Below are 72,089 nucleotides of genomic sequence, written 5' to 3' on the forward strand. Positions count from 1 at the left end.
CACGATTTCTGCCATTGGCTTAAGTAGGTCTGATAGTCAGACGTATGTCCGGCTGCTCAGGTGCTCAAAATTAGACATAACCTTCGTGAATGGGAACCTGCATGCAGATGGGAATGTCATGGCATATCATATCTGGAGGACACAGAGGATTCTGGATCCAACTTAATTATTCTGATGTCTTTTCAAATAGGTTTATACAGTGCTTAGCTAACAAGCATTTAATCCAGAGGTTAAAGAAGGCAGGAACCCAAGAGACTGGGCTTGTAATGGGCTATAAAGACTTCTGAGGTAGAAAGTCATCTTTAGCCCTAGGGAGTGGACTGTAAAAGGCTGAGGGGGATTTTATTAGCATCTTTAATTAAGCATTTATTTGAGTCCTTTATTTGGCATTGAATCAATTTGTCATTAGTTGTTTTGTTATTTAATTAGTTTGCTTAATTACTGTAAATACTATTAGGGTTAAATCCTTCAAGTTGCTGAGAAATCTCAGAACTCCTAGGGACTTCAATTAAAACACAAAATATTTCCCAGGTGTAGAAGAGCACATAGAGTTGCTAACTGAGGTACAGCTTATGAAAACCATAATGTGGGTATAAGAAGAATTTTTGGTTCTGGAGTGACCCAAGTATCAAGTAACACAGAGACTGTTAGAAGCGCAAAGAGCCATTCTGACTATATGAAGGCAAAGGATATTTTCATTCGACTTCACTGGGGAGATGATTTTTTTCCTTAGAAATCAAACATTCCGAGAAAGAATAAGGCCTTTGACTTCCTTGTTCTGAGAGGAAATTGTATAAACTTTAGTCAAATTCATTATTGAAGCTGAGGCACTGTACAGCAGGTCACAAAGCACTAATCTCAAGCTTGTACATGCTGCAGGTAGTACTGTTTGGAAAATGCTGTAACAATTATTCTAGTCTTGTACTAGATCAAAAAATCAAAGGAATCATCACAAATCCTAGAAGATAAAACAGAAACTGGTGGTAGAGCTATAGCAACCTGGTCCTTCCCCATACACACACAGAAACACACATTGTTCCTTTTTTTTGTTGTTGTTGTTGTTGGTGTTTTTTTTGTTTTGTTTTCCATTTCTAGACTTATAGAAGAAATAGGTGTGCTTTGCGATACAAAGAAAATCCATGACAGGAAATAGAATCATAAGAAAAAAATAATGAATAATTGCTTCTTTATAAAAAGGAAAACACAGTTTGGGGTTAATCACTATAGCCTATGAATTTGGGGGAGAAAAATATTTATGGAAAAGCAAAATATTTCACTATGGCATTTTCAAAACAGAGGCAGTTATTTTTGTTTTGACCTGTGTATTTTTTTTTAATTAAAAATAAAATCCCAAAGTAAAACATTTCAACATAATTCCAACAATATTTTATTTAAATCCATATTAAGGTTTTGTTTTCTTTTTGCTGCAGTGAGGGAAACACTAAAGAAAATGTTTCAGAGTGATCCAAACTGAAAAATTGTCACAAGTTTTCTTTCCAGCTACTGAACCAAGATGTATCTGTTCCACACAGTTTTCCCCATCATTGCTTTGCTGAGACTCTTGGAAAAGTGCATGCAGTGAGAAGAGAGGTGATGCAGAGACAGAAACCAAACCGTTGAGAGGTCAGAGCAGGGATTTGGGTTCAGTCATAGCCAGAGGGAGGAAAGATCACAGAAAGCAGGATTCAAAGCCAAATAAATTCAGTAGGAGATTCTCCATTGACTTCAGCAGGTGTTGAATCCGACCCAAACTGACAGTGAGGTATGAAAAATGAACAATGGGGCATGAGGAAGGAAAGGACAGAGAGTGATGGGGAATGGGAGAAAATACCATCTGTTCTACTTGCTGCCGCTCTAGGAAAGTAAGTATATTCTTCTGGCTGTCAACACAATCTCAGCATCCCCCTATAACTTTGTGGAGTGTAACACCGAGCACATCAGGGAGACATAGGGTTTTTCTTTTCAGCTGATGCTAACTCGCTTGTCCAAGGAGGGGAATTTGTTCATATATATAACATGGTACCATTTTCCCATGCATCCACTATGAAATACGTAATCTAAAAGCTTTCACAGAGTTAAATAGACCAAGCAGATGGACAGGGAAATTAAAAGAAATTGGCAAGGTAGAAAAGATAAATGGTCAACTGAGATTTGAAATGAAGAAGAGAGTCAATGAGGCAGAGAGCCACAGTAAAGCTATTCCAGATGGTAGGGGCTGCAGAGAAGGCAGCTCTCAGAGACCTGGTAAAGTACAGACCAGGAGAAAGCCCAAACCAGGAGAAAGTCAGGGCAGGGAGACTGCATCTACCTAAGATAACGCTTGGGTCAGGAAAGAGATCATGGCCCAAGAGAAGGGCTTAAGTGACACAAGCAGAGGTCAAACTGCTTCTCTGTGGCTATAAAACCTCAGCAGACACTCTACACCAGCTACTCTCTGCCTACATTTAATCCACTTGCTATATCACCTTTTCCTCATGAATCAATGGTCAATGTCTTTCTGCATGAGAGAATCGGAAAAGGTCAGAACAAGCTGTCCACATAGAAACAACTCTGAATAATGTGCGTGTTTAAAACACAGACTTGAGTCCAGATCCAGCTGTGCAAGCTCTTGCTGTCTGGATCTGGATCACCTTGCTTCAGAGTACTTTTCTCCTCTGGCCAAAAAGCAAATTGGCCAGAATTGTGCTATTTTGTGTTCTCTGCTGGCAGAACGGTATACAATTCAGATGTAAACAGTACACATGGGTTAGTAATGTGCTCCTGCCTGTTACCTAGGCTGCTACAAAGAGAAGGGATGCCCAGGGATAACAAACACTAAGTTACAAAGAATTTATTAAATATATATATTGGCTTTAACATCTGCAGGTTAGTCATCACAGAGAGAGTCCACAGGAGTCATCGGTGTGAATGTTTTACTATGTTATCCTCCCCCTTCCTCATCTGAGACACAATCACCGAGCAAAGGTGCCTGCTCACAGCCTTTGAGCACCACAAAGCAGAAATCGTCGCTTAAACCCACTTCAGTGGCCTGCTGTACTCTGCAATAAAATGGAGCACTCTGCACCCAAACCTCTTCTTTTCATCACCTCTGCTGAAGTAATGTTACAGGAATGAGAGATTGGGGTCTACACCTGATTTTTAATACTATTTTTAGAGGCAATCCTAATAAGGTCAAGGGTTATATTGCCAAAGTCCATTGCATCCACTGAGCAATTTTACAGCTCCATTTTGTGGTAAGATCTGCGTAACTGAACCTTCAACATCAATTTCCTTGATTATAAGTCTGTGTCACTGAGCAAATGGCCATCAAAAGCCTCTCCTCCTACTTCTGATTTCCTGAACTTCAAAATGGAATATTAAGTGCCATTTAGTCACCGACAGTGGCAATACCCCATTTATCAGCCTATTAGGTGCAGCAAGTAACACTGATGGGGGTGAATGTAAAATAACAAAAGCCTAGCACTGATGTTTCTTTCCCCCTGCTGAAAGGGATAATACAGTAATTACCGACCATGCCTCATTTAGTAGCCTGGCCAGAGGATAGGAAATGGGTTATTCACAGGATTTCAGGGGGCTAAATTAAGCACCTGCTGTTACATTTTTATCTTCATTATATCTTTTTGCATACTCTAATAGCCAAATTTCACTGCAGGAAGAACTCTTTCAGGACCTTCATATAAGAATCTCAAGATTTCTCATATGCACTAAATTCAGATTAAAGCATCCGAGATACAACCTGTCATTCCCCACCAACTTGAAGTGGCTGTGAAACCTGTTGTTTCCAGTCAGTTTGATGAATTGCTATTTTGGTGAAGTGAGCAGTAACACTAAACCTGTGTAATTCCTATCACAACACATACTGGATAAGAGGTCTTCTTTTTATGATGTTTTCCTCAGCAGGAAACCATACGTGTACCTAGAAGAGAGAGATACTGTGCTATGCACAGCAGAAAATTGTGAAATTACCAACCAGATTGTCAGCTACTATAAATCAACCTGCTTATTTAAAATAAAAGATCCTTGCTAATTTGTATCAGAGTTAAATCTGCCTCTATAGGAAGTGTACTGAGGAAATGGCACTGTGATTATCTTTGCATTTGCTGACCTATGGAATAGAACTATAACTTGAACTTCATTCCCACGAACTGAACCTCTTTTATTGCAGTAGGAAATGGTGGCAGAAGACTTTCCTGTCTCTGGAATTCCTTAAAGCACGCAGAAGTCCATAGTGTTTCCAACCCCATAGATCTCAGCAGGCTCAGTAGAAATTTCAGCTGAATTCAAGATTTTAATGTACCACATGAGAAATGGAAAGAAAATCTCTGTGCACCTGATCAGTGGCAAGTTCTTTCCATTTCAGTCATCTGTGGGCATATCTGCATTACTGTTCAGGGCTTCATCTGATATGTTCCTGTCTCTACCAGCCTCTACTGACTCTCCCTGCTTCAACTCATATCACAGGGTGGTCTCAGCAAAAAGAGGATTCATTTTCAATAAAACTAAACTAGAAGAACTGTTCCAGGGTTTCATCTGATATGCCTCTCTCACTAATGGGCAGCTGTGGGACTGGCACAAGAACTGGCACAAAATAAAGCACTTGAAATACTTACACTATGTATTTGGAGTTCTCAGTTGCAATCTTTTTGCTATATAAATCTGCTCCTATGAGCTACAGTATTTGCTAATGTAGATGAAATTATGTGCACTAAGTCCAAATAATAAATAACAAATTGATGGCAATATGGCAACAGCGATCCAGGACAGCAGAGAGATTTACCATTTCCTGGATAAAAATTGACTGCAACAAGACCAAGGATTTCATGACTACATAAGAATTTGGACTACTTTCCCATCTGGGCTTGTATTAAAGAAAATAAATAAAAACTTTTAATGAATAAAGTAATTTGCTTGTGTAACCAGAATTGTCACAGGATATGAGATGTTAACAGCCACCTTTGATGTTGAGTAGTATGACACCAGAGTCTGGGTAGTTTGAACGACAAAGTAAAGCTCACCTCCAGTTCTCCAGTTCAATCATACAGATTTCTAGAATATGAATTTGCTACAGACACAGTTTACAGACTCCAGAAATCAATAAGATAATGTTTATTAAAAAAAAAAAAAAAAATCATTTTTGGCTGAAAAAGACAGAATTGCAATAAAAGTACCTGATTGAGCTTTATTCAACATTTACTGTAGCCAATATGAAAACTCAGCTCGTCTGTGGATCAGGCCTAACTTGTAAACTTTTGACCTCAGGAGCATTGGATTCTTTGAGCAAAAGCAATTTATGTTGAACTAATTCAATTCCCTTTTGTACAAATACACAGATGATATATCAGTGTTTTTGTGAGATTTAACAAGGTTCTCATAAAAAGTTACACTTATTATTTTATTATTTTGTTTGTTTGTAGTTCCACAGCAACAAATCAAAGTAAAGATATTTTTAATAACATTTGCTTCTCTCCTTCCATCGCTGGTGAGAAAGCAAACCAAAACAAACAAGCAAACAAACAAAAAAACAAAACACAGAAATCTTATAAGAGTAAGTACTCTAAAAGCTTCTTCTATGTCTTATTAAAAAATTAAATTAAATTAAAAAGTGAAGCTATATTTGCACAGCAAAATAGAAGTGTGAGCGTGGCACATAAGAGTATTCTGCTAATAAACTTTTAACGAGTGCGGATATCAATTCCATAGAAGATCTAGCACATACTTGCAACAAGAATAAAAATTCTCAACACAGCAAAAGAAAGTGTCCAGCACTGTGATTGTGACTGTCCATTGTTAAACATACCCTTAAAAGTACTGCAACTATAGAAACAATACTTACAATAAAGCACACCCTCAGTAAATATTTGTTGTGGGAGTACAGAAGGACAGAAGGAAAAACAAACTTCAGCAACACACCAAAGTAGGAAAAAGACAATGAACATTAGACAGACAGACAACACTAACTGATATGTACCAGCTATTCTAAAGGGATTTCTGTAGCTTTGGTTAGTAATCACATAGCCCTCCATGAGAAAAATTATATTATCTTATTTTAATCTTTGCTCTTTTTCATCCTAAGTAACTTCCTAATATTTATTTTTCAACTCCTTTCTGGTTTTGAAGAGCTTATAATTTTGCTGAAGTCAGTCCCACAGGAAATTCCTGACGTGCATTAATGTAATGTGACGTGATACGACATTTGAATGTCTTTACAAGAACTCTAATTTTTCTAATTCCTGGCTTCATTCCCCCTAGCCTTAGCTTGCCTCAATACCAAATGCCAAGAACTCTGCAAATTTTAATTTTCCAAGAAGATGATGACGATCCAATGAGATAACTGAATCAAACACAAACAAGGATACCTTTCATGGGATCCATCATTCCCAGAAAACCTATTCTGCACAAATCTGCCTGATGAGGGCCAGATGACAAGGCTGCTGCACAAGGAGTTATGCATGGATGCCAGCAATGTTCAAGGGTGGTAGGGGAAGGAGGAAGCTCATTGAAATGAAAATCCTTCTTTCATCATCAATTGTGTTTATCACCTGAACATTATGATTCCTCTCTCCCTTTTCACAAGTGCAATGAGGAGAGATAAAATAAGCTGTACAGAAAGAACATAAAACTTTAAAGAGTAAACAAGTAGGTTGTAACCTAACAAACTAAACTACAAAAAAAAAAATAATAAATAAAATGCAATTTGGGGGTTCAGAAAGCAGTTCTACACTTTCCTTCCCAAGTTGGAGGGAAATCCACATTTCCACATTTTCATAAATCTATATTTTGTCTTGTCCTGAGTAACACTGGGTTTCTAAGTATTCAGTTAATTGCAGACTTTGACTATCTGAATTTAAGGATTCAGTCACAGTTCAGTAAGAAAGAAAATTCAGTATGCCTTTTCCCTAGTAGATTCATACTGTTTGCAATTATTAATATTAATGTTCAGAGTGTCTTCCCTTTCTCCTCTGAGTATTTAAGGGTGACTTGTTGTACAGCTCTATATGATATATAAACATATATATATATATACACTAACTACTGTATATTTACAGCACATATTTGCTTTTTATTTTCAAATATCACTTCTCAGAAGTAAGTAGGCAAGAGTAAAGTCTCTCACTTCTAGCAGATTCTAGCAGCTATATATTCTAGCTGCTGGCGCATATTTGGCTACCAGAGATATAATCTAGCCAAGCACAGGACTGCTTCTAGTAAGGAAACTTAAAGGAAAGGGCACAATTATTAGAGATTTGTATACAGTAGGTTCATTTTCAGAAAATAAAGCTTTTAATATTTATTAAATGCTTTGTCGTCAATTAGAAAAAGGATTAATGAATTCCTTTAGATGCAGGCCTGACGAGCTTAAATTTCTGTTTGGTATCTATAGAAATTCAAGGGATCAATCAGTTCTTATTTTGTCAGCAAACACCATTGTAGTTGATGCTACAATTTAGCTTAATGTAAATAATAAATACTGTAATTACACTTTTTTTAAAAAAAATCCTTTTTTGTTCCTTTCTTTTTACAGCAAGTTACCACTGGTAACGTCACAGTTAAACTTTAATATTATTTCTTAAGTGTCTTTGAAACAAAGATTTCAGGTCATATACTAAAAACTAAGTGAACACAGAATTAATTTTTCCCTTTGTCGCCCCCCCCCCCCCCCCCCCAATTTAAATATAGATATTTAAGAAATTTGACAGTTCACACTTAAACAGCAATAAGTTGGGTAGCCCTTGACATTGTAATTAGAATATTTTTAGTAGAAAATGTACCAAGAACAAAATGAAATGTTTAATAAAAAAATGTTTATTAAAAGAAAACAAACAAGCCGTATTTCTAATTTGAGGAGTATTGTTAGTTCTCTTTATTTTGAGAGACTGGGGATTTTTCCCAGTTCTGAAAAAGAAGGCCAATATAGTTCATTAAACTTGATATTAGTACATTATTATATATTATTACAAAATTATCATTATGACATTTTCATAATACTTAATCAAAACAACTACACAAATAATGGTTCATTTGCTTCCCTAATGTATTTCCCAAGTCCAAAACTCAAAGCACTTATTAAATATTAGAACATAAACCTCCCACCACTGCAGCTAGCGCTCTGCATTTCACTAGCTCATGTAACTGCTAGGAAACGTGTCCGAGGCAGTGAGATGCAACAGAGGACAGGGTTCATTCATACTCCTAAAGAGTAAGTAGTATTGCATCTTCATTTGAAAAAGTGTATGAAAAATGTTCAAAAGCAGACAATATTTGGTCTCAGATGTCATAAATAGTATTCATAGTGAACAATCTTCAAGATTTTAATTGTGAGTACAAGAAAAGGAAGCCTTGCCTAATGATGCACTAGTGCACGTCATTCCAGTTCATTCACAACGTGACACTTTATTCTGGAAATTCAAAATCATGTTCTTCTCCAACCTGAAGTTAATGTCACAGAAATGAAAGGGATCTTCCACATCAAAAAAAAAAAAAAAAAAAAAAAGAGCAGAATTTGGCTTACAATAATTGAAGGACTTCTTTTATTTTAGCCTATCACCATATGCTTCAGCAGCAGAGTCAATTTAATAGTACCAGCTCTTCCCATATTCACCCGCAGAAACCCACCTATCTCAGGGGGACTGCAACTTGAAGGACTGACCTCTATTATCTGAAATGTCAAACTGTCATAAATTTGCCTGCTCTATTCCCTCCCTCAATAGCTGTGGCAGTTTCTGACCTAGCCTAGCTCTCAGACACTTCCACATCATTTCTATATAACGCAATTCTCAAAACAGACCAGTGATAGAGATGAACATGTGCACAATTTGTAAGGTGCAGAATAAGTTTTGTTTTCAGATTAAGAAATTGAAAGTAACATTTTGTATTTTGCCTTTCACCTGGTGAGAAATAATTCTCTGACTAAATTTTTCCTGGTCTATATTATTTGGTGATAAGACCACAAGCTTCAGTCAAAATGAAAAGGAAGTACCTCTGTCTTTCTCCCTTTCATACACAGGACATTTATGTCCCTACTACATACAGACTAAGAAGAGGTAGAGACTGACAGCACTGTTCTGTGTTGTCAGCAAAATATGCCAGGCTATTTTTCACAAGTATGACATGCACAATTGCCTCTCAACTTAACCCACTAACGAACTTTTATGATGCTTACAATAGAAGTGGCACAAAAACAAAACAAAAAAAACACACCTTATGTCACTTCAAATTCTTCAACTACAAAAAAAAGAAAAAAAAGAAAAAAAAAAGAAAAATAGCATTTTGGAACAAGGTTATGGGAATGTATATACACATAGGGAAGCTAATATACTGCAAATAAATGTTTACTAACAGAAATCTAGGAATACATACAGATTACCATGTGAGGCACCAACTTCGCTTATTCCATAAAATGACTTATGTCCCTACCTTGTCAGATATTCTATAAAATGACCTATGTCACTACCTTATCAAATATTCTATAAAATGACCTATGTTACTACCTTACCAGTATGAGCAGAGTATAGGCCTCCATTTTCCAGACCCTTCTCTTTCAAGACTCAAAGGTTGTTTTTTTGCCCTGTTCCTGTTCTTTCATGAGAAATGTCAAATGCCCTTCCTCTGCTGTGGACTGAGAGGACTACTACGCATGAAAAGCTATGACATCATTATTATAATTTATATTCCAATAACAGTAACCAGCCCCAGGACACGTGTGCACAACATGCAGTACATATGCAGACAAACATACAGTCACTGCTTGAAAGATAGGGTGGACACTATTCCTACGGTTTTGGAGCTCCCCCAGGGCAGAGGGCTGGCCCAAAGCTAATACATCGCACATACCCTACACAAGCCCAGAGGCTTGAGCTTGCATTTTATAACAGAGCCTGAATGAGTGACTCCTGTAAAACAGTACCTCTGCTACACCACTTGCCTGAGGGTGGTCTTGTTAACTCTGTGAAAGGGGATATGTTTGGTAAGGAAATGTTTTGCTATGGGTATGGCTGCAGTCATCTGAGAGCTGTGCATTGTTACAAAACTTGCAGAAAGGAAACAACGGAGATTTAAATAAGTCAGGCTTGCTCCTATTGATTAGGATATTGCTGAGAGTGAGAGGCAATAGATAAAAGCTGTAGAACTTTGAAACCAAGTTGAAATGATATCTCTAAGGGTAAAATTATGTTGAAACAAGCATTGTGCTTATAAGCTTTCTGCTAAATTCTACATACTGTGCTGTTAGATGCAATTCAAAATCAGATGTGTTTTAAAGGAAAACTTCAGGAAGACTATTTTTCAGGTGGATTCTCTCGAGGTGTAATCCACACGGTGTTAAGAAGAAAGGTATTTTACATAACCCACAGGCTTTGCTCCGTTCCAATTAAAAGAAAAGAGATCTGTTGGTGAAAAAAAACTCCAGCAAGAGTCACAGTGGAACAGTGCTATACAGAACTGCATCCAAAGAGGAAGGCTGGGATGGTATTTCTGATTTCATGTACCACATCTCTCCCAGTCCTAGAATGAAGATCATGCAGATTTCCCAGAAACTGGACAGTGTTAGCTCTTGCAGTATTGCTGTGGACTTGGCAGTGTTCATTTCTGAATCCATTCCTGTATTCATGTCCTACAGCATTCTCATTAATCATATGAGATATCCTAGGCAACTAGTTTGCTTAGTTTTGGAATCATACCAAACCTTCACCTCCAGTCATTATCCATTATTTTCCATACAGATGCATTTCATTCCCTGTTTTAATTTCACCCATAAGTCAGACCTAGAGCAGGTCTTGCCACATGTGCACACTTCAACAAGCTGTGGCTTTCTTTCCTATCTGCATGTTTTTTGTATGCCTTTTGCTCTCATGTCATATCTCTATAGTTTGTCATGAAGACTAGAGCCTCTTTGCAATACATTTATCCAGACTTCAGAAAATATCAATCCTCCTCCAAGTCAAACTAAGTTCAGTTGATTTGATTTATCACCTACATTATTTCTATATAATTTTTACAGTTGAAACTCCCTAAACACATGCATCTCCTTCCTGCTGCAAGTGATTTTGACCCAGATGTGTGGTATTTCTAACAGCCTATTCCTTTATTAGTTTACATCAGGTTTTCTATTTTTTGTCTTTCCTTAGCATTAATGTATTGCTCAGCACCTGTACTATGAGCTCCTGTTTCTGTTATCCTATGATATTCAATTTCACATCTTCAACTAGTAATTTTATTTCTAATATTTTCTTGCCCATTCTTCTTACATCACTATTAATAATAATAATAATAATAAAAATACAGTTCCTTCTGAAAAACAATAAGGAAATATCTGTTTTTTCACCATATTTTACCATTTTCTTTCATATATCTGCCTCATTATGACTCTCAAGAACTATTATTTTTCCCTTGCCACTCTAATCTCCAGCATACTTTCACCCTTTTTTTTTTTTAATATTCTTGTTTTGCCATCTTGTCGTATTTAAGCACTTTTTTTTTTTCTTTTTCTTTTTTTTTTTTTTTTTTTTTTTTAAATCAGACATGCTCATTTCAACCCTAGAAGGCTCCTAGCTACTCCAGTGGAGCCCATCGGTTCAGAGGAACCTTTGTTCCATGAATGCTTCCCAATGGTCAGACATCCTCACTCTTTCCTCACAGTATTTATTCCTGAGTTATCTTTTCATCTTGGTTGTCTTGCCGTGTCTTTGCCCTCCTTCTTTGGGGACTGAAAAACTTCACTGGATGTTATACACATTGAGCTATTGTTGCCACCTGGCAGGAAGAAAATGTCTTCCATGTTGCGGTTGTTGCATAATTTTACAATTAAACTATGCTTACAGGGAAGAATATAGGCTGCCTACAGCCAGATGTTCATTCCTCCAATGGCTACTGGGCCAGCTAAGCGCTCTTTCTGGGCTGCCCTTGTGCAATCCTAGTAGAGACCAAGACGGAGACACAAAAATGAAGAAAGGAATGAGGAATGGGAACATATGGATCAGGATGCCAATTTTCTGCAATTCACAGGTAACATGCATTTGGTGTTGGAAAAACACGCATCTTACAGCTACTGTGACCTTGTTGGGCAACACATTGGTATTCTTTTTAAGCAGATCTTACGAATGGGAATACAGAATAAGTTAATAAATATCCTCAGGTAAAGCCCAGCAACAGTGAAGTCAGTGGAATTCTTTTCCTTTGATTTAAACATGGTTGGGATTCCACATCCATTATTTAAGTGTATTGCCTTTACAACAGTAAAGAAAGAAATCAAGGGAGACAAAGAGAATACTCTCCTATCAGACTTGGCAGTCCTGGTTCAGTGGCCTAAAAATTTTCAGAGTTTAAGAACTCTTTATTTTGCCACATTTAAACTGTTTTCACATAGGGAACTGTCCCAGCATTCTGTTTTTATAATTTACTTGATGGGGAAATTGAAGAAGGACAGCATCAGCCTACCTGTAGGGTACTTCACATGGCTAGGGAGGTAAAGTAGCTCTGCTCACAGCGACCAGTCATGACAACCCAGACCAAATCCAAAAGCTACGTGATGATGTTAGCAAGCCACTAATGCTTGGCAGCAGAGTCAGTCCCAGCTCACCATCCTGGCTGCATGGATTTTGCTCACCTTGCAATCCAGGCAGATTACAGACAAACCTGCTGTTCAGGTACTCCCACCTAGCTTAATCTGCATAATTTAACTTATTTAGTCACAGGAAAAACTGTGTGGATGGTTGGAGATAGTAATCCATCTCCATCTCAAAGTAGTCAGAACTGACCAAAACTTTTCAGCAGGGACCAGGATGACTAACAAGACAGAATTTTGTAGATTTCTGAGTGATAGATGGAGCAGATCCTTCGTTTGTTCAGAAGGTAACATGTAGAGGACAATCAAAAGAATTCAGAGAAAGCTTGTACCACTCATAATTAACCTGTGAGCTCCACTGCCACACAATACTGTGGTGGCCAAAAAGAACCGAGAAAAACTTGCGAGGACAGACAAATTAGTGGTTATTAAACATATATTATTCATTTTTAAACATGGTCTTCTAAACGTAACCTGAACCTCAGGAGCACATTAAATCTCTCTTTGTTTAAAGACCCAACAAAAAAAGCATCTTGGGCCATTGGACCTAATTCTGATACTTCTAGGCACAAGATGCTGGCTGAAACCAACAGATGCTGGCAGCTCTTAAACCACATGTTTTCACATGCTGTTTTTAATTCTTTCATATGTTAACTGTAACAGTTGAGACTTGTTTACACAGTTCTATTCTGCACATAAGTATGACAATAAAGCCTAATAGAATAAAGGCCTGTGCTTGTAAGAAGGTCACACTTACATAGCTTTGCACCCTACCTTTACAGAAAATTTCATTTCAAAGCTTTTATTGGTTAAAGAGCAGATATCTACACAAGAACTGCTGGTGGCAAAATACAGTCATAAACAAACATGAAGCAATGCCAACTTCTCGCCCTGAACTTCATTTGTGGTAAAGTGTAACTCCACTGCTACATGGCTTCTTCTCTCCCACTTACTGAAAAGAGGATATATTTTTTCCCCATAATTTCTGTAACTCTTTGAAAGGGTGAGGCAGGATCTATCTCATCTGTTAGTGCTCATATCATCAGAATTGCTTCCCCCCAAGACAAGGCCAAAAAAAGGCTGTTGGCCAAAAAGCAAAGTTTTGATTCACTTGCTTGTGTTTGGAGCTGCATATGGCTGTGAAGCCACATGATAAGTATCACTGAAAAGCCTACCTCGGGAATATTTCTGATGATTTTGGTACAGTCCAACAGTGGATATACTTGACTCATACAGAACTGAAGCAACCAGAAAGTCATCAGTGAGATCCATAAACTTAAGTAGAGACCTTTTAGATACCTTGAAAAATAATTAGAGCATCTCATCACTAAAATCTATTTTTATTATTATTTTCATTTATTTTATTTTTATTTTTTAATATGTACTAGAACCAGTCAGTTGCCTTGCTCAGTATGGGATTTTGGAGTGATTTGTTTCTGAGTTTTGTGGTAAAAAATTATAAATTACAGTAGATTCCAATACGAAATCAGATATTTCATGAAAAAATAAACAAACAAAAAACAAAACAAAACAAAAAACTAATGAAATAACCAACATTTCAAGTATGCAAAGACAATGCTTCAAGTGACTGATGTGGTACAAATCTTTCCATTGTTTTTACAGGACCATAATTATTAATATTAATATATATATTTTTCTGAACAGATGTTTTTCCACACCTATTGAAAGCTGCAGTCTCATACAGATGATGAGTTTCTATTTAGGTGAGTGAGCCATTGGTTTCTACAAAAGGGGTAAACATAAACATAGCCTGGTAACTCTTATTTGTAATCCCCCTCTACCTTACTATTCAATTAACAGTAACTATTTAGCATTAAGCAGACATGGTGCTTAGCAGCCATCTACTGAGCACTGCATAATTCAGGTACAAGGGCCACATTTGTGATTCAGCCAAAGTGCCGCTCTATCACAGTGCTAAAGAAAGCTGAGTAACTTAACAACAGAGAGACACCATTAAGAAGCTGGACGGGAGTTTAATAGCAGTAGAGCTGTTCTCTGTAATAAATGGACTGCAGGTTTATATGCTACATGCCCGCATTTGTTTCAGTGCTCACAGTTGTGTACAGATCTATGGGACTATGTCAGCTTCACCATGTAAATAAGTGAGACCCTAAAGAGTTGTGCACTTTTATAAGTTCTTGAAGAGTATGTGGCAAGAAAATATGAGCTACCCCAGCCTGAAAAAAAAAAAAAGAGAGAGACTTTGCTCTAGCTAGTATTTCAAAAGGCAAGCATTTTTCTTTGTATTTACTTCTATCCCTGCAGTCATAATGAATTATTTAAGCAATATCTATATCATACGGATTTGTGCTTTTATTTTATTTATTTGTCTATTTTATCACAGGCTACTTACAAGGGCAAGTATGCTGAGTCAACACAGGTGTAAATCATTGCAGTTTTATTTTAATCAGTGGAAGCAGGCAGACTGACACCCATCACAAAGCTGACCCAGTATATTTAGCACAGAAGAGTTTTTTATTGGGTTATTAATAATGGACTTGTTTATTGCTATTTCTCAAGAAACAGCACTAGCAAGGTGCACTTTCCTTTTTTTTTTTTTTTTTTTTTTTTTATCTCTCTCATTTCTTTTTAATAGCGACAGAAAATCAAGACATTTTCTGTGCATCTGACCAATCTCTAGTTTAGCAGACAGTGCACACCTTCAGAAAGGGTTGTCCAGGTAAGCCTAGCACTGTGAAACGTGCTGCAATACAGAAATCTTGCAACTAGTTCTGAACGACCTGATATAGAAGGGCATCTCACAGTACAGAAACGTCAGCTCGGTTTCTAAAAGCAGCAAAGTTGCATCAAGGCTGCCTTCTCCCAGGAATAACTGGGTCAACAAAGCAGCCCACCAAGACAGCCCTATGGTTACTAGTTCTAGAGATCATTGTTTTGGAGCATACTGCTCTCTCTCTCACTTTAAGGTCTAGACCCTCAACCAATGACTCTATGCAGAGCTGAGAGATCCACTTTCGTTCAGTCTTACTTAGAATTTAAATCCATTTATGGACAAAGATCTCTGAAGTCTATACCTGAGTACATTCCTAAACTCATTTTCATTAGACCATAATGGGTTACAACGAGTTTAATGCTGTCAATTCCATGACAGAAATATGTTAACATTTGAGAGAAACTCCACTGGAGGAAACAAAAAACAAAAAAACAAAAACAACAAAAAAAAAGCCATGCTGCATTCTACACTGACAAATCTGTACTACACTGGAAACAAAGCAGAGGAAAGGCTATCAAGATTGTATAAGTGGCTCTTATACACAAGAGTGTATAAGATTGTTTCTAAGATCTAAGGTAAATGGTGAATGACAGTGTTGGCTCATATAAATACTTTCTTGGCACTAGGAGAAAAAATATGGTCAGGAGACAGATCATAAACCCAAGAGTCACTAAGTTCGAGTTAATGCTAGATGGCAAGAAACTCTTGAAACCTTAACTGGCTATTATTTTTTATAGCAGCACAAAGAAAAGGGAAGCCACAAACATACAAATCATAGCAGGTAGTTGGGTTCCTTGCATTGTTTTGTGATGTTTGGAAAAATGTATTAAACATTATTTGTAGAAATGTTTGATTTCTACATATATAGATCACCTCTGTGCCTGGCAAGACTGTAGAACAGATCCTTCTGGAAGCAATGCCAATGCATACACAAGATAAGGAGGTGATCCAAGACAGCCAGCATGGCATCACTAAGGGCAAATCATGCCTGACCAATGTGGTGGCCTTCTGTGATGGAATGACTGTGTCACTTGACAAGGGAAAACCAGCCACTGCCATCTACCTGGACTTATACAAGGCTTTCGATACATTCTCCCATGAAATCCTGAGCTCCAAATTGGAAAGAGATGGATTTGAAGGGTGGACTATTAGGTGGATTAGGAATTGGCTCGAAGGCCACACCCAGAGAGTGGTGGTCAATGTCTCTGTCTGGATGGAGGCTGGTAACTAGTGGTGTCCCTCAGAGGTCTGTCTCGGGACAGGTACTTTTCAATATCTTCATCAATGACACAGATGATGGGATAGATTCCACCCTCAGTGAGTTTGAAGATGACACCAAGCTGAGGGGTGCAGTTGATAACAAAGATGGAAGAGATGACATCCAAAGGGATTTGAATAAGACAGAGAAGTGGGCCCACATGAACCAAATGAGGTTCAACAAGTCTAAGTGCAACGTGTGTGACATTATTTTACTACCTTGTCATAGATACCCTTCCCTTTGTTGCTGTAACACACGCAAGAAGTCAATAGCTTGTCTTTGGTTATTGCATGTTAAATGAATCATAACTATCCTGCTGATATTTCCAGGTCTTCTGAAACATCTTTCCTTATGTTATGAGTTTTGGGGAGTGGAACTGTGATGCCATAATTGTCTAAGGTCAAATAAGGCTATGATTGTTGCCTAGGTATTGCAGCATTTATACCAAAACAAATTATGAACATGAATTACAAGGTCCTTTGAAGTATGAATTTGTGAGTTTTCTGCCTGTTTATCCACAGTTTTCCAATAATAACATGACACCCACAATGATTAATGCAGGTCTGCTAAGAGATTGAGGTTTGTTAGCCAGAAATATCAGCAATTTATTGTAACATTGCGGGATGTCTTAGCTTTGAGATGATGGAGCAGGAATTAGAGGTGGTTGGAAAGGTAACCATGTATTCATCCAGGCTAATCACTCTGATTTCAACTAGTCTACCTTATGGTGTTCACTAACAGTGAAAGTAGAATCAAAACTTAAAGATTTCATTTTAATACAGTGTAGTTAAGGAAAATTCAGGACAGTTGCCAAGTCATCACATTAGTGAATTGTCTTTAACTGTAACAAGCATCAGGAGGTACCAGTGAAAGGGCAGAAAAGCAGGGGTGCCTATTAATTCCATGCTCTACATTTGATGACATTTTGTAAAATGTAGAACAAATCTTGAGTTCTAGTTATTCAGAAGAAGCTTTTAGCACCTGAAGAGCATGGTCAGATCATGGTCACTGTAAGATGAAAACAGAGAAAGGAGAAATTCTGACAGCCGGTGTCTTTTCAGCTGCTGGAAAAGACAACGTAGAAGCAGGGTTTTAGGCTACTGATATTACGATGACTATGACTTTATGTGTAGAAGACAGAAATATGCTAACATTTGAGAGAAACTCCACTGGAGGGAAAAAAAAAAAAAAAGGTCACACTGCATTCTACACTGACAAATCTGTACTACACTGGAAACAAAGCAGAGGACAGGTACCCGCATATCCCATGACAGTGTTTTCACAGAGTATATTTGGGTACTTCAAACTAACATTCAGCTGAATTCAAGTTCAGTTATTCTGCAGCTCCTACAGCATTAGATTAAAACTAGATTTAGAGCAAGATCCCAGGGGCTACAAGAAATAGAGCCTTGTATGCTGCTGCTAAGACTAATGCAGTCATAGTTTATTAATGTAGACAGTAATGCATAATGAAATGTCATTAATTCTCACATGTAATATTGGTTTCTAATTTGAGGAATTGTGTCCAATTATCTGTAGTTTAGTTATTCAGATTTATAACTTGGCAATTCAGAACAAGAAAGTGCTGAATTCTTCTCCATTACCTGGGAAGTCTGAAAAATAAAATACCTGCTCCTTATAAGGGCAACCTGTATATTTCTCAAGTCTTTTTGCTCTTCTGAATTTATGATTCAGTTCTCCAAAGCAGTCACTGAAAAAACATTTGATAACTTTCACTGCAGAGCTTATTCTAGATCTTTTTTCTTTATATTAAGATTTTTTATCTGTAAAAAAGCATTTTATTTCAGTGCAACCCTTAGGAGCTAATTTTGCAGGGCAAAATCGCTTTTGAAAAGAAGCATACCTGAATACCTGAATCACTTTTGAAAAGAGGCACCTTCCAGAAAAAATTAGTCAGCTGTCAGCCATGCAGTTCACAAAGTTAACATTTAGATTCTCCAGACACGCCTTTGTATCAAGCAACTAAGGATGTATCAACATTTTGTCAGCCAAGCTTGTTACTGTCAAGGATCCTTTTTTTATTTTATTTATTTTTTTAAATGCCCATTGTCATTTAATATATTCTGCTCCCTACCTGAGTGTCAGGGACACTCTGAAGCTTCTCACTGAAATAGCTCAAGAATTGGGCCCTTTAAAAATTATATATATATATATATATATAATTCGTTCTCCATAGAAAGCACAGCTGATCTCAGCTGCCAGGCTTCCTCAGCCTGCTCAGCAGGGAAGCATGAAGATGTCAGGTAAACATAATCATGCTATTTGTGGAAAGTGTGAGATGAGAAAGAAGGAGGGTAATGAAGCATACACAGAGCAATTCAGTTTCCCAGCCTATTTAGGTAGATTGTCTTTCTCTAATTGTTTTTCTCCCTGGAGGTACAAACACAGAGAATTTCGATACCATAAAGTTAAGCTTTATTATTGCAGCTTTCAGTTCTTTCACAAAGAAATATGTACTGTATTACACAGGAACCCAGTAGCAATGCTATAGTTAAGGATGTGTCAGCAAATGTGCTGCAGACCTCTATTTTTCCATGAGATGTAAAAACTAGTTTTAGGTTAAAATTAGACATATAAGGTGGGTGTCTAGATTCCTACCAGTTTATGGAAAATTAGAATAAAAATAAAAATCTTAGGTTTGTTCTTTGGTAGTTACACATGATGACAGTCCTTCAAAAATAATAAAACAAAACACCTTGAGACAATGTAATCTATATTATAAAAGGTTGGATAAATACAAGTTACATGTGTCATTTTGGAAATGTTTAAGAAACACTGCCCCTGTGGCGTTCAGCCTTTATTTATGAAATTAGTTTCTTCTCAGTGTGGCAGAATATCTAAATTTTAATGGTCTTTGTCCAGCAGAATCTAATCCAACAAAGCACATATTTATCTCATTAACAGTTAAATATGTGAACATTTCATTTGAAATCACCAGGACAACCTGTTCATCACCTTGCAGGACTGAGTTCTAAGAAAACAAAATGCAGGCATATTTTAAAATTCAAATTGACATATTTATGTTTTCAACTGCTGTATTTCATGGTAAAAATTAGCAATTTTAATGACTAAGGAGTTTATAAGAAATCTTTAGGCGGGCAACAAATACTTGAAGAAAGTTTATTCTAAGAAGTAAGGTCAGTAAGCACATACTTGTATACTACTTAGATAATAAGTATGCACTGACATCCAAAATTACAGCCACACAAATGAAAGATAACAGTAATGTAATAAACTTTAAAGTAACAGAAAAGAAAGCAAGCCCCAAAGTTAGATATAATGAGTGATAGAAAAGCAAATTAATAATGAAATAGACCTAGCTCTTACATTGTCTTCTTACGACTGGATCTCAGAGTGCTTTCCAAGCAATTTGATAACATTACATAAATTTCACAGAGAAGGAAAGCAAGGCATATGCAGAGCAAGAGATCCAGCCAAGGCCATCCATCAAAGCAATGATAAGAGTTAGGTGCCCAGCAGACTTGGCACCAGTTGAGTTACTGCTCATATTATGCTTTGTTTTCCCTGTGATAGTTGAGGCAGTTCAGCCTGCCTCTTGACCACTGACCATGTGCACAGCCATCCAAACAGGCCACCACCTAGCAATGACCTACCACTCTTCAGTTGCATCTTGCTTACCGCCTGATCTTACCTATAATAAACAAGAGTCAGGCTGACACTCCTTGGTTACTTAACACTAAGTACAAGGTAAAAGCCTGCACCCTGGAAGAAGTGATGCACAACAACTTGCTGTCCTGTGCTAAGTGGCAGTAAGTGCCGTGCTCCCCTCAGTAAAACTGGTGCCCCAGTGCTGGCACATCCCCAGCCCAGCCACTGCTTGCCAGGCACCTGGGTTAGGGTCAGGGCTTGCACACCTGCATGCAGACACAAGGCAGAAGAGGAGTGCAAGTCCAGGGAATGGAGCTGGGATTGTTCAACAGGAGGGAAACGGGCACCTGATGGTCAGTCTCCTAGGGTGAAAGTGGTATTGCACTGTGAAAAGTACATTTAAGGCAAAACGATGGGTCTAGGTGCAACAAAACGAAAGCTGAAGGATAAAAGATATCGTGAGTTGCTGGCAGAGTGATGTGAGTATGGGTTAAGATGGTGTGCAGGAGGTAGTACAGTTGGAGTGTGTGATGGCATGGCACATCGTGTCTGGAGAGAGCTACAAGGAAATAGCAGCAGGGGACCTGTAGGGTCTCATCAAAATGCTAATAGATGCCTTTGTTTAGAGGACTACAGTACAGACTATAGCAAAATGCAAAACCTGGGCTCCTGAGTGTGCAGCTGAGGGAGTCCCTTGGGTGAGCTGACCCCAGATCTCAGGAAAAGAGAGTAATGAAAAAGTGTCTCATTAGCGCTGCATGTCTTTAAAGGTCTATGTATTTGAGTTGCATAATCCTAGATCAGAGAATGATTGTTAACAATTCTCTCCAAAGCTATTGGCTTGGGAGGGAGAAGTATTATTCTGGTGGAGGGGGGAGCTGCAGCGTCTAAGAAGCAGGGAAAAAGGCTACAGAAGATTCTCAGAGGAAAGAGAACAGATCAAAAGGAAGTCTTTCACTGTCTGAAGGACCTTGACATGAGGACTACACTGTTGCCAGTTCTGAGGTCCACATTAATCTCTCTACTTTCTGGCACTGTGAGGTAACAAGGAGTGCTCGATATTCTACCCCACCAGAACAAGACATGCAGCATTGCCCTAGACGTGCTGACCACCTACATTTTGTCACTGCTGTATTGCTCCAGCACCTACATGATGTGACTTTTAAAGACAATGATCTTTCAGCTTTTAAAACTGTGAAGCAGCTAGAAACACAAGCAAAATCCACAAGTAGGACAGTGCAAATATGTATTATATATATAAAACTTTTTTTTTTTTTGTACTAACTTTACTCAGTAATTATCATGATCTATGAACTATACTGAAAAAGCTTTTTAGTAAGATAATTATGTTCAGCAGGGGTGTTTGCAGAGTGCAAATAACAGAGTCAAGATTTCTGCTATTTCTGATTTTTTTCTTTCAGCTTTCACCTCTCACATTCCCTTTCTCTTACAGCATCTCACTCCCAAGCACGAACAAACAAGTCACTCAGAACTGCATTCTCATTGGCAAAAGTGGCAGGGAGTAAAGAAGCCTTCTCACTCAAATACTTCTGTGGATTGCTAGGCTAAAAATATGCAGGACGCTATGCTGCAAATAGTATCATCCAAAAAGATAAAACTCCATGATTTATGGCTTGCTTTCAACAAGAAGTACTGAACCCTTGCAGTTATGAACAGTATTTCAATCTGCTATGTATTTGGTATGCACGCATAGGTAAATATATGCCACACACATCCTACTACACATCTGAGAGAAAAAAAATACAAAACAAGAAACAAGTTAAAGAGCACCAGTTCCCCAACTATTTCCTGACAGACAGGAAAAACAATAAGTGGTTCAGCAGGTGGCATCATATGTATGGGGTGAAACAAATTTATGTAAGGATCTGGTATGTCATAACTTTTTACTTACAGTTCACAGAGGAAACACTCAGTTTGCACAGCTAGTTGTCAATATTTGTCTGAATATTTTGATGGCTTAACTTCATTCCCTGCAAGGCAGCATGCACCAGTAGAGTTGTAGGGTTTGCATAATATCCGCTCCAGACCTGTAAGAAGTAGAACATTTTTCTTGTGTTTCTACTACTTCCTATGCTTCTACAAAGGCAGTTTAGCACAAAGTATTTTGTATACCTCTGGAGCACATCTCCAGTCACTGTTAACAAGCACCATTCTCTGAAGTTATCAAAGGTGCACCTATGTATACTAGCTGATGACTAAGTGTCTTCTATTGCTCTCCTTAAAAACACAGTAAGAATTACTTCATAGACAAAAGACATTGCTAAGAACTTTTATAGGGGATAAATTTACCAGAATACAACATTTTGAAGTAGAACTGAATATTTAAAAAACATTAAAATACTACTCCAATTCCTTACCAATACTATAAATTTTGGAAAAAAAAAAAAAAAAGTTAATTAAAAAATAGATAAGAGATATCATACTCAATGAAGCATATTCCTTGGTGCAGCATGGTACCTACACACTCATGACAACGCCATAAATTAAAAGGCACTAATCTGAGATTCTCACATTGTATGTGCACTACAGTCCTGCTTTCGTCTAGGATAGAGTTAATTTTCCTCCTAGGAACTGACAGGGTGCTGCGTTTGGGATTTAGGATGAGAATAAATGTTGATAACACCCTGATGTTTTAATTGTTGCAGAGCAGTGCTTACACAAAGCCAAGAACTTTTCAGCTTCTCACGCTGCCCTGCCAGCGGGCAGGCTGGGGGTGCAGCAGGAGCTGGGAGGGGACAGACCCAGGACAGCTGACCCAAACTGGCCAAAGGGGTATTCCATACCATGTGGTGTCATGCTAAACAATATATAGGGGTGGCTAGCCAGGGTTGGGGGGCCATCTGCTTGGGGATGGACTGGGCAGCGTGTGGTGACCAACTGCATTGTGTATGAAACAAGTGATGTACATTATTATTTTCTTTTCTGTCATAATGAACTGTCTTTATCTTAATCCACAGGCTTTCATTTCTTTCTGATTCTCTCCTCTGTCCCAGGGAGGGAGGGATGAGGGTGAACGAATGGCTGTGTGGTGCTTAGCTCCCAGCCTGGTTAAACCACAAAACAGCCTACCTTTAAAAAATGAATATATACTTATTTTCTAATCCAGGTGACAGGGCATAGACCAAAAAGCAAACAAAGAAACACAACAGACCAAACCAACCAAACAACAAGTATAAAGTTGCTTTCTGCTCTAACTTTGCTGAATCCCCAAATCATAGGGATTTGGCGATCATAATGGCAAAGCAATAGTTAAGGGTATAATGGACCAGCATATAGAAAAAGGGTTCTGATCCCTACCTAGTAGCCTCTACCTAGAGTTTTTTTAATCAGAAAGAATAATCAAAAAAAAACATCTTTTCTTTTATGTGCAGATTCTAACATGTAACTTCTGTTATGCTGCACAGTGCTCATCACATGCATAATTTTAGCAATAAGATATTTTGACTCATGATTAAGAATACAGTGCACTGCAAAAAATCAGACTTTTGATTCCAGCAGTGGTAAGTATTGATTTTTGAACCAATGTGATTTCTTTCTATATTAAAAACAAACAAACAAACAAAAAGCTTTAGTAGGCATTTTTCTTCATTAAGACCATAGGAACTGATATAGGAATTATGAAGAAAAGGCGATAATTGTTAGGAAGTTCACATATCTTCCTCCACTTTCTTCATCATTTCTTTCCTACCATTTATAACTCTTTTAAAAAGCTTTTTCTGATCAGTACAAATTTTTTTTTGATATGATATTTTTCACCCTCAGGAAAGAGCCATGGGAGAACACTGCAGTAATGAGCTGACACAGTCTCTTTCCTGTGTAAGGAACATTAGTAGAAATAAAAAGTGTAATATGATTTTTAAGTCTTGAACACTGAGTTATAAGTGGCAGTGATTAAATACACTAACATACACACTAAAGGAATGCATGATACCATATTAATGGCCAAGCTTTGTAGCTTTTTTTTTTTTTTTTCCTCTACTCGTTATGTTTGTTAGTTAGCATCCATTTTCATTTCCTATTGACAGGTATTTCTCATCATACTGGCTAAAAACCTCAAAAATGCATATCTTCTACATTTTAGCGTTTAACTTAAAATCACCACGCTGGTTGCACCAAAAAAAAATAAAAAATAATAAAATAATAATTTATATCCTGGAAACAAGATTTCTAAACAAAACTATACATAAGAGCAGGTAGAGACTCTGCAGGCATCCTATTTTGTGAAGCTGTTTTCAAACTATTACTTCCAATTAATTAGTGAAAGTAAGGACCTGCATTTGCACAGATTTTATCTCCTCATGGACTCCACCGGTTTTGTTTCTTTTATTAGACAAAAGAAAGTTCCCTTTTTCTAACTTCTGTATTTGCTGTTGTTAGAAACCACATTTATTATGAGACTCCACAGAAGCCAAGGGTAAATTGGCTTCATTTATAAATTGAGCAATGTCAGGAAGGGTCACAAAAGCCTGAGTAGTCTTTGCCTTCAGTAATTCAGAATTTTGCATCTTAAATCACATATATTAAAAAAATACTGATTCATCTTATTTTCAGGGTTTTCAAAAGACAGCACAAACTTTTCTCTGTGCCCTAATTTAGCAAATAAAAGCAATATAACAGTTCCTACCTACTTAAAATTCACTGAATTTCTTGCTTTAAAAGTACAGTTGAACATAGAACGCAATAAAGAATATGAGACAGATTAATTCAAATGTTCCAAAGTAGAAACTCATAAAATATTTAGAAAACTCAGAAACAAGAAGGAATAATATCTCTAATCTGACCTCTTATTTGGTATTAAATAGTGTTTAGTGTTACTGTTAATGCTCAGGTGCTTATACAATCATCACTACAGGAAACTACTGAAGGAAATCTGGATGAAAAATAAAGCCTTACTGTATTAAATGCATTTAAATATAAATCATTGATTAATACATACAAGTATGGTAATTTTATAGCTGCTACATGCCATGATCTGAATACCCATACAGTAAGGCTGAGATGTAGTCTAGAACTTATAGTTCATTTCAAAAATGAACAATAAACATTTTAAAAATTAATGTAGTGAAAATGGTTTTATAGCTATTTATCCTGCACAGCAGTTTATATTATCATGAACACGGTAGGTACTTCAAAGACTGAAATACGTTTTTTCCCAGTAGTGGTTCAGAAATGGCACATTGCGTCAGCACCATCATTCAGTGCATCTGTGTCATGACCATATTTTAGTTTATATTTTATTCCTACAACCTGAAATTGTTGTTTTGCTTCCAAGACCATACAATGCTGTCTAGTTGATGCCCATTAGGAAAACTCAGCCTGTGGACATTATTTGTTGCAAAACTATCAATACTGACAGCAAACAGCATCCAAAGAAATAGCACAGGTTTAGTTAGTAAAATGGATGAATCCGTTTCTCTTTAGCCTTAAACAGTTTGCAGTCATATATGATATAATATGAACTAGAAACAGGCATTGTGACCACAGTTTAAGCCATTGTAGGAAATCATAAAAGTCATAAATCAGGCTGGCACAGCTTAGAAATTCTGTATAGGAGAGAAACATTTCCAAAAGAGAGAAAGTTGTTACAAATATATATAGCACAGTAGAGTATAGTTTTTTATTGACTCAGTAGGATTTATGATGTCAAAATGAGCAATGATTTTACCAGGGAGTAAAGTAGGTGTTGTGAAAGACACTAGGAACTTCAGTATCCACCTCTAGGTACTTCAGCTGGGCATCTAAAAATCAGAAGTCACGGTTTTGAAAAATAAAGGAAAGCTATATACATTTACAAGGCCTGTCCTCAGAGCAGGGTGACTTTTTTTTTTTTTTTTTTCCTGGTGCCAGCATAGATCAAGTCTTGTTTTATAACTAATTACTTTATTTTCATATCCTTTTCCTCTGTGTAAATATCATTAGCTTTCAAAATACTCTAAAATAGTGAAAAGCAGAGTAAGTGATTCTATTTGGCGGTGCTAAGAGTAGGGAGAGGTGCATTTCCAATGTTTCCTTACAAAAGCACCAACTCAGTGCATTTATTTTATTTTTTTTTAACATCTGTTTGCTCATTATTTGAAGAACAAATAGTGCTGAATGGATAATAAGATGATGTTATTAATAATTTTCCATCAGTTTTAATCTTTAATCCCTCTATAAATTTTTATTTATCCATTTTGGTAAACCATTGTAAAAACTGTCACAATGGCTTCTAGACAGACAATGTACATCACCCAAAATGTAGACAGCCTCAGATACAGAAAAGTTACACCATTTGAAATTTTATATGAGGCTTAGATCATTTTTCCATAGCAGTTTTAGGACTGCTATACAATTGCCCATCAGATGCAATGAAAACGCTACAGTGCTGATGATAGTTCAGCTCTAGTATATGGGGTGTTACACTAAGGTCAGTGCCAAAATAAAGCAATATAACGCGAGTAGTGTTTCTTGTTTCACGTGCGCTGTGTTTCAAAAGGGAAGTAGTAATCTATGTTTGAAATACAGATACAAATCAGCAATATACTCCCTTTGTTTTGTTTTTCTGTGGTGTGCTGCGTGTTTGGCCAACAGAGGAACTACTTTAAGATTTTTCATTTCATCACATTATGAAATGTTCTGCTTTCTGTGATTTCAAAGAAAAACAACATGAAATTCAGTAACATGAATGCAGGATTTGGATTAGGTACCCAAGTAACCTAGGTATGGCAGAATCCATTTCATCAGTATAATGGTTCACTACTTCAGTAATAAGCTCTGCATTTTGGGTAGCATCTGAACCTGAAAGTCACTCTGAACTAGACTCTCAACCAACATGAGTCCTTTCAGACAAAAGGGTGTTGCAGAAAACTACCGGTAAAAATTTTTAAATGTGCAAAGTTTAGTTGTTAATTTACTAAAGATTTGCATTATTGCACATTTTTCATCCAAATGTAACAACCAGGCCTTCTGAAGCTGCATTCTTGGCTAGCAAATCTACATAGGTTTATGACTTTCCCTCCAACTGTAAGTTGGAGGGAAAGTCATGATGTATATGCTATACATCAGCATATATACGTATGAGGTAGGTCTCACCTCCCCTCCAGTATATTTCATTGCTACCAGTCTCCCCTCTAAGCACAAGGACCAATGGCCCTACCCGCATCTAGATCAACAACACTTCTACCTGCGACCATGTCTTTTTTTCCTTTCTCTTTGCATTCATTATGGGGAAGGTGAGTATCCAATTACACTTTGAAGGGATTAAAGCTAAAATGGGAAAATCCCAGTCACAGAATCATCTAGGTTGGAAGAGACTTCCAAGATCATCTCTGAAGAAAGAACCGATAGTAAAGTACAGTGGACAATATGCTTCACAACTGTAGTCCTTTAATTCTGTTTGTGAATTTAGAAAAGTTTCTATTATTCATTTCACTTACTGTATATTTTAAATTGTTAATAGTTACTGTGAATAATTCTAGGACTACATTGTGCTAGATCCAGGTATCAAGTCTTTTGATTTCTGTTCCTTATATAGTTCAAATTCTGTGTGAAAAATTCAGACCACTCTGGGCTATAGTAGGAAGAAATATCTCAAGTTCAACCCAATATATGTGAAATCTATGAGATTTCTATTTTCATCAAAACACTAAGCAAGCGGAATTTCATCCAGTTTTTGGAATGAAACATCCATTTAGATTTACTGAGCATGATACAAATTGCTATGTTTGTCCATATATTCACTTTGCTTGTATTTGATTGTTTTGTAAAGAATTTTGTTACACCATGGACAGGAAAAATATATCATATAAGACTGAAATTAAATTGTCTGTTCTGCTGAAGATGAAACATTCTCTTAAGTGTTTATCCTGCTAGAGCCTCAGAGCTCTGTAGAGATAAGCGAGTGTTTTATAATTACCGAGCTTGACTACTACTGTCAGTTTTATATGTTTAATAATATATCAAATATTAAGATCCATGGGGTGCCATATAAAGACAGAGAAATGAAACACAGACCTCATTAACCAGTGTTTTGTTCTTTATAGGGTCTTGTTACTATAGAACACTGAAACTTGCCCAAAAAGTTGAAATGGTACTTTTAGAAATCAGCATCTGCAATTGCGTCCACTCTGCTTTAAGCTTTGATTTTGAAAATCCTTATCTGCTTCTTTAAATACTATTGGAGACTAATAAATTGAGAACAAATAATGAAATTGCAGCTGCCCACATAATTTGAGAAAAGCTATTAAAAAATATACCCAAGCATCAGCCTCTTTTTTCTTTCCATTAGCAATGACACTACTTCTTGAGTCAGTGGCTCTCATAAGTGACCTTCATATGTCAGCAGCAGGAAAATAATGGATTTTGTCTACCTCAACGTATGGTAGTAGAAATACCAATTACAACTTCAGCAACTTCCTTAACGATTATTGTCACCTACTAATTTGGGGACATGCAGGGCAAATGAAACTCTCTTCAGACTTGCATAGCCATAATTTCAATCCTGGTATTCTTTGTTTCTTTCCTGTATCACCAAAAAGGTACAGAGCATGCCTGCAGAGAAAAAGCTCATGGACTTGTTTTCTGGTATGCTCTGAATGCAAACAGGCAAGCAAATTAACTACAGATGTTCAACTGTACAAATTATGAATTCAGGAACAGAAGGGAAAGCACCTCTGAATTTAGGATTATCGGATAACCCACCAAGATTTGCTGTACTTAATTTGCCTGCAGCACAATGGCTAATTAAAGGACAGGGAGACAAGACACAAATGGAGAAAGCATCACAGGAGAATGACAATTCCTTACTATATAGAAAAACAGATAAATAGCTAATTATTCTGTGAAAAAAATGTATATTGCAGTTGATGATGGACAAAATGGTTCATATGTTTTTCCATGAGGTTCACTTTTGTGATTTATTAGCAAGAACCCACACAACCTCAGTGAAGAAATGGGGCTCTTTCAGAATTGCCACATTAAATTCCTCACAGACTTCTGTTTCCTACAGTACTCTTAGGATACATTTCAAACATGTACCTTTCTCAAAGATTCAACCACTGTTTGGGCTCTGTTTCAATACTTATCCTTCTGTCAGAAACTTAAATGAATGGTTATTCTCCTGAACCATCCTCACTAAAGAAAAGAAAATGCCATGATAAGTCCCTGGTGTGGCCAAACCAGAAAGGAGTTTTTCATGGACTCGGAATAACAAGGATAAAGATGGATAGATACAGGTCAGTCATTAATTCAAAAAATGAAAGGAAGAGAGGTGCAATATTTGTCTCCCACTTACCTTTATCCAAAAAATAGTATTCTGTGAAATGATTCATGAATTCAGTGAACATTCCAAAAGAGTCATGTCATGCAGAAATGCATCAGCGTGTCCAGATTCAGAGAAAGTAAAAGAAATGGGTCTTTGATGAGAGAACTTAATGAAAAAACTCATGTTTTGATTTTGATGTCAAGAAGGAGGAATGCAACATGAGTTGATCAACATTTTCAGAAGTTACAAAAGTGACATACAGCTCTGATTATGACTGAAAGTTAATTCATGAATCACAGTTGATGACTGAATTTTATAAAAGGGAGGTTAAAACGAACACACCAAATTAGTGTAGGACTCCTGGCCAAAAAACAACAACAAAAAAAAAGAAGCAAGCAGCAAAGACAATATGTCTTCCAAAGGGAAAAGTAAAGTATAAAATAGCTTATTGAAAAACTGTTAAAATGAATAAAGTATTTCCTTTGTCTTTAAAGACAAATGTACCAAGGAATCCTTATAGATAATGTAACAAGGAAACCTGGATATTGTTGTGTTTCAAACTACACATCATCTAAGATTAGATACTGAGATATTCAGATGCTCAGTAGTACAGAAGTGATTAGCATATTCTGAAAAGCCGGCGCAGCTGCAGCGCCTGACCTATCTCAGTAGATAGTCCATCCTATCTACTGGCAGCCTCTGTGACCGCAGTTTCTGCCATGGTCTCCACTAGGCAGACAGCTTGCCCCAAAAAGACTGTGGTGACCCAAACTATTCAGAACTATTCAGAACTGTTTCTATACAGGTGTCGGCTGCAGGGAGTACCAGAGCCTGCTGCTGCCAGGGGAGGGAGGCAGGTATTCCACTGTGTGAGGTGCGAGCAGGTAAGTGGTCTGCTCAGCGTGGTGGCAGAGCTGAAAGAGGAGGTTGAGGGCCATCAGGGACTGTGAGTGGGAGATCGACTGGTAGAGTAGCTCCGTGGTGTGCCAGAGGGAAAGGCACCAGGGAGATACCCCACAATTGGTGGTGGACCCCCTGCCCTGTCCCTGCTGGGCAGAGGAGGGGGATCTGAAAGATGGGGAGGGTTGGGAGAGGGTTCCTGCTCAGCATCATGGGTGAATCCCCTCTCCCCCCCGCTTCTCTCACGTCCCTAGGTCCTCCTAAGCAATAGGTTTATAGAACTGGACGTTGAAGGGAAGGTAAGTGAGGAGGCATAGGAAGGTTCCCCTAAGAGGTTACCGAGGACAAGGCAGTTGACTCCACGCATTCAGACTGCCTCAGCCAGGGTGGTTGTGGTAGGCGACACCCTTCTCAGAGGAACAGAGGGCCCTATTTGTAGATCAGACCTAATTGATATTGACAGGGGAAATGGTAACTGAGGACAAAATGTGGCCTGTGAAGAATTGTAAGGTATTTCATTCCATAAATCTAATAAGTTCCCCAACAGCTGTCACAATATCTAATAGGTCTGCTTGATGTTACTCCAACAGATCTTGGATACTAAGCTACTATATTGGGACTCAGGTATCTGAATGTACATAATAGCTCTCAGCGAGAATGATTGTTTTAAAGTTTTTAAAGTACTGCTTTAGAGGCTTTAGAGTTGACAGTTCTGAGACTTCATGGGGGGCGGCGGGGGGGGGGGGGGGGGGGGAAAGAGGATTGGAAAGAAATAGGAAAGAACCTGCATAGGGTCTACAGCATTACCAGTGGGAGTTCTTGCCAACACTCTAACTAGGTGCCTGTACACCCTAACTGGTTATTCGTTTCCAAGACTTCCTGAAAGATTGTAAGCAAGAGTGTGGCTCTAAAGTATTGTGCATATACAAGCTCTGAAAGATTTTTTTCTCCCCCAAGAAAATTTCAGTCTAATACAGTGACCTAGAAAATTGAGCAGCATTCAGATGACAGGGAGATATTAAAAAAAAAAAAACAAAAAAAAAACTTAGTATATTAGCAATGGTATAAATGAAGCATGAGTGAGATTAATGAAGGATAATTTGCTTTCCTTAGAAAAAAGGAAAAATCACTACCATCAAGACTAGAGAGTACCATATAATGGGTTACATCCATAATACATATTAGTCTCACAGCCAAACAGAATAAACCTTCCCAATTGATAACAGCCATTTCAGTGGAGTATCTTGCATAGTCAAGCCTTAACTTCCTTGAACACACAGTGAAAAAGTCTTTCACTTCCAGAAGAGGACATGACTTTTTCTTTTTTTTTTTTTTTTCTTTTAATGTTTTTTACAAACATACACACCAGCATGGAGAGCTTTGTTTTAGCAACATGATTTCAAATTCAAGTGAACTATATTCAACAGATAGGGTAATATATAAAAGCATTCTTAAAAAAAATAAAAATCAAGACAGTCTGAGCCTACTCCTCATTAAAGCTGACTTGCTGTCAGCCAGCTGGCAAAGCCTTCAAACTCTGTGCGCCCCAGTTTACCTACCTATAAATTGGATTTTAATAATACTGTTCTACTGCACACAATGAGACCTAGTGAATTAGCACGTGTAATGTGGAGGGAAATAAATGATAAATCATTACATAAAGATTAAGTGTTACTATTCTAAATGTGTACAATGATAATAACTTGCTTTTATAGACTAGTAAAATCATGAGATCATAGGAATAAATTCAGATTATCGTGTGTCAGAAGGTTATGGAAGACTAGATAAGGTGACTTTCTGGCTTAATCTTCTAAAATGCATTTTTGCATAACAGAATCTGTTTTAGAAGTGTTTTATAAGAAATGGAATGTACTTCTGTCCAGATTATGTAAAGTCCTGCTGAAAACAGTTCTACCTGAAAAAGAGTCATAATTTCCAATATCAATTATTCGTATTTTTGAATATAGTTCAGAAACCTCAATAAACTTTGAAGCACAGTATTAAAGACTCTCTACAAGGCTATGCAAATGGGAAAGTTTTCTTTCTTTATGTAAAGAATCAGTTAAGCTGTCTTTAATTTACTACCAATTCTTCAGAAGAATATAAACTCAAAGATCTTTCCTCATTAATGCACACTGTAGAACACTTTCATTCAAAAACTGTGTTAACATAGTGCAATAGAGTGACATGATCACAAGTGGGACTTTGATGTAATATCCTCCAGATATTAGAAAAAAATGACATAGTATGGAGAGAATGGAAGGAATCTTGTAAGGAAAGAAAGTACTGTTCAGCGAAGACATCATTTTTGGCCAGACGCTCTTGTGCAAAACAGCTGCAGATCCCATGTTAAACTGACGTATTAAAGAAATTACTGGGATTTCAGCAAAAGGCCACTACCCTGTGAGTAAGGCTGCAGTAATGGTCTAACATCCAAAAAAAAAGTGATGTCGAAGACTCCCTGTCTCTTGACCAGAGGGGAAGATCCAGAAGATGTGCTTCTACTGATTCAGGATGGGCACACGGATGGGTAACTACTCCACTGCAGCAACACTAAACTCCACGTTGTTAACAAGGGGACAAAAAAGTCATGCTTGATTCTGAATGACCATCTGTCAGAGCAACAAAACACTACTCCAGTGTATGTCTATGCATATGTATATCCTCACTTGCAGATCTGTAAGCCTGTCCACTCTTGCAATTACATTCAGAGTAGGAATTTAACACCACAGGGCTCTTTTCTTGAATACTTACAATTCAATTAAATATATGTTTCTCATTAGGGTTCTGCTTGATACTTCGATTTCCTTTTCCCATCAGGGAACAAATCTTTGCTTGGCCACCTCTAATTTTCAAGAAACAAAGTCACCATCTTAAAACACTGCTACTTTTATTAAGTAAGGCATGGAATATTATTTCAGATATTGACATTTTCCCCTGTCTATTAGTTTTATAACATTTCCATTCAGAAAACAAGATGAAAATGAAGACTGTGTTGATAATGGCTTTTGCTTTGGTTTAATATTTAAAAAAGAAAAAAAAAAAAAACCACACCAGTAAGCAACTAGTAACAATCGTCACAACAGAGGAAGTAGTATTATTTCAGGTCTATCGGACATAGATGAACTCAATTCTTACTTTAAACCCTATCATGAAGAAGTGATATTGTGAAGTTAATTTCCACTTTAGCAAAAACTCTCACTCTAACTTTAACCCAAAATGTTAAGTTCTTCTATCTTCGAGAGGGATTTATTAGAGTAGGGAGGACAGATTCACTTATAGTCCTTGCCATGTACAAAAATTGGCCATATCAAAAAAAAATGTTATATCATAGTATACTAATAGAAGTTAGTTTTTGTTTGTTTTTATATGATAAGTAGTGTCTAGGAGGAAAACAGAACATGGGAGCTGAAAAAACAAAACCCATAAGCAGTACAGAATAAATGGAGGCAATACAACACAGAAAAGATAAAGTACAAAAAAAAAAAAGATGCACAATTCCAAGGCAAATACAAATGCCCCATATAAAAATGTTGTAAAAGCAATAGCACAAGAAAAAGCAATAGAGGGAAAACAGGGCAAACAACCACACTGTGTTGTTTTTCCTCTATCTGAATAAACAACAAACAAAAAAAAAATAAACAGGCATAGCCTTAACACAAAGTAAAATAACTTCTACTGCTTTAAAGTTTTTATTTTTATTTTTATTTTTTTTTATCTACAGGAATACAAAAATGTCAAAAGAAACGCATAAGAATCAAGAAGACATTAACTGTTTACTGGTTTGATCTCAAAAACATTACCAGCAAACAAACGGCTCCTCTATACAGTAGTCTGTTGACAACTGTTTAAACTCTTAAAATAATAAGTGTTAAAAATTTTACCTTCAAGTTTTCTGTGAGGATTTGGGGAAGGTGATCTGAATCATTTTTAATATTCATATTGTTAATTCGCTACCAAGATCTGAAATATATCAAGCTATAATGCAAATCCATTGATTTGAAAACAGTAAAAAACGGGTTATTTTTCTGCAATATTTTTATTATTATTATTATTGTATCTTTAAACTAACATGGAGAGAACTCTGTCAAACCCTCTTATGTCCTTTCATTCTCTTCCCCAATTTTATTTTACAGAAGGGGTAAGATAAAGAGTATCTACATCAACAATATGGGACTTCTTGTTACTGACATAACCTTTTTTTTGTTTTTTCCTCCCGCAAACATCTCAAGAGGTTCTAGAAAGGAAGAGAGAGCAAGAGAAAAACAAAGCAATGACAAAAAATCCTAAAATGGAACACAATCATTTCTCCAGGAGGAGGTCATACTCAACTAACATTTATAGTTAATAAAACTGTAGTCCATCAGAACAGTATCATAGTTCATAACAAGCACACAAAAGTAGTTGTAAAGATTTACTGAACAGAATAGCATCACTTAAAATAAGTTATAACTGAAAAACATTCTAGGCACACTACTGATGAAGTCAATAATGGCTGCAGTGGATCTCTCCTGACATATACATGGGTAAGATCGGTCTGTATTTAAGGAATAAAATCATCTACATATTGGAATGCCTAACACTTCAAAATAATTGACTGTCCTGGTTTCAGTTAGAACAGAGTTAATTTTCTTCTTAGTAGCTGGTAGAATGCTATGTTTTGGCTTAGGATGAGAAGAGTGCTGATAATACCCCGATGTTTTAATTGTTGCAGAGCAGTGCTTATACCAAGCCAAGGACATCTCAGCTTCTTGCTCTGTTCTGCCAACAGGCAGGCTGGGGGTGCAGTAAGAGCTGGGAAGGGACAGACCCAGGACAGGTGACCCAAACTAGCCAAAGGGGTATTCCATACCATCTGATGTCATGCTAAACAATATATAGGGGTGGCTAGCCGGGGGAGGGGGCCGGACTGCTTGGGGTTAGGCTGGGCATCGGTCAGCGGGTGGTGAGCAATTGCATTGTGCATCACTTGTTTGTGCACACAATTATTATTAGTACTATTATCATCATTGTACTATTATTATTATTGTTATTATTATTTTCCTGTCTTATTAAACTGTCTTTATCTCAACTCACGGGCTTCACTTTCCATTTCTCTCCCCCGTCCCAGAGAGGGAGTGGGGAGGATGAGCGAACGGCTGTGTGGTGTTTAGCTGCTGGCCAGGTTAAACCACAAAGTTTTCAGAGAATATTCTTTCCCAATTAGAAAAATAGAGAAATGAAGGATATGAAAACATCTGATGTTAATAAGTGCTTACCCAATAAAGCAATTATTAGATACATTATGATCTTTAACAGAGATTGCTTGAAAAATAAAAACATAATCTTTTTGTTTGTTTAGTATGAAGTTCTGAAAATGTACAAGCAATTTAAGTCAAATTAAATTCAAGTCTCTGTTTCTTATATTATGTAGTACTAGTGAAAACAGGGAAATTTACTGCAGCCATGATTGATGTTTGGACCAGACCGTTTATTTGACTAGCAAATAACAGACTTACAAAATGCAACTTCCCTATATATATGTGTGTACATATAGTTATGCAAGTATGTATATACATATATATATTAACTTCCCCATATTTTTATATATATATACACACACATATATATACGCATACATACACACACTTTGTTATTCTCACTCCTTTATGAGACTGGATGATAATTTAGGTTTTGTATATTTCACTTTTGCATTCAGTAATAGTGACCTAGTTTTCAGAAAGTTTTACAATTTGTCTCTGAAATAATAAATGGTATGTAAGCCATTTCAGGTATAATGGTGTGCTCCAGTGCCACTTGCTTTCAACAGACACTTTTCCTTCATCATGAAGTGGATTAGGCCATTCTATTATACAATTAAGAAAGATTCCACTCCATATCTTCTACCCAGGGTACCACCAAAGATGATAAAACACACTGTATTTCAAACTGCAAAGGTCTTTTCAGAAATATTTACTCAGCCAGTGATATAGAAATAATTGAGAAGTATCTCTGATCTTCCAGGAAGTACCTTAAGACAATCAGTGTTAATAATAATAACTACTGCATCTTGTTAACCTAGAGGGGAAAATATCCACCAACATAAGTGTAACAGTAAGCATTTAAACCTCAAGTTATTCCAGATTTTTTTTTCCTGTGTTAGTCCATGTTTCACTGAATGTGAAGGACCAGTTTGTAACCCAGATATATTTATTTTGGTCCAGTCCAGCCCTTGGAAATCAGGACTTTAAAAGTAAGAACTATCTTATAGGAAAAAAGTTTGCCATACATTCAAGATTTTGAGTGAAATGGGAAGAGTTGTTGAAGCATACTGTCAAAACACTGATATACAGTATACAAGTCTCATTAACTTCTACAAATATTTTATCAAAGAATTATTTTAAAAAAAACTCACATTTAGAGATAAGAAAAATACCTTTTCCATAATTTATGGAAAATAGTGTAACTGCATGCCTGCCAAATACTAACCCATATAGAAAAAATTGCTTTCATTATTTTTATTATTGTGTTTGTCCTAAATTCTAGATAGAAAGATCTGCAAGAACTTCACTGAACATTCCCAGGAACATTAGACATGAGCCAGTATGCATTTCTTTTCTCTTAACCCTTTAAGAGACATATCATTACCTAAAGGAAATTATCTTAAAAGGTTTTCCCCCTACCACTCACATTTTTCTGATTAAATTATACTGCTCCCCAAGCTTTCCTTGCTTTCCTCAAGCTGTTTCACAGGTGCTTTCAGCTTTCTAAAACTGGCTGCTCTAAAGCATGTATTTACATCTAAAGCAGTCTATTTAGTTTCTGGTCTTAGCTTTGTACTGTTTTTGTACTATTACTTAACTGGTGTTCAGTGTATTCATAAAGGAGCTATATATATTTTAGGTTGCTAAATGATGCTCTTTATACTATTCCTACTTCCCTGATAACAGAGTCACAGATTTCTAGAATTACTGGAATTGAAAGGTACCTATGAAGGTTAACAATATGCAAGAAACTAATGGAGAACATGTGCACACAGACACACCTCAAAAAGCCAAAAAAAAAAAAAAAAAAAAAAGAGAGAAATGATCAAACTAGTGAAGGTTGGGAATCTTCATTCACAATGCAAATTCTTCATTGTTTAGACACACATGAGAAGAAAGATTTTTAGTAGTAGCTAGCAACAATCAAAATCTACAGGAAAGATATTCAGTTCATTGACTACAACTTCCAAAAAAAAAAAAGTAAACTCATTTTTGGTCCTCATAGAAGTTCACACACACACACAAAAACACACACACACACAAGGATAGATGTTGGATATCAGTGTATGCACTCACAGAAAACAAGAACTTCCTGATCACAATACAAACACCTGCTGAATATTTTGACCATGAGAAAGAGTGCCATCAAATACACAAATATGGAAGCACTACACTGAAGTAGTTTGCATGCTTGTAAGAACGTAAGAGATGCGCATCAATTAAAAGGAAAAATATCTGTGCATCTCATAGCAACAATGACACAAAAGAGGGGGCAAGGAGGGAGGAGAAAGGAAGGAATCAATACCTTCACCAGAGAAAAAGCACAATAATTTAATGATTCAGAGAGTGAATTAAGATTTTCAAACAAAATGTCAATGCATTAGTTGGAATTCTCCTCGCTAATTCTGTTGCTAAAAGAAGTCTGAAAACTCATCCATGACAAAGTGTTTCTAGAACTTGATTGAGGGGGTAGAGGGAAGGAGAAGGAAATTATGAGCACACATTTAATCCTGACTTCATGCTGCACAGGGCTAGAGACATAAATTTAGGCCACCGCAGAGATGTGGTGGGAAACATTAGAGTTTTAAACAGATGCTAAAGGTCAATCCATTCAGGGAATTTATGGAAAATTTGATAATACTGAACTACCCCAAGCAGTCCCTCATGTTTGGGTCAAATTTCAATTATTGAGAGACCTTTATGTCAGGGGAAAATAATTTCCAGCATTGATAGCATATTCCCTGTCAACATAAATCAGGAAAAACTAGATATAGATGCATCCATCTGCACTTCTCAGGTCTGCAGTTAGGAATCTCTGCATGTATCTTACTCTACTTAAATGGATTAAGAAATGTCCTTGATCCTCCTGTCCAACCATGTTAGTTTTACTTGCTCTCCGGACATTTTACAGAAGACTGTACAATTCTGTCCTTCTGCAAAACCTCTTACTTCTGTAATGGAATTATGCAAGGTTTGCTTCAGGTCTGTAAGTCAGCTATTTTTTGAACAGAAAAATGTGGCCTCCCTGATAGCCTAATTTGCACAGAACTCAATGACATGCAGCTTTCTTGGTTTCTCTTCCTTCTTTTCCCCTGGTCCTGAACAGTTTTATTTTGTGAAAGAGTCAGAAAAGGAAGGGTGCAGCTCATGGATACAGAAATTCATGCAGAGGTTTAGTATGCATAACATTATATAACTTAAATGTAAGAAAATCAAACTTAAAGAAGAATTACTATGGATACAGTTTTTCTGTTTTATATTTAGTGTTAAATGTGCCTTAACAGGGCATATTAGGAACACTTCCCAGGAAATACAACATGACAAGCATTGTTTATCACACCTGGCTAAAGAGCACATGCTGCTTGTTGGAGGGATTATAAGGAGAGGTGGCATTGTAAAGAGAGGAAAATTAATTCCAGGTTGATTTTCTGCATAAAGATAAGCCAAATGGATGTTGCATCCATGTCAAAAAGCCAACCTGACTAACAGTGCAGTCACGAGGCTACGATACCACTTTCCTTTCAGTCACACCTTACCACAGATACAAGAAGTACTATCCCTGCTCTCTTGGGAAGATCTTTTAATGCTGAAGCAGAGGTCTCCTGGCTGCGGTACTTGCTTTCACTCTAATGTCAGCTGGTGATGGAATGGGAAGTAGCAGCAACAGGGGAGAACGAGAGCTATAGCCTACGCGACTGACCTTTCAGATAAGCGTTTGACAGAGCCATCATGTTACTTAGGGGAAATACTGCTGGTGTTCTGGTACGAGAATGCACAAAGACCTTCCGCCATAAATGTCAATTAGAAAGTCACATCTGTCACATTTGTGTCCATTTTCACTCCATTTATAGATAGGTCTAATGACTAGCATCAAAGAAAGGAAATATACTGATTTCACAGCAGAGAAAGTCTGTATTAGAAAAAAAAAAAAAAGTACATTCCCATTAGAATCATAATTACAATATAAGAGATACTTGGGACATCACCATCTAAGCTCCAAACATCTTTGATATAAAGCAAATGGCAATTGATCACCACAACATGCTGCTTCTCAGCAGTGCTCAGAATTCCTGTTCAATAGGCATAAAACGTCCAACCGTGATGCCCTGTAGATGCGATACAAGGTCTGGCTTTAAAACCATTTGCTGAAATCATAGATGCAAAGGATCCAGAGAAAATTTGCAGAGTTGCACGGTTCTGTGTAGTCTGAACTTTAATATTAAATAACAGAGACAGTGGAGGAAACATGTAATTACTCCAGACATTACATATCATTCCTTACAGGCCAAGGTGCAAAGCTACTGCTTAACATCAACTGGTTTGGACAGTTCAAACCTACAATCAAAAGCAACTGTATGTCACAGCCTAACTTTGGCTGCATGAAACTAAAAGATACAGGACAATCTTTATAAGTCAGCCTTGCACGCTGCAGTGTGAGTAGTTTCTCATGTGTAAGAAAATGAAGGTGAAACTAACTTTCTTAATTGCTAAAAACTGACAAAATATGATGTTTGCAGGAGATATTTGTCTTTGATGGGATTTTCTACTTCATTGAATAGCTTCCCTGATCTTATTTATGAATGATTTATCAGAACAGACTCCTACAGACAAAGTTGGCCCTGAGGACCAGCGCTGGAAGTGCCAGCAGCACGTGTTGTAATCTGCAGCAGAGCATGGTTCTTGTCTGGTTCAAGTTTGTCTGCATTTTGCCAGGCCCTAGAAAAGTTTCTTCTCTACATCAGAGCCGATCTCCAAAGGTGGATGCCAGAGGCGGGAATGTCTGAAGCATTAGTTTTCTTATCACTGGAATAAGAAATAAATTAAAAGAAAACTGAGAAAGTTATCTTCTGGTTGGAAAATATAAATATTGTCTTATTGAAGAGGCACTGATCAGAACTACTGGACTGGCCTTTCAGGGTATGAACTCCAGAGATTATATACAGATACCGTTTAGTCTTTTATAAGTTCTGTGTGACAAAGCACAGAATATTCATAAGGAGTTCATTCTCTAGGTGAAGAAAAATAAAATTCTATTTCAGCTTGACATGGATAGAGAACTGCACAGAAACTGTTTTTTCCGCTGGAGTGATCTGCTGTAGGAGTTAGCCATATGCTTTAAATGTGACTGACATGTCTCTGAGTTTAATGTGTCACCTGCTGAGTTCAGGATCTGCTGTCTATCTCTCAACGTGTAAAAAATGAATTGCTTCAAAATGATTTATTGCCAGCAAAATAGAATGTGAAAACAACAATAGAAACAGTGCTGTAAAGGCATCCTAAATTTAATAGCACTATTTGATGAGTAAATTATTTTACAAATATAATCAAACATTCTTAGTGTGAAGATTCAGCCTCGATAAAGCTATCACACAGTCTAGTATCTGGTTTCCTAATTCATTAAGAGTTAATGCCATTAAGAACATAGCAAAATGTACTGCTAACAGCCTGGGTTCCATTACAGCTTGTAACTCAGTGTGGAAAGCATAGGGTTATAATTTCAATCTGTGCAATTAATCTCACAACTTTTATTTTTTTCTTGTAAAGTATCTACAGAAGCATCTTTAATAAAAGGATTTTCAATTTCTATTTCTCTTCTACAAACAGGTTACTTGCATTATAAAGCTCATCTGTGTACATGCTATCAAAGGCTTGATACATAGAACTGTTTGGAAAACATGGATTACTCTTCAGAAATTTTGAAATAGATTGGTGTTGATGTTTAGTCTTTTTAATATATTAACCTTAGAAAGATTAACATAAATGATTAAATTAAGTGACAAATACTGGAGGTAAAAGCTTCAACAAGATATTTAAGTATAAATATAATTGTCAGGTGAATGCTTCTACTATATAAACAGGATTGTTTTCATGCTTAAAAGTAAGCTTTAAAAATAGTAAAAATAAAATAAATCATAAGGCATACTCAGCTTCTAGAAGAAGTACCCATAAAATACATTTTCCATCTTTAAAAAAAAAAAATAAAAAAAATCAAAGCATAGGGGCTTAGCACCCTTTAAAGCCAGTATCCATGTCATCCACACCAAGTCACCTGCCAGAGCCGTTCCTAGAGCACAAACAGAAGATACTCAAATAGAACTACCGTCTTTGTTTCCTGTCGAGCATCTGACCAAAAAAACACCATCAATAACAAAAACAAGTGCTGCATATTAGGTGTTCCTTGGCTGCCCAGATAGGCTACTTTGGTTAATTTTTCTGAGGCTAAGTCACTCTCTGATCATTAGGTTGGTAACGACTCCTGCTTATAGCCAACATTGTCAAAGGATCCCGCTACTTTCCCTTTAGGTTCCTGCTGTCTCAGGATTTGGGACTATAACCTTTAAGATTAGCAAAATGTGGTCAGGCTATAAGCAGTCAGATGAGTGACACATTAATGGGACAGGAATGAGAACAAGGAGTTTTGGCTTTCTTTTTTTTTTTTTTTTTTTTCTTTCTAGTTATTACTCATGCTTACTTTGTTTTTTTTTTTTGCCCCAAATCTTTAGTGATTAATAATAAAAAATAATAATAATCACTTTCCTTACATAAGGCTGATTTTGCATGAGATGGTTTGTTGCTGTTTGGTTTTACAAGAAACAGAAGTAAGGAATGTAAATGACAGTGGTACCTTGCCAAGTCATGGTAGGTTATTTTAACCACTGATAGGACCTCATTTCTTGCCAGCACTTAAATTTATGCGCTGCCTCTCAGCATACATTTTCTACTGTTTTGTAAATGTTGCCACATTATACTAACTGCAGAGGAACCCTGACATTTTAAAGACTATTAGTCACTGAAATGGAACCAGCAAGTGGGTAGGGAGAGGTAAAGATCTACTTTGTGCAGTCTTTCTCTCTTTTGTTAAATAGGTGTAGAACAAGGAGGGTGCCAACTGCTGGGCTTTTTGTTGGTGGTGTTTAGTTGACTTGTGTTTGTTTTGGTGGTGGTGGTGATTTTTTTTTGTTTTGGGATATTCCTGAAACTAGTCACTCCTGTGGATAAAATGGATGCTTATGTCCCAGTATTAAGATTTCAAAGAACTGGGCCCCCCCCCCCCCAAAAAAAAAAAAAAAAAAAAAAAAAAAAGGAGTGAAGCCACTTGCCCATAGATATTCTTAAAAATTAATTGCAGGCTTGACCTGTCAGTGTTGGACTGAAAACCTGACTTGTTTAGCAGATGTAAGGCACTGCCCAGACTAGCCACCCCAGTCAGAGCCCACCAGAGGTATGTATGTTCCTGAGCAGAAGTATGTGTGCTATATGCTGTGACGAACTATGACATGAAGGCACAGCTGATGTTACAACTACCTTTCTGTATCACACAGAAAGGAGCAAACTTCACATTTTCCTCATTAAAAGGGAGAGGGATTGCAAAAAGTACAGAGGATTTCTTTCCAAATACACTCACAAAGGTGCAAGGCTGCCTCTATCAAAAATTTGTTTTGGATTTCCATTGAGCACCATTGTGCCACCTAGCACACAACAGCAGTGGGTAGCACGTGCATATCTTCTCCACAGAGATGACAAAACAGATGACGATGGGATCCCCAACAGATTTGTTAGTGTCAGTGTCTGCACATGTCATTGCCCAGTGACACGAAGTTGCATACACAAAATAGACAGCATTATTGTACTACAACAATACTTTTATACCTAAGCTACTTCCTCGGATACATGAATAACAGATTAAACACAGGATTCAGAATCAGGGTTTTAGCTTTAAAAGTATATATCTGTTCTTTTCCCAGCTTCTTTTCTATAGGTGAGACTCCAGAGACTTTGACAACAGTTCAGTTTTTCCTAGTGATTATAATTTTGTCATCTCCCTTCTTTGCCGCGTTATGTTTAGCTCTGAAATCAAAACATTTCATCTTGCTCTAGTGTATTTTAACCATATCAACAAAAATAATAAAAAAATAAAATATAAATAAAAAGAAAGAATAAAGCTATATTGCCATTCCAGGAGACTTTGATGGTCTGGACAGATAAATCTTTTGCTTATCACTGAAAGTGAGAAACATGCTATATTACAGCTACGAAAGCACTGAAGTTTTACAGATCTGAAATAACTTTTGTGGTTTTTTTTTTTCTAACTTACATCACAAAACAGACTGTATTAATGCAGTGCTTCAGCTTATAGAAATATTGAAAATACAGTGAATGTCACAGCAAATATCAGTAACAGATTTTTAGTAGCTTAATACTCATAGATCAAAAAAATCCCAAGAAATGTATTACTGCATGTATATTTAATAGTATTAATCTTAGAAAGAACAATAATGTGTAACTTCTTCACAAGATCTCTAACATAAAATGATTTTAAGCAATAATAAAGAAACTGATTTTCTAGAGTGACTTAAGAACAAGCTTTGTTACATGTAAAAATGCAAAGACATACTGAAATGGAGGGATGGGTAGGTAGATGGGTAGACAGTTAGATGTTCTACACAGAAAAAGCACATTCTCCCAGAAATGAGCAGCTAGATTCTGGGATTGCAGTCAGGTATAGGATGATAAGTAACTTCTGTCTCCTAACATTCAAACACATATGCTAGACCTTATAGAATTAGAGTTACGTATTTTCAAAGCATACAAGTGAATAAAAGAATTTCCCAGCTTTGCTTTGCAGAAAGGTATCCAGACTAATTCCTAACACGTTTTTGATAAAGGAAAGAGAAATGTTTATAAAACTACCTGTTGCTTCTCCCCGAAGGTATGCTCAGCCACAGTTCCAGTCCCACCTTTCTTGCTGGGGGATGTTTTCTCAGATCAGCATGGGAGGGAGCCACCCGAGCAGGGCTGCTGTCTAACAGGAGGATGACCCAGAGCAGAGGGCACCCCACGGAAGGTCAGAAAGAGACCTCTTCAGCCAGAGCACATCCCCAAGTACCTAAACAAGGCAACTGGTACAACACTAAAGATGGAGACCAGGTCCTACCAAACACTGAGAACATAATGTAATATTAGGGTCACAAAGAGGTCAAGATGGAAGTCAACCCACAGGTGGAAGTCTGGCTCAAGGCAGGCTGGGAACTCACCAGGTACAGCTGTGGCAGGGACCAGCTGTCCCCAGGTGTCCCTGAGCTCAGGTGGCTCTGGGTGTGGGCAGAGACACAGGTGAGGCAATCAGAGTCGTTGAAACTTATTAATGCACTCAGGACGCTGAAGCATTTCACAGGGTAAAAACTAAATAAATAAATAAATAAATTTACAAGCATTACACTGATCTGAAGTTTGATATGGTATCTATATATTATGTTATTATGGGGGCAGATCCCTCCATAAACTATATGTTAACTCCTTTTCTAAAAAGGTCTTTTTCTGCAGAAGGGGAATCAGAAGATCTGCACAGACTCAGTTTTTGCCATGGTGGTTGCAGGTGGCTTTTGGCAAAGAAAAATGTATTTTGTTAGAGATACAAAATATGTCACATTATTACACCTACCCATACAATGACAGAGGTTAAAGATGGAAAAATGTATTAATTCAGTTACTCCCCATTTGGAAATAAAATTGTGGACATAGTGAACCATAAGAAATGATGGTAATACATTTCACATAGGGTGAATTTGTACATTTTTTAGGAAATGATGGAGCGAGATACCATTCTTTGACTAGTGGATAAAGAAACATCAAAGTGGAAGTTATTAGAAAAAAAATCTGAAAGTAGACTAAAAATATTTTCTCTATTAGTTTTACCAATATTAACCATTCACACTCTCCCCGTTACTGTCAAATGTTTTTTTCAAAGAAGAACAAGAACTTTGCTGAGTGTCTTTACAGCAGTAAATCACGTTAACTCTGTATCACTTAAATATTCCTACTAATAAATATGAGATGAAAAACTCCAAATCAATGAATTAAAGAATCTATGAGATATTACTGATTATTAGATTACCGATAAATACAAATAACAGTAGTACTTCAGAATGACATGCTTCTGGATGTAGTTTAATAGGCATAAGATTTCTGATAAATGTTATGAAGTCTAATCATCATAACCATGCCAGACGCTGGATTGTACAGGAAAAGGTTGGTTTGAATGTGCTGTTATGTTAGACATTCTTGCCAATATTAAACAGACTGTGACTACTATCAGTACATTTGTCTCTCTCTAGGGCATTTTTAAGATTTTTTTAATTAGCTTTTGTTTCCAAGCAGTGCTTTCATTTTTCTTGATAAAGCTTTTGTTTTTCCAGGTTTTATTGAATTCAGATTAGGTTCCACATTTCCTATATTCATTACAAAAGGAATATGAAGCTTTTAATAATATATGAAAACTAGCAATGATAAGTATCTTACAGTGTTTTCAAATTCAGTTAAGAATGAAATAGTTTAATGGTTACTTCCTTTTATTGTTTTAATTTTGGCACAATATTGCAGAAACATGGTTTCTCATTAGAAAATTCAAATAACGGAAGACTATGAAAAATGAATGAGGGGTTGAGCCATGGTGATAGAAAGCACACTACTTAACATAGGTGCTACTTGTAAGAAGCTCCCATCTGCATCTTGCTATCTCATAAGTCTTGGAACTTAACCAAGTTACTCTGCGTTTCCTGGTCAAGGTAGAAAGCACTTGCCCAAAAGCTCTGTTTGTTTAACCTTTACTGTATTTGTTGCTATTTGTGGGTAAATGTATGCACAGTCAGTTAAGCTAAGAGAGAGCATATTCCATATGCTGCAAAGAGGATGTAAATCTAAGTATGGCCAGAAAATAGGTTAGCATGATTTATATTTTCTTTGCACCCAGAGAGACAGTTGTGGTTCTCTGAGTCTACTGTGTAAGCTTTACAACTCTAGACACCTTTGAGATTGAATCTACCAGTCTGTACCTATTTTCTTTTCTTTACTTTTTTTTTTTTTTTTTTTTTTTTAATTGACTCCAATTAGGGCAACATATTCTATGATATAATTTTAAACCTATTGTTTTGTACTAGCACTCAGATTTAAGTAAGTGGTTATGAACCAACACAATTTTCCACAAATTAAAGTAACCAAGCAATAATCATTTACCTTTACAGATATTAATAGTGCGTTTACCAAGCAACAGCATTCACTATTACGTTATAAAAAATGATGTTTATTAATGGTGTCTCATCACCTTTCACAGCAGGGCTTCTCATCTTATTTTGGCATAATGACTGAGCCAGCATCAGATTTTAAGAACGAATATTATCATTATTCACTACAGTACCACACTGAAGCTTCACCAGAAAGCAATAAAGAACAAAATGTATATTTTAAAGACCTTCATTTTCTCCTAAATGCTTGAATTAAGCTGCAGACTGTGGTGTTCTGAGAATTGAGTTATGTCCTAAAGCAATGCTTCTGAAGAAGTGCATCGTGCCTGGAAATTGGGCTCTGATTAGCCTCTGAGTTTTCTAATACAGACTACTGATTTTCTGCTACTGTAGCTGCCATTTTTGTGTTCTGGCATGGGGATTCTTTCTGTCACATGAAAGAATGATGAATAGTTGTCTGAGTAGCTCCAAGCACATACTTATTTCCTCTCCAATAAGAGCAACAGTCAATATCATTTAGTCACAGAAAAGCATCGTTACAACACAGCAAATCTAAGGAATGCTTTCTTTTTATTCCTGATTCTAGCTACTAAATTGTAGCTCTTTCACAAGCTTATTCGTATTGCTGTTCTGCTCCAATGAGCAAGTATTGCTAAAAACAAGGATGGGCCTTCAAACTCCCTAAAATGCTAAAGCATCAATTCAAAAAGGGGCAAGATACGTAAGGTATCTGTGTAATAACAGCAGTCCTAGCACCTATATCACTTTCACTCATATTTAAATCTCATTTTAATGACAACACCCTGGAAGTCATACCAGCAGAATTCAGAAGAAAAAAAAGAAGTCAAGGTATCAGAATGGCAGAATTTGTAGATCTCATCACATTTTAAAAAGTTCATGAACTTTAAGAAAAAAAAAAAAAAAAGGAGGCTAATTATTAAATGAACATTTTCTTTCAAGGTACAAACAAGCAGAAATATTCTTAAGACCAAAAAAAAAAAAAAGGAAAAAAGTTTGAAATTAAAATTAATTTTTTTGCAATGGTCTCACAGAATTTAATCGTTCAGGATCAGCCACATTGTTGCCAAACTGGGAAAAAAAAAAAAATAATTTTAATCTGTGCAGCAAACTGCAGGGTATGACATGGAGTGCAACTGCCCTACATTGAGCTGATGATAGCTCCTTGCCTCTCACTATTTCCTTACATGGTGCACAGGCTTCTCACCAGCTTTGCCCACCTGGAGTGGAGATGAAAAACTATTGAGAAAACTATGAGAAACAGTACAATATTTATACTGGGAAAAAAAAAAAAAAAAAAAAAAAAAAAAACAAGAAAATAAGAAAGATGTTTTAAAATAATGTAACATCCATATGATGGTCACAGAATAATGGTATGCAGGAGAAGCCCCCTCAGCCTGCACAAGAGTAACATCCACCTGTAGTATCTGCTATTCAGGTCATGACCCAGATCTGGACACCACCAAATCAGGCTTCTTCTGCCTGGATCCCTTTTCCTCATGTTTTAGAGCAAGGCAGCTCTGCCTGGGCTGTGCTGAGCCTGCATGGCAAAGCAGCACACAGACAGCATTGTTTTGGGTACTACAGCAATAAACAGACAAAAATGCAAGAAGGCCGAGAGATTTACGTACCTGTCAAAACCTACCTGAGGGCTCTGCCTTCCGTGCACAACTGGATAACAACTAGGGCTGAGTGAATAAGGTATACATTTTCTGTTAATATTGATCTGATTGTTTAAATAAACCCATGCTGGCTGCTGTCACACCTGTGTAGCAGTCACTGGAGCCAGTGCCTTCTGATCCAGAGGGGTGAGATAAAAAATTAACTCCCTCTAGTCCCCTGTCCTTTAAATCAAGGCCTGGAAACTAAGGTCTGTTTTCCAAAGCATCTCCCTGTCCCTTGTATACTACAAAAAATCTTTTTATTTTCACTGGCCACTGATATTCCACTATCAGAATGTTCCTATACCGCTGCCATTTACATCTAGGTATTAAGTAGTATGTAACAATACTACTTACTGAATTTCTAATAAGCAATTAAACATGTATTCTCTGATGGATGCTTTTTGAACAAAGAAAGAGAGAAAACAAGTATAAAAAATAAAAAGGGTGAAAAGGAAGAAAGGATCAGATGCCTGACCTACATCCTCTATTTAAAAAGGGTGGATTGGTAAACTAATTAATATGAGTGCCAGGTTGGGATTAGGTACCTGTATAATTTGGGATCTAAGGAAAGACAGCACACTGTAGATAGAAGTCAGTACAGAGCAGCTGAGAAACAGAGCCCTTCAGCAGGGGTGCAGGAAGCTGTTTCTGAGCATCTGGGAACCTACAGGCTGCATACTGCCAAAACAATGCTCCTTTGTCAGGCCACATTAATCTTCTCCGTTCCCATTCCCCTGCACAGCCGTGCAGATTGCTGCATGTTGTACCCAGAGATTCAAGGAGCAGAATCGAAGCCCTGCATCTTGCACATTCCTTGCTTTCTTTGCTGGGAGGCTGGCACAGCCCTGGGTACAGCAGGGCTCTCTGCGATGTTAGCCCAGCCCTGGCTGCAGGCTTCGGACAGCAGCATCGTTCTCCCATACATACATGGTAGTCTGGAAGTGGGAAAGATTCTGCTTCTTCAGAATTGCCCTGCACCCGTGGCTAAAGGCCAGGGAGATCTCAGCAGGGCAGGTGATTCTTTTTTAGGTCACACCTTTCCAGGATTCGTTTGTTTTGTTTTCTCTTGGAAAGCTCTCCCGAATGCATATCTAGTGCAGCATTTCAGAAGCAGTCTGCTAGAAGAAAATATGCTCTTGACATGAAGCAAACTTTACACTATCCTTTGATATGTCAAATTATATCAGTGAATATCAACAGTATTCTCCAAAATACTGCATGTTTTTAATGCTCAAAGTTCCTGGCAGAAGTGTGCCAAAGTTGCTATGAACAACTTGCTAAAAAATAAAATAATTAAAAGAAGGAGTTTTGCAGATGTTTTTTTCCAGGTCTGTAAAATTTCCCAGTAAATTATATCCGTACGTGAGTTGTTAGGTTACTGAAAGTAAAACTCCCTCAGCAAACCTAAATCAGTAAGTCACAGAAAAGAAAAAAAAAAATGGTATTTTCTTTCAGGACAGAGGAAAATATAGGTCAGGAAAAGTTTTATTTCATTTCTCCTCCCAGTGGGACCTGCACTGTTTGGGAAGGTGAGCTGGTACAGATACACTGAATTATCTGGATATTAAGCCTGGGCAGATTGCCATGATTTGATGAGTTTCTGCTAGAGAGCCTAACTGTATGAAATGATGTCATGCTATTCACTGTTCAGTGCCAGGGTTTGTATTAACATTGATTCACCTTCTACGCTGGACAAAGTATTCAAGAATAGGGAGTTCTTAGTTACGACTTTCTTAAGGGTTCGCTACTTGTTGCTTCAGTGGTTGCCACCAAATGATCCCTCATTTGATCCTTCTGTTTCTTATGAAATGATTGACAGGAAAGAAAGGAGAAGCGTGGCACCCTTGTTCACCTATTTCCACATCAATAACAATAGTCAATACCCTCTGTTAAAATGCAGGGGTGACAGAGACAAGTCAATTGGGCTAATTTAAAATTTTTTGACAACACCTACATAGTTTCAGATAAAAGGGAGTCTGTGATTCTCTTCTCAGATTTCTTTTTTTCTTTTTTTTTTTTTTTTTTCTTATTAATGAATATATTTGCACCGGGAAGATTAATGGATTATATTTTGACACATAATGAAAAGAACTCTCACAGTACAGAAGTCTGGAGCTCATCAAGCGACAATAATATTTAATTAGTACCTAAGATGTCTAAAATGTAGAACTTGAATTCCTATTTAAAAAATAAAATAAAATCCCCCAAAACCTAGCATCTACCCTAACAGAAGTGCATATGACTTAGCTGGTTCTTAATGCAGTGAATTAGAAAACTGTTTCCAGCTCATACACTGAGATGCTCCACAAGGTTCATTAACTTCAGGCAAGTATAAGTTGGAAAAAGCTAGCAGGATTTCCTTCAGACCAGTCTCACTGCAACAGAGCCTAAAGTCTAGCCTCCCATTTGATATAGACCTAGTGATAAACTGCCTTTTGTTCTTCCTACACATACAAAGAGGATGTAAATCACTAAGAGATCCAAAGATTTATTTATTTATTTTGGTGTACTATACAGCAATATATATGGAGAGTTAGCATGTGCAACAGCACCGTGAGAAGCAGGGTCAAAATATAGTAACACATTGCTACAGCTCAGCTGAGAACACAGAAACTAAGCTCATTTACTCCACTTGCAAATTTGGTCTACATATTACATTAACCTAGAGCTATTTCAAACCTGCATTCAAAAAAAAATCAAGTTAATCTTGTAGTTTTTTTTCTCATTTTCTATGTTACAGGGAACTCTTGCTACCCTTTCATGAACTTTGGGTTGTTGTTTTCTTTCTTAGTACTATTTTATTTGTTATCATACTCCCTGATTTATTTCATCAAGAAATGGGAGTTCAAAAGTCTACAAGATAGGCTGTTGTATCAATAGTTCTGGCCTAAATGGAATTAGGAAGTGATAGGATCTTGCCACAAATTCAATTTCGACTCTGAGGAGCTCCCAGTGTTGCTTTGTTCCTCTGCATGCTACAGGGGAAAACAAACAGGCCCAAGAGAGAGAGAAAATCATCAGACAAAACAGAAAACCATACCTGTACTACATGCTGGCTTTCAGCAACAGACAGCCAAGATCTATGCAGATGAATCCAAGGCTGAATCTCAGGAGCTTTAGCTTTCCTGGGCTCTTTCTCTAATTCTCCATTTGAGATTATGCCTAGATTTTGCTCCTTTCTTGACACGTTTGTCTGGCAATTAAGTATATAGCACTCTGTGAAATGTGTTTAGAAGTATACTCTTAAAACGACTACAGTGTACCAGGGCAGAAAATGTCTTGCTAGGACCAATAATAGCATTTCCATCATCATAAGCACTGATACTGGCCATTATCACACCTATGTACGAGAGAGTTTCATATTTTAAAGAATGGTGAAGTCACACATTGTCTTTTCTCCATCCCTTCATTCTTGCTTCCATGGCTGGATGTTTTTAATATTTTTTCTACAAGTTGCTGAGAATGGCACCATAGTTAATGTCTGCAGAATGGTGCTTTAGAAAATATTATATGAAATATATTGCTGTATCTGCTGCAGTGACTCACTGGTGCCAGAGTACCTAACAGTGCTTGTTAGAAAGAATATTTTCTGAATCTGTGGGGGAAAAAGAAAAAAAAAAAAAAAAAAAGTGGTGTGCTAGTGGTTCAACATGTAGTTAAAGGGACACTTTTATTCTGTCTCTAGATAGATTCATACAAATTAACATTAACCCTTTCTCTTCCAGGCAGAAGTTCCTTACTCGCATCAAAGAGCACAAAAGATAAGACTGACACTTCCTATTGCTTTTCTGCAATGAGTTTCTGGTACAGAATAAATGGAATAAGCTTATTCCAGATCTGCCTTCTTATTTAGTCGGGAACACATGCAGAAACACTTTCCTCTGCTGCCCAGAGACCTGTTAGACATCTGCATGACACACAACCTCAGTTAAAGAAATACACTGCTTAGAGCAAAACTCTTAAAATCTTTTATATTTGTGAGATCCTGAAAAGGTTTATGGCTTTATTTTATTTTATTTTATTTTATTTTATTTTATTTTATTTTATTTTATTTTATTTTATTTTATTTTATTTTATTTTATTTTATTTTATTTTATATTGTTATTTTTAACAGGGGAAATCAATTGTTTTCAATATATTATTGACAGAGGGGAAAAAAATGCTTATAAACCTGTTAGCAGGAAGCTGCTGTGTTTGAATTGACATCCATTAACAGTTCAAGTTAACCACGATAAAATATTCTGTGGTTACTATTTAATGCATGAAAAGGTCAAAAATTCTCTTTATAGACCTGTAGTAGCTTAAATAAAAATTTAGCAAGAAAGATCAAGGGTCTGATAAAAGCCTTAAGAGCTGTTAGCTGGGGACTTAATAAAGACCTGCCTCCTGATCTTATTGTCCTGTAAACAGTGTTCATCACACTGTGGCTTTTCATTTGGCAGGATAAGCAGTGATAGTCAACATCACTTGCAAAGGTTTTTTATTTATAGGCATCTCTGACTATTAACATCTAAAACCATCATGCACTGTGTCATATTCTTACACTTCATGCGAGTACAAAACAAACAGGCTCATTGTTGAGATAAAAGCCACTGTGTGGTATCTGCACAAGGTTTTCCTAAAATAAGTGGCAATACTTAAATGAATTAAAAATGCAATTAATGTCACCATAGACATATTTGGCAATGGCTGTATAAATGCAGAAAAACTGTAACAAGCCATGAAAGCCGTAAGTTAAGTACAAAAAGAGGCAAGATGAGAGACTGGATGCCATATAATGGGCAAAAGAAAAACACAAGGGATGATTTATTTTAACAGCTGTGTTTTGTAAGTGCTATGGAGCAAGCTGTACTTACCGCAGATAGCCCTGGAAGACCTCAGGCTTTCTGTGAAGGTCTGTCATTTCTTGTGATTCTTTATCCCTTTTTTATTGGTAAGGCTTGTCTTAATTTTAAAACCAAAACACAAAGAAATGGATTCTCCCCCAAACTGGATGCACCATTGGATAAATATAATAACAGCAAAAATAAATAACAGCAAGTAGTAAGCTGAACAACAGTATTATGCAAAGAAACACATTTTTCAATAAAAAATCTAAGAGGCAAAAAGATATGCAGGTGTACTGTTTAAACTCTGAATATTTGCTGCTAATATAATGTGCATATGCCTAATTTAGGAATTGGATTTGGCTGTACAACTCACTTTAAGTACAACTCTCAGAGTCATGGCATCTCACAGGCCTAGCATGATTCAGGTTCCCTTCAGACCAAAAAGTGCTACCAAAAATTCTGATACTGTAAAATTTGTTTCAACGACCCAAAGGTTCTTGAGTGGAGTTTCTAGTCTACACTGCAGTGTGGTGGATGTGAAAGTTTTCTTATAGACCAGGCATAAGCAAGGCAAATTAGGGGGGAATTTCCAAAGGAAATAATCAGTACTTCTCTTCGGTAAATCTGTGTTTTATCATCCAGTGATGCTTACCTGTACTCTAGCCACTTCAGAAAAGTAATGCTCTGCCTCTATTCTGTATAAGAGCCAGGGCATTAAAAGCCTTCTGAGGCAATGCTTGACTTCAGCCCAGCACAGACACACACCGCACATGAAGGATGTTCTCATTATTAAAGAGCTATAGGTCATGTCACTGTCATCACCCTATTTTTGCACTGCTCAGTTAAGCAGAGACAGGCGTTCTCTTTCCTTGCTTCCTTTCATCTCCTCTTTCCAATGCATGAGAGATTGCCTAATACAAGGTTTTTTGTTCTTTTCTTTTCTTTTAGGATAACATCAAAACATCTTCCATGAAGGTTTCGGTACTTCAATTAATTTGGCTTCAGTTGATAACTGCACTGGAACTCAGGTAGGCCAAAAATATTGCTTAGACACTCATATACTTTGCTTCTGGTCTCTGCTTGGGACTTAAATCTTGTTCTTCAGAGGACCCCCGCAAATATAAACCAACAATTTGAGAGGGTCAGTGCCTGCATGAATACACAGCAGTGTATTGAATAAAAGGAGACAGAGAGAGATTCTTAGATAAGAATGAAAGCAACCTGAGCACAGGTGAATATAGGTGGCATACGTGTAGCACATAAACTCTAGCAATGTAAAAACAAAGTCAGACAAGGTCAGCAAGTCAGTACAAATGCTTTTCATGTGCTGTTAACAACTTGTAGAGAAGGAAAAGGGAACATTCTGCTCCATTTACCTTCAGCAGTATTATCTTTAAAAGAATGGTTAAAACTGCTCTAATGGTAGCATAAAGTAGTCATCAATTTGCAATCTAAACTCATCTCCCAGAGCCCAAAATGCTGCCTACTTCTTCATGTCTTCCATTCCCCAGATGCCACAGCACAGATCACTATTGCCTTGCCTACACAGCGTGGGTCACCAGCATGACGCCTACTGCAGTGACTGCACAAATCTAATGCAGCAGTGAAGGCTGTAACGTAAATAAATAAACAAATGATAGTGCCTTCAAATCAGCTGCAACTTTCTGTCAATACCTATCTTTTCATCTGTTTGTTATCAGTTTGGAGAAAACTGATAACTGATTCTGGGCATGAGGTAAAGCTTAATCTCTTCACCCACTACTTTGCAGAAATGGAAGAAGTAATATGGGTTATTTTGTGTTTTAGTTAAATGGTATGAAATGGTTAAAAACAGATGAAAATCACAGGATAAGTGGTAAATTACAATGTCACCTGCATCCATTTACTTACTGCATCTTATACTGCAGTCATCATCACTGAATTGTGAAATTCTGAGTAGTGATCTACAAGCAGTTTTGAATAAACTCATAGCAAAAAAACGGAGACACAAAACTGCTTGCAGCATAATACAATATTTATTTAATCTCTCATCTATGAAATCCATTCCTTGCTCAACAGATAATGGTTTTGGATAATTTTATTTTGAAGGAAAGTGACTTATCAGTGAATAAAGCCTTCATCCTCTTTTTATTGGTTTCAGTCACAGCTGCTATCACATCTGACCCCTGGAGCCCCTTCTGTACCTACAGCAGAATGCTATCTTAAATTGGATATCAAGAGATTACAGAATTATAGCTTTTGTGAATCAAGTTTAAATTGTTTGATTTTTTTTTTTTGTTCCTGAGCTAAGCAGAACTAAAGCAAAACAAAACAACAAAAACCCCCAAACACACGATGTTCAGAAACAACAGCTCTGAAAACAGCCTGAATTCCTGTGTTTAAGCAGTGTTGTAGTCCTTGTTTTCTGTAACATTAGCCCTAAGATGATGGCAAGAAATTGTACTTGTAACCAACAGTGATAGTATATTAATAAACTCTAAAGAATCTGGCAAGTATGAGGAAGACAATTTGGGACGATGCTAACAACTTGTGTCAAAGCTCACAAGCATCCCAGGAAGCATCCCTAGGGTTAAAGAGAGTGGAAAAGACTTTTGATGATTCCCTGGGACTTTGAAGTTAAACCACACAGAACTGGTTGTGTGTGTTCTCTTCTTTAATGTTCCCCGGGAAAATGTTTTCCCCACCAACTTTCAGGGCCAGTTGCTGAGACTATCTTGTATGGCAACTTTACAAATAAAAATTAAAATCAAAACCACGACAATGACATTAATAGGGTGCTGCAGAAGACAAAATCCAGAAACCTGTGCACACACTGGGGAACATGCTGTTCAGAGAACAATTTCATTGGAAAAAGAAAATCCACATAAGCCTTTGTCAAGTGAGGTACAATCACAGTACGAATCAGAGTGGGAGATGCCATTGTGTTAAGTGTTCAGTCCTGCCCGGGACAGACACAAAGAGTTGTGCATAAAAGCATGGTAAAATAGCAATGAGCCAGACTAATAACACATGATTTCCCTTTCGCCTGACAAATGGCAAAAATAAGGCAAATCTCTTTATAATCTTTTCTCTGTTCATACTGTCCCTTTCTGTTACCCTGGTTTCCAGCCTCAGAGGGCTTACGTGATCACATTCATCATGTGTCTGCGCATGTGTGTGCCTGTCTGCGTTTGTATGTGTGCATTTTGAACTTGCAGACCAATTTCAGCTCAGCTGGACAGAACATGAAATGTCTCAAGGATAAATGAAATTGCACAAGTTTAATTTTGATAGGCAGCTGCATGGAAGAAGCAGGGGAAGGATGACTGCATGACCTTGAGCTCACTGGCCTTTAAGCATTCCAACAGAGGAGAAAAATGCGGTATGTGCCCCAACCCCTTATTATACCAACTTTACTTATTTATGAACACACAGTAAAACCAGGCTTCTCTGGTTCCAGTCTTGTCAAAGTAACTTGTTCTCTTACTTCACAGAGCAACCTGAATAAGGCCTGATATCCAACATTAATGATTGTATGATTCTACGATTCTGTATTCACTGTTGCTTAGTATGGGGGACTACAACTCAGTCTTGAGAGTGCAAACCATGACCACTTATAAGAACAAGGAGTTTGGCTCTAGGGTATTATTAAATTTTGATAAATCTCTGCTAAGGTAAAGAAGGAGCTGAATAATCTGGCCATCATTTAATTTCTTTTATGCCTGATTGTTGCCCTCATATACTTGCCTTTGAGCAAAACAATTTGCATTTCATTAAGGATTAAAAGTTCTGTCCCCACCGAAAATCCTAGCAAAATTTCCTGTGATTTGAATTTTATTGAATGAATCTGAAGGATACTATCAACGTACAAAAAATGTTTCCTATTTCTTACAAGTGTTACTACTCTTGATGCATACAAGAAAATAATATCAGGTTGTAGGGAAAACAAACAAACAAACAAACAAACAAAAAAAAAAACACGACAAATTAAAGTTTTTAATTCTGAGCTGGGGATTATTTGATGTCAAAGGCAAATTATAGTTGTACAAGTTTAGATGGCAAATGTCATGCTACTGGATAATAATGAATTCATTTCTATTTCAATCAGATTCTATTTGAATTCAAAGCTAACTTCAAAACAATTCAATAAGGAAATGATCTAGGAAAAAAAAAAGAAATAAAAAAAAGAAAAAAGAAAGAATAAAGATAAAAAAAAGAGAAAAAAAAAAGAGAAAGGGAAAGAAAGAAAAAAAGCAGCTCTACAGATCTTTTTTTTTTTTTTTTTTTTTTTTTTTTTTTTTTTCTGCTGATTATTGTAGACTTAGATGCCATATTTAGAAAGTAGGAAGGTCGCAATGAGATCTCCTGCAAGCCTTCTCTCCTCCAAGCTACAGGAGCCCAGTTCCCTTAACCTTTCTGCATAGGAGAGGTGCTCCAGCCCTCTGATCATCTTTGTGTCCCTCCTCTGGACCCGTTCCAAGAGCCCCACATCCTTCTTGTGCTGGGGGCCCCAGGCCTGCACGCAGCACTCCAGGTGGGGCCTCACAAGAGCAGAGTAGAGGGGGACAATCACCTCCCTCTCCCTGCTGGCCATCCCTTTATTAATATCAAATGGTTTGAATGATTAGGCCAGGTGCCAGACTGGGATCTTAGGAGATTTATGTCTTTTCCTCACCTACAAAGAGGACGAGTTTATGCAGCCATCCCCTTACACCAACCCATTCATTTGTCTCCACAAATGTGGCCAAGAGGCTTCTTCTGAGAGGGGGAACATAGTTCACGCTTAACTCACATTTGACAGTGGCCCTCTCAGATGTTCTGATGAACAAGAGTACTTGTCACAATCATGGGTCTTGATTAAAAGCAATTCAACATTAAGAACAAAGCTGACAGCACTAATTTTTGTTCCACACAAGTTACCTTGAAGCTTTTCTTCAGCTTCTGCCACACTGTGCCAGACTTAAATGGGCAACAAAACCAGAAATGTCTACACTTTAAAGTACCAAATCCACACAACTGTATTTTGACGACTCTCTCTATATATTTTGTAGTTATTTATTTTTAAAAACAAAACCTAAAAAGTCTGAAACACTATTCTCCTTCCCCTAATCAGTTTTGAAGTTTGTGACAGCACAGTGTCTTTAAAGCAGTTCAGATACATGTAGGACAAGAATACATGACTTTTTTTTTTTTTTAAATCCAGTCATAAAGTCAGGAGTTCTAATAATCACACACTAGATGCAAAATAATTAGGTTTATATCTGTTTGTAAGCTGGGGGATAACTGAAGCGATGACAACCAAAAGCTCTTCAATTATGTGAAAAAGGTGGACATATCAATTCAGAGAGGACTTGATCTTGTGCTAGATTGAATATCATTTTGACATTTTCATATGACCTAAGGAATTCACCTTCAGCTACCAGCACAGTATCTACATGGTTAGAAGAGGTTTAGTCAGAAAAACTTATTTCTGTATGTGTACTGGGTAAAAGATGCCATAAGGGAACTTGAAAACCCAAGCATAACAATTATCGGGTGAAAGAAAATAAGAATCTCTTTACTATAAAAATAAAATGACACCAGCAGAATCAATTGGTACTAGTGGAATCCATCAAGCTTACCTATAATATTTGTCTTCATTCTTAAGCTTGCACCTATGGTCCTTGCAAGAGTGCCAAGTTTTCAGAAAATTAACTCATTTCAACATTTCCTTCAGGAAGGCTGTTTTCCCTAAGGCTCTACTGAATCCTTTCACTCTCCCTCCCCCCTGCTCCCTCTGCTAGCTAGCCACTAGTTCCCTGCCTTATTCCCTGCCACACTTATGGGATCCCCTACCTTTACTTCAAAACTAATCACAAACACTGAGTTACTCCTAACAATCTCCCAGTCCATTAAGGTCATTCCTGATGTCATTAAGATAGTGCTTCTTTATTACTGCCCTCAAAGCATCAGTGCTGATAAAACAGAGCCAAAGGAGGCATGAAGTGATTCCTCCAGTTCATGTTAGAAGTGACTGGCAAGGGAACAGAATTACAGTCAGGGCACAGCTGCCTGGCCTGGGATGCTGAAAATAGGAAAAGAGGCTTTTTTTGCCTCTTGGCCCTTGTGCTGCTTGAACCTCAGTGGTGTAATTAGTAAGGAGAGAGGGGAAAAAAAACACCTAAAAATGTTCCTCTTTAAACCAAAGAAAATTAACATGAAACATAAGTAACTTTATCTGTGCAAAGAAATTAAGTCTGATCACTCAATTAAAAATAAATCAGATAAAGCACTCCAGACTGATTCCAATGAATTAGTACTCAGGAGTTTCCGATTAATTACTGCCAGCCAGCCAGAAAACATAACTCCTGTGTAGTGTTAATTTTTGTTCAAAAAGAAAATTACACTTCCAAGGAAAACATTTCTTGTGTCTTTAGTGCAGTTATCGGAAGTGTCTTATTACACAAGGTTAAAAGAACCTTGCATTTTGCACTGCAGAGACAGATCAGATGAGCGAGAGGAGTTGTAGAATAAGGAAGTGAAAAACTGTCTCCTTATCTTGGTTGTAAACCATAAAAAGCAATTGCAACTTTAATCATGTCAACTTTCCAAAAAAATACGAGGGAGGATCTTTAAGAGGAGTTAATTTATTATTATTATTATTATTATTATTATAGATATTACATATTTATTATATCTATTACTGGGTGATATTGATGGTAAGTGGATGGTTGGACCAGGTAATCTCGAAGGTCTTTTCCAACCTTACTGATTCTATGGTTCTATAAATGATGTGCTTGGATGCACTTAATGAAAAAGGACACACATAAAACCACAGAATTTTATCAAACTTTACAAGTACAGCTTTATCCTGCAAACTTGTTATATTTGTCTATGGGATCATGCTGATAAGCATTCAGTAGTCAATGAGGACCCTCCCTAGTCAGAAGAAGTGGCCTGACCAAAAGTAAAGGCACAAACAGAGAAGAACCTATAAGATGTTAATAATTCTGGGATAGCTATGAAACCACTTATAGACAACAACAGCCTGTCTTTTTGGCAACACTTCTGTAAGTAGTCAGATCCACCTTTGTATTGACTGTCCTGGCAAGGAAAGAACTCCTCTGGTGGAAGAAAACAAAATCATTTCTATTGTTTCTTTAATGATAACAATACATTGCACTGTTATGTTGCATTATTCTGTCTTGTAAGATTAGCTAATTCAGAAGTTTGTCCATTGTCACACAACCAACTCCTGCAGCAGTGTGGCTGAGTTGCACTAAAGGGATAATCTCCTAGTAGTGCTAGTACTTGTATCTACAAAATATCTCTTCACTGTATAATCAAAATATGGTGTTTATTCATGATAGAACATGTTTATATACATACACTCAGGCATAATATAGAAAATGTATATTATATAATAACTATCTATTTCAAAACCAAAAGAAGTCACCCCTAGTCCAGTGACAAAAGCTTGCCTTTGACTCATACCGATCCACAAACGCAGAATAGGCAAGTCATTTTTTGCTAGACGTACTCCTTACCTTGCAAATGTACATATCTCATATAAAGATGCACTGTAACATTTGTGACAAACACTGTGTGCAAATGCAAACCACCCTATACTGCACATGTACAAACAACATTTTTGTCAAACCTCTGTGTGCAAAAATAAAGTCCCACAAAGAGAGCTCATGCATGGTGCATTTGGGATTTAAACTCAACCTGTGCTCGGTTATTGTACACCCCAACCATCTTTGTGCAACTTCAAGAAACGATTTTGGATTCCCTTCCTATCTGTTCCTTGTGCTGTGCGGAGGAGTGAGCCACAGATCTGACAAGTGGCCATGGGTGCTGGGTATCAGAAAGGTCACATCAAATCGCCAGAACTTTGAAAGGATAATCATAGTTCACCTTGGTTCTCAAGTTAGGAGATAGGTTCTGAAAATGTGAGAGTGAAAGAAAACAAAAAAACAAAACAAAACAAAAACAACAAAACAACAACAAAAATGGCCAAAAAAATACATCCTCTATCAAAGCTTTAAATTGATACTTCTGTCCAGTCACAATCTCTTCAATCACTGTTGGAAGATAAAACATTTGTTGAAAACAACACAGTAATAGGCCCTTCTCTCTCTCTTTTTTTTTTTTTTTCCTACAATTTCTTCTTCTCTGTTCCTCCTACTTAGAATTTTTAGGAAGGAGAAAAGCAATTTTGAACACTGCCACAGGTCTTCCTGGTTAAAACAAAGGAAGAAAGATGCAGAGAATTTGCATTTGTAGTGGAAGTTGAACTCATGAACTCAGTACTGTCAGACTGGCAGCCAACCTTTGCTTCAATGTGTTTACTGCAGATTTACATGAGAGTAAGCAACAAAAAGTGTGCTCAAACATGGACACAGAGAGAAAGAGCAAATTTGTTTCTGTGTCAATTTTGTACCTTAGCTTTTACTCTAAAGTGAATGCCTGTCTGCCCAGTGCTTCAAAGGCACTAATTCAGCCAACAGAAAGGATCCATAGTTTCCAATTCCTTCTCAAACACTCAGCTATCAAACTCAAGTCACTCATTCTATTCAAAGTCAGTGTTTTTCCAGGTTAGACAAACATATTTCAACACATATATATGTCTAGGACCCACATACACATACACTTCACCAGCAAGCAACAAAAGCAGAGAAAAAAAAAATGTTATCAAAGAAACAAGTTACTTATTATGTAGTTTATAAAAGAATAATTATTTTAAATAACTGACAATTTTAATCTGGAAAATATAAACATTTATAAAAATCTGCAAATATTTGAAAATATGTAGTGTTGGCAGAAGACTGGTTTATGCGTTTCAGTTGTTTGTTTCATTGAATGAAGCATTCCAGTCAATTAAAGAAATGCCTAAGAAATCTCACCCATCTCATAAACAACCACAGATGATAAAAAGGCTTCAAGGCAAATCTCACATTTTTTATGCATGATCCTCACATGCAGATCCAGTTGTAGATAGTGGAAAGCAATTCTACAGCTTTTTTTGCTATGTTCTATATCATTCATTGTCAATATCATTGGAAAGGGATACTTGGATTTTAGTTATGAGATTTTAGGTTTTCAACAAGGCATTTGATAGGCATGTTTAATAATGAAGTCATCGCAAACTTGCAAGTTGTTAGCTGAGAATTAAACACATGAGAATTTTGTTCTTATGTGATTGGACAGCTCTCCTTTCTTAAGGAATTTTAATGTATTTTCCCAATTCTTATGTTGAAAACAGGCCCTCCAGCTTTTGCCCTTGTTATATCTAGGCCTATAGACCTCCAGGCATCATATAATATCCAGCAGAAAATGTCAAATTATTATGTCTATACATACAGTTTACAAGACACTAAAGTGGATCTTATCAGTTAGTAAAGCAACAACCCCAGAGGCTCAAGATTACTGGGAATATATTTGCAAATGTTTATGTAGGGCTCAAAGCAGAATCCTGAAGAATCAAAGACAGATGTTCTCCTGTCTAAAAGCCAACAGAGAAAGCCAACGGAGACACCAAATTACTGACAGATGACATCCTTGAAAGACATGGTAAATAAGTGACAACTGTTCATCAGAAGTGCAGCAGCTAAAGGAAACAGGTTAACTAGTTCACACATCATCGGTCTTTAAAGTGCTATCTAGTAACTTTTGTCATTAAATTCAGACATTTTTCAATAAACGTGACATTACTGAACAATTAATTTCAACACTGAAGATTTCCTAAAATACTTTTGGAAATAAACATATTGTTCAAAAAGGCCATGCTGTAAGGCAGAGCAGTGAGGTAACTGTATCTGTGGTTTGTGAAAAGAAGCTGTGCTGCTTCATACACTCAGGTGCTCTCCATAGCAGAGTTTCTTCAGAAGAAAAGTAAAATGAAACTTTGGTTGAATTTTGCATAAATATAACACTTCTGGTATTTTGTTTTATATCAGAAGTATCTTCAGGAAAGGAAAAAAAGTTCTAACTTAACTGCTTATTAGTTATGAGAAAATACAAAAAGGTCAGAATTTCAGCCATGGTTTTTGGCTGTCTGGGCAGACATGTTGATGCTGCAGGCTGCATTGTAATTCCAGAGAGAGATAAAACGAGTTACTGAGCTAGTTTGGACATCAAAAACAATCTAGCCAGAGCAACAAAGAGCTCGGCATGATCTCAATTACTCTGTCCTCCTTTGTTTCTAATATGTGTGTTTGATGTTTTTTACGGTATTCAAAGGAGCACCATAATAATGAGAAAATAATATCCCATAGCCTTTTTTCTCCTCATGCTGACATTTTAAAGAACACACTGATAATATTGTGTTATAATTACAGAACCATTAGGCCCATTTCTGAAGTTCTTACTTGGTTTCTGGTCAAGAAAACAGCAATTTCTGAAGTCTGAGGTATAATGAATTCAATTTGGCATTTTTCATATATATATGTATATAAAATATTCAGAACATAAAAATAACAACAAAATGTTGTGTTGCAGAAAAGCTAGCACAGAACTTCATTCCTCTCCAGGAATATATATTAAAACAAAAGCACTTGCAAGTGACTCAGTTATTCCAGAATCTTTGCTATTTATTTGACTCATCTGGAATCACTAACATGAGGGAAAACTTAGTTTAAAACAGTGCTTTATTTCTTTCCACTCTTTTCACATATCCCTTCTGCCAAAAGAACATATACTGGTGCTCTCCTGGGTGCCACTGAAAAGTCCAGTTTGGCAGAAATCCCGCTTTCCAGAAGCAGGGATTCTTCTCTTTAACTAAGAGCCTGTGCTTGAATATCTGCTCAATAAGCCATCAGAGAAAAGAAACGGCCTCAGTCAGGGTATGACTTGGGTAGTGTGTGATATGGAACAGCAGAAGTTTCTCTTGTGGAAGGAGGAAGATTGTTCAGCAGTTTGAGCTTTAGCTCAAGATTTGGGAGACTTAGGTCTAATTACCTGTTTTAACTACTCAGATAGTACCTCTACATTAGTAGAACCTTAGTTTTCTGGTAACTCAATTCTTCATTTGTACATTGAAAATTATAGTACTGCCTTACCTCACAGGAGCGTTATGAAGGGCAAATGATGGTTCAATGCTCAGCAATGCATCAGTTCTCAGTGCGATGATGAGGGCCATGTAAATATCAAGCACCAAGGTCAGTGTAGCAGGGGGGCAGGAGGTGGTCCAGGCATGGAGCAGAAGTTCCCGCAAGGCCTTTGGAAAGGCCCCTGGTGGAGCAGGCTGTCCCCCTGCAGCCCATGGGTCCCACATGGAGCAGATCTCCACGCTGCAGCCCCCCCATGGGTGGAGGAGCCCCTGGTGCAGCAGGTGGATGTGGCCTGGAGGAGGCTGCGCCCATGGAGAGCCCCCACAGGAGCAGGCCGCGGGCCGGAGCTGCAGCCCGTGGAGAGGAGCCCACGCAGGAGCAGGGGGTCTGGGGGGAGCTGCCGTCCACCTGTGGGGGACCCGTGCTGGGGCAGTTTGCTCCTGGGGGATGGACCCCGTGGGACGGAGCTGTGTGGGAGCAGTTCCTGAAGAGCTGCTGCCTGTGGGCAGCCCCCGCAGGCTCAGCTGGGGAAGGACGGCATCCCGTGGGAGGGTCCCCACATGGAGCAGGGGCAGAGAGGGACCGTGAGGATGCGGTGGAGATGAAGTGTCATGGACTGACCACAACCTCCATTCTCTGTTCCCTTGTGCCTCTCACGGGGAGGAGGTGGAAGAGAGTGGGTAGGGGGAAGGTGTTCTTGGTTTCTTCCCTTTGTTTCTCACCTCTCTAGTTTGTTAGTAATAGGTAATAAATATGGTTATCTCCCTACTCTGAGTCTGTTTTGCCTGTCACAAGAATTGTTGAGCAATCTCCCCATCCTTATCTCAACCCTTGAGCTCTTTGTAGTGTTTTTTCTCCCCCTTTTCCTTTGAGTGGGGGAGTGAGAGAGCAGCTGAGGTGGAGCTCAGCTGCCTACCTGAGGAAAACACCACAGTGATGTGGACAGGCTTGAGAGGTGGGCCTGTATGAACCCCGTGAAGTTCAACAAGGCCAAGTGCAAGGTCCTGCATCTGGGTCGGGGCAATCCCAAGAAAAAACACGGGTAGGGCAGAGGATGGAGAACAGCCCTGAGGAGAAGGACCTGGGGGTGTAGATTGATGAGAAGCTCAACATGGGCCTCCAATGTGTGCTTGCAGCCCAGAAAGCCAACTGTGTCCTGGGCTGCATCCAAAGAAGCGTGATCAGCAGGTCGGGGAAGGTGATTCTGCCCCTCTGCTCTGCTCTTGTGAGACCCCATCTGGAGTGCTGAGTTCAGCTCTGGGGGCTCAGCAGAAGAAGGACATGACCATACTTGAATGAGTCCAGAGGAGGACCACAAGGATGATCAAAGGGCTGAAGCACCTCTCCTACAAAGACAGGCTGAGGGAGTTGGGGCTGTTCAGCATGGAGAAGAGAAGGCTCTGGAAACACCGTATAGTGGCCTTCCAGTACCTAAAGGGGGCCTCCAGGAGAGCTGGGGAGGGACTCTTTGTCAGGGAGTGGAGTGACAGGACAAGGACGCATGGCTTTAAACTAAAAGAAGAGAGATTTAGATTAGATACAAGGAAGAAATTCTTTACTCTGAGGAAGAGGGGGCACCAGAACAGGCTGCCCAGAGTTGTGGATTCCACACCCCTGGAGGTGTTCAAGGCAAGACTGGATGGTTTTTTGAGCAACCTGGTCTAGGGGGATGTGTCTCTGTCCTTGGCAGGGGGGTTGGAATTAGATGATCTTTAAGGTCCCTTCCAACCAAAACCATGCCATACATCTATGACATAGGCCTGTCAATTCCCCTTGAATCAAACTCCCTGCTCTTCAATACTTCTTCAAGTCTCTGTACACTGTGACATCTACAATCCAAAACTTTCAAAAGCATTTAGGTGTTTATTAATTGCAGAGAAATGAAAACAGAATTTTCAAATGCTTATAAAAAGATAATGAGTTAAATCCTACCTGAACCTGTATCTACATTCTAGTCAATTCCTAACCACATAGTTGCATAGCTCAGTGGTGTTAAAAACCAGACCTTCTGCCATTTAGGTGTACTACAAAGTTCTACACAAGTCCTTATCATATGATTTAATTAATGTCTCCCTTATCAGTAACAGATGAGCAACTACTGAAGGAATTTCATACAACGTGAGTCACCTGGAAGTACTTTGGTGTGGGTTTTATTAATAATATCAATAAAATTGTTATTAATAAAACAATTATTAATAAAATTATTGATTAAATAATATCTAAATATTTGAAAATTATTCCTTGTGACTTATTTAAGTGATAATGCATATCTATACATTATCGAAAATGAAATACTATATATATTTTTTTCTCTTTAAGTCACCATGGTTGATCTACTTTATTAGAGAAAACTGCAGACTACTTGTTCCATCAGGAAGAACTTCCACCAATTTGTTACATCTTTACTTGAAAGCCACCTGACTGCTGTACCAAACTGTAAAAATACTTTCAAAAAAGAGGTGAAAAGCAACAGCTATTGGTCTTAATACATTTGATGCATGATATTAAAGAGACAATATAAAATGTTACATAAAAAAAAGCTTGGTACATTGTCTAAAAGAAATTGCTGATTTGGGAAGGTAATTCCCTCCACACTGGAAGGACAGTATAAAGATTATCGATGCCACTAAATGAAACTCTATGTTAATGATCTGTGTGAGACCAAGGTGAGGGTCAAGCCTATCATTTCTGCAAATTTAAGTCTCCTTTTAACTAGATCTGTCTTTACAGAAAGTGGGGCATCCATTCTATTATCAAGTTGCTGTAAGATGCTTACGGTTCATGTGCTTGGCAAGCAAAATAATTTGTAACAGGAAAAAAAGAAGACATGAAACTCAAGAGAAAATGCAGAGCTGAGAGATTCATTCACCAACTGTTTTTATGACACTTTTTTCACATTCATTTCCTACTTAATCAGAAGAAGCATGTATTACTGAGAAGCAACTATGATCAGCATGTCTGGGGAGAATCACCAATGAAGTCTTACAGTGAACGATATTCTAGGTCAAATTAGAGGAAAGCATTAGGTGTAGTCATTATAACTGAAATGTTTCACAACACATATACATATTGCCAAACAAAAGACAAAGCTCAGGGATCAAAAATACAAATGCTTATTATTTAAATGTACAAATCTATCAGTTAAATGCACAAATCACTGTTTAGTTAGAAATTGCTACTTTGTTGCTTTGCAGATGAATATGTAAATGAGATCATTTTCTTCTGGACAAATCTCAGTGATTCTGCACCTTGGAGACAGAGGTTATTGCCTATTTTCTCAGTATTGACTCATAGAAGCCAAGAGCTGAGAAGCATCAAATTTTCTACTGTCATGGTATGTTTTTTCTTTTTCACATAACTAATGCAGGGGCCCAAATTGGGTTTTTTAGTGTCATCTCAGAACTGAGAATAAGCTTAAATCAGTATCTGTTTCAGAATGTTACAAAAAAATCAGTTATTAATGCTCTTTATATGTGTATTTGACTTTGTGAAGGGAAATCATATCTTCCCAGAATCTATCCAGGCTGTTTGCCAAGGACTGTACAGACATCAAGGACTGCATAGCTCAAGAAGTACATTCAGTAGCTAAGAGCTCTCAGAAACAATGTTTAGATTCTAAGTGAATTAAAGTTTCTCTTAAGACAAAAATCTGCCCACAGACTTAGCCCATCAGTCACTGCCATATCAGTTAACTAGAGAAGAGGAAAATGTATTTATGTTTGGAATTCATATTGATTTTCTTGCAATGTATGGGATTTTCTGGCATACAAAATCATAATGACAAAATTCAGCAACACATGTCATAAATCAAGAGAAAGAATTAGCAATCTCCAAAATGACTTCAAAATCACCAGAATGAACAGAAGCCTATTTTCCAGTCTTGGATCTTGCCATACATCAGGAATTTCAATTTAGCTAATGAAAAAATAGAAAATAAAAAATAAAAGTCCCAGTAATATTCATATTCTGTTTGGGAGATTCCCAAAGCAGACTGATGTATACTTTAATCTTCTCTCTATTTTTCTCACAGAATCAAAGAATGTGAAGACAGAAAATACCAATCACTTTACATGCTCATGCCTGTCTCAGTCATGTCAGATTGATCATTCCTTGGTGTACTGGTGCAGCGTGCTTTTAAAACTCAAACAGCATCTTTTAGCAGCCAAAATTATAAGGTCTGCTCTGAGATACACTTATCATGTAAAACTCAGGAGACAATTTATCTTAAGGGGAAATACTCAATAAGCTTGGTACTTTAAAATGTCAAATTTACAGTAGTTGTTTTGAACAAGTATCTCACAATCTATAGTATGTGACTTTGTTGTTGTTGTTGTTATATTGTACTAATGATGCTACTCCATGAATCTTCAGTAGCTCATAATACATACAAATAAGCCTTGAACAAAAATCTAGCATTATGTACCTTAAAAAGTTAACAAAAATCACTAGGGTTCTCATTGAGAATATTTTATTGGAGACTTATCCATAGCTTTCCTCATCTTTAGAACTTGCATCATTTCAGCTATTTATCAAATAATTTCACTGGGCAATTTTACTGTCATTCCTCAGAGCCTCTTGAGTTCTTTCCTTTGCATTCTGAACAGCCATTTGCAAAGACTGGCTTGACAAGTAAGGGCCAAGTTCTGCAGTGGTTTTCAACCTCTGTTTATGCATTGCCAAATTCACTTTAAAGACTGTTAATGTGGACAGTTTTATAAATTAACTTAGTGCTTTAGGTTAAATACATGCATGTAAGCCCTATATATATATATATATATATATATATATATATATATATATATATATATATATATATATATGTATGTATGTATAAAAATGTATGATGAGTATTATGAGATTTAATTAATGGTCAAACTGAAAACATATGTAATGGTACTTTGAAGTGATAAGGCAGAGACAAAAAATGCCATTTAAACATTTAACATCTACTGTCACTTGCAGAAGTGCTTTCCTAGAGTAAGGCGAAGGATTTGGACTGTTTCATTCATGTATTTTATTCCCTCTAATCATAACAAGATATTGCTGAAATGATTAATGTGCTTTATTCAGAAAAAAAAAAAAAAAAAAAAAAAAAAAAGTGATGTATTCCTATTATACCAAGAACTTTATTTTCCCTCTGTTTTCCTCAATGACTTTTCAAGAATAAAACCCCAGGGCCTGTTATCAGAAGGGCTGAACACTTACAATTCCCACTGACTTCAGCTACAATTCTGTTTTGAACACTTCTGAAAATCAGGCCTGCAGCACAGTGGTTCTTGCTCCTTATGAAAGGCACAAGGGATTTTCTAATACTCACACAAAATCTCAGATTTACAGCATCAATCCTAAAGATTCACACAAAAAAAGCGTTTATTATAATATTTCCTCTCTCATAAAAGATGAGACCATGCTACTCACATTTGAGTCTATCCCTCTCAGGAGTTTATGAGTTTCATGTCAGAGGTGGAGATAATAATGCTGGGTTTAGAGATATAACAGCAAATAGAAAAATTGAATCATATGCACTTAATAGTACTGATGCAATTAAAAAAAAAAAAAAAAAAAAAAAAAAAACACAAAAACACTCCCCTCCTATTCAGCAACAATAATATAAGCAATTGCACTCGGCTTCTGGGGTTTGGAAAATGCACATCAGAACATTCTCCCTTTTGTTCTCTGAAGCACACTCACTCACTTAACCTATTAATTTTCCACCTATTTCCAGAAAGCTGTTAAATATCAGATGTAAGTTTGAATTGCCTCATTTCAATGCATGGCTGTATTTATTAGGACAGTTGAAGAGGTATCTCAGTGAGAGTGTGAAGACAGATGTGTGTGGGGAAAATAAGAGAAGACAGAGATGTTCAGTGTAAATTGTGTCTGCCTGTTTGTGTCTTCCAGAAACAATTAAAATAAACAATGTAAAGAAAAATATCTCTAGGGAAATACTTCGGTCCTGGAAAGCTGTTTAAGCATAAAGGACTGTTCTTTCTTCCCTTGCTCTTTCTTTCCTCAGACTCGAGCTGCCTATTAAACTAATAGAGCTATAAAATGAAGTGATTGTGTTTGAACAGGTTGTGTGTGCTTAAAGCTATGGACTGCAGAGTACACGCTGCCATCACACCGCACTGAATCTGCCGCCGCGTGGAACAGAGCAGCATGCTTCCCTCCTCACATTTCTCCCACATGACTTGTCATGCAGGAGAGAACCTGGCAAATTCTGAGAGTGGAAAAGGCATAATTACACAATGAAGTAATTAGATTAGGATGATTACCACAAAATGATTGTTTTGAAAGGGAAGACAATGAAAATTACGGGGGGAAAAAATATTTGAATCAATATAATGGCTTTTAAAATGTAGTATGTTGGTACCTCTTTGAGCAGTTGAACCACTACATTCATTCCTGCTTCTGATGTCTGCACATCCAGATTACCCAGAAGCCCTCGCTGCCTTTATTTTTGGCAGCAATTCTACACCAGTCAGGTGTTTTTAACTTTAAGAGGCTTACATTTTGTTTCGGCTGTGATTACACTCTATCACACTGTATCACATGTTTGTGGTGTTGCTGCACTCTTGGCAAGCCGAGGATGCTGCCATTTAGCTGTTCCTAATAAGTAGTAAACCTTCTAAACCTTTTTATTCCCTGCTTGACAATTTACATGAAATTATCATGTAGCAGTTCTGTAACGCTGTTTTAAACCTATTTTAATGCAAATTAGGGCTATTACCTAATACCTAGACACTTTCAACTTAAATAGTTTCATTCAGATTACAGATTTGATTGTCATGTTTATTATCTACCTTTCATTGCTAGGCCTATGTATATTTTCATTTATTTTCATTTGACCTTTTTTTTTTTATTATTATTTTTTTCCATTTGCTACTGGACTTCAGGGAAAATATCACCTTGAATTATGCGGATGGATTTATTGTTATTAATAGTGTCTTTGTGGTGAGGTAATAGAAACTACTCACTCACATGAGGCTCACTGTGGAAGTGGCATCCTCTTTCTTTAGCACTCTAGCAAATTTTGCCATTACTTACTAAAACAAATAGTATATAAAAACGTAATAACTGAAGCACTCTTTCTTTTGAATGCTTCATTCTATTTGTCCAGCTACATGTGTTTATGTGGAGCTGCATTTTCTTGCTCACACTCAGAAACACACTGCTGACCTCACGGAATTTTTCAGTGCCATTTAGAAAAACGATAAACGTGCTTTTCAGTGGAATAACAAGCACCTGGAAAAATGTCTATTTAACAAAACTGACATGTAGGCCCTCAGCCACTTTACATTGTCTCTTTAACAACTAAGCTTCTCAACAGAGAAACTGTATAATTACTCCAGTTAATGGATAAATTGTCCTCATTAAGAATCAGGATTTCTAGCATGAAAGCCAGCTAAATAGAAACATGAAGTCGAGGCTTATTGGCTGTGACACAGAACAGTCATTACCATTTCACTGTACAGCCATCAGAGCAGCAGCCCCGGCGAGGATCTCTCGCAGCAGTGATTTCTGGAGGGTTGGAACGCATGCTTTCAGAGCAGTCTAAAGAATTGTGCAGCTATTGGTTCCACACTCAAAAATCATTTTTTAGGGTCATAAACATTTCCTGTACTAGCAATTAATCTGAAGTGGTGTTATCTGAGAAAAGAAGTTCTACCCAAGGATGATTAATATGTAGAGCCATCTATCTCCACACGAATAGTTTCATGTGAGTTTTATAGTGCAATGAGTTGAATCAGTGTGCGATTTTAATCTACAAACTTCTGCTGCTACAGAGTCCTGGTTAACTCCTTATAAGACCGAAAAGCAAACAACCCCTTTCCAATTCCTTCTGGAACATTTCTGTAAAGGACATCTCATTCTATTAAGCCAACTTGGCAGAGGCATAGATATTGTTGAGCATTTATTAAAGTGCCTCCTACATTACTA

The sequence above is a fragment of the Netta rufina genome (genome assembly GCF_964035555.1).
Source record: "Netta rufina genome assembly, chromosome: 4".
Classification (NCBI taxonomy): Eukaryota; Metazoa; Chordata; class Aves; order Anseriformes; family Anatidae; genus Netta; species Netta rufina.